The 72,089-nt window shown below is 44.6% G+C and overlaps 1 long non-coding RNA gene and 10 other non-coding genes across 11 annotated transcripts; all 11 read left to right on the top strand.

Annotated features, from left to right (window-relative positions):
• The first annotated feature begins 38,607 nt into the window (after window positions 1-38,607).
• On the top strand, window positions 38,608-51,815 carry LOC130274368 (uncharacterized). The gene is made up of 11 exons (XR_008844341.1): window positions 38,608-39,083; window positions 41,171-41,208; window positions 42,008-42,043; window positions 44,676-44,819; window positions 46,149-46,183; window positions 46,516-46,551; window positions 47,622-47,699; window positions 49,116-49,153; window positions 49,874-49,911; window positions 50,769-50,804; window positions 51,697-51,815. It is a non-coding gene; the product is annotated as an uncharacterized LOC130274368 (long non-coding RNA).
• LOC130274753 (small nucleolar RNA SNORD103/SNORD85) lies at window positions 40,852-40,932 on the top strand. The gene has a single exon (XR_008844467.1). It is a non-coding gene; the product is annotated as a small nucleolar RNA SNORD103/SNORD85 (small nucleolar RNA).
• LOC130274752 (small nucleolar RNA SNORD103/SNORD85) lies at window positions 41,803-41,883 on the top strand. The gene has a single exon (XR_008844466.1). It is a non-coding gene; the product is annotated as a small nucleolar RNA SNORD103/SNORD85 (small nucleolar RNA).
• On the top strand, window positions 42,090-42,173 carry LOC130274743 (small nucleolar RNA SNORD103/SNORD85). The gene has a single exon (XR_008844458.1). It is a non-coding gene; the product is annotated as a small nucleolar RNA SNORD103/SNORD85 (small nucleolar RNA).
• LOC130274751 (small nucleolar RNA SNORD103/SNORD85) lies at window positions 45,922-46,002 on the top strand. The gene has a single exon (XR_008844465.1). It is a non-coding gene; the product is annotated as a small nucleolar RNA SNORD103/SNORD85 (small nucleolar RNA).
• LOC130274750 (small nucleolar RNA SNORD103/SNORD85) lies at window positions 46,327-46,407 on the top strand. Its single transcript, XR_008844464.1, has one exon. It is a non-coding gene; the product is annotated as a small nucleolar RNA SNORD103/SNORD85 (small nucleolar RNA).
• Window positions 46,598-46,681, top strand: LOC130274745 (small nucleolar RNA SNORD103/SNORD85). The gene has a single exon (XR_008844460.1). It is a non-coding gene; the product is annotated as a small nucleolar RNA SNORD103/SNORD85 (small nucleolar RNA).
• LOC130274749 (small nucleolar RNA SNORD103/SNORD85) lies at window positions 48,882-48,962 on the top strand. The gene has a single exon (XR_008844463.1). It is a non-coding gene; the product is annotated as a small nucleolar RNA SNORD103/SNORD85 (small nucleolar RNA).
• LOC130274747 (small nucleolar RNA SNORD103/SNORD85) lies at window positions 49,564-49,644 on the top strand. The gene has a single exon (XR_008844462.1). It is a non-coding gene; the product is annotated as a small nucleolar RNA SNORD103/SNORD85 (small nucleolar RNA).
• On the top strand, window positions 50,578-50,658 carry LOC130274746 (small nucleolar RNA SNORD103/SNORD85). The gene has a single exon (XR_008844461.1). It is a non-coding gene; the product is annotated as a small nucleolar RNA SNORD103/SNORD85 (small nucleolar RNA).
• Window positions 50,850-50,933, top strand: LOC130274742 (small nucleolar RNA SNORD103/SNORD85). The gene has a single exon (XR_008844457.1). It is a non-coding gene; the product is annotated as a small nucleolar RNA SNORD103/SNORD85 (small nucleolar RNA).
• Window positions 51,816-72,089: the final 20,274 nt, after the last annotated feature.

The following is a 72,089-nucleotide window of genomic DNA, read 5'->3' as shown; positions in this document are numbered from 1 at the left end:
ACTCCACTGTGGTGTGATGTCACCAGGGCGGGGCTGTGATGTCACGATTACGGCCTCCGCCCCCTTTAACATTTTATTTTAATAGTTCGATAATTTCTGCAAGTGGCGATACCAAATAATTGTTTATTTATTTTTACATTTTTTTAAATAATTTTTTTTATTACTCACTTCACATTTGTAAGTCCTCATTGGGGACTATTTATAGCAATCTTTTGATTGCTATTTCCGATATAATCAGTGGTATTGGCGATCTACAGAGCAGGTGAGGGGACCTCCGGCTTCCATCATCGCTGCATGTGGTCTGATGAGTGGCACCAAAGCCTTGCAACTTCTTTAGATTGCACGATCAGTATTGATCACGGCATCTAAAGGGTTAATGGAGGATATTCAGCGTGATCGCCGATGTCCACCATTAGCGATGATGACGGACGATATCTGCTGTCTATGAAACAAGCCCAGCTTCTGCACTAGCTTTATAGATTGTGAACGCTCCTGGCAATAAATAGTGCGTTAAGTCCCGGGCAGTCTGGGTATACGTTTACTGCACCCTTTAGGGGGGTCCCACTGCTGGTGCCTGCGTGATCTCCCGCAGCACCCGACATTCTAAACAATTGCCGGGTTCCTGCAGCAGTGGTGGTGACGTCACGGCCATGCTCCTCGGGGTGTCTCACCATGCCCCCTCCATTCATGTCTATAGGAGGGTTCGTGTTGACACGCCGACTCCCATATACAGTGGGGATCAAAAGTTTGGGCACCCCAGGTAAAAATTTGTATTAATGTGCATAAAGAAGCCAAGGAAAGATGGAAAAATCTCCAAAAGGCATCAGATTAGACATTCTTATAATATGTCAACAAAAGTTAGATTTTATTTCCATCATTTACACTTTCAAAATAACAGAAAACAAAAAAATGGCGTCTGCAAAAGTTTGGGCAGCCTGAAGAGTTAATATCTTGTACTGCCCCCTCAGGCAAGTATCACAGCTTGTAAAAACTTTTTGTAGCCAGCCAAGAGTCTTTCAATTCTTGTTTGAGGTATCTTTGCCCATTCTTCCTTACAAAAGTCTTCCAGTTCTTTGAGATTTCTGGGCTGTCTGTCACACACTGCTCTTTTAAGGTCTATCCATAGATTTACAATTATGTTGAGGTCAGGAAATTGTGAAGGCCATGGCAAAACCTTCAGTTTACGCCTCTCAATGTAATCCCCCGTGGATTTCGAGGTGTGTTTAGGATCATTATCCATTTGTAGAAGCCATCCTCTCTTTAACAACTTCAGCTTTTTCACAGATGGCATCAAGTTTGCATCCAAAATTTGCTGAAATTGTATTGAATCCATTTTTCCTTCTACTCGTGAGATGTTCCCTGTGCCACTGGCTACAATACAACCCCAAATGATCCACCCCATGCTTAACAGTTGGACAGAGGTTCTTTTCATTAAATTCTGTTCCCCTTCTTCTCCAAACGTACCTTTGCTCATTCCGGTCAAAAAGTTAAATTTTAACCTCATCGGTCCACAGAACTTGTTTCCAAAATGCATCAGGCTTGTCTATATGTTCATTTGCAAAGTTCAAACGCTGATTTTTGTGGTGAGGACGTAGAAGAGGTTTTCTTCTAATGACTCTTCCATGAAGACCATATTTGTACAAGTATCTCTTTATAGTGGAATAGTGTACCACAACTCCAGTGTCTGCCAGATCTTTCTGGAGGGATTGTGCAGTCAAATGTGGGTTTTCAATAGTTTTTCTCACAATCCTGCGATCTGTTCTGTTTGATATTTTCCTTGGTCTTCCAGATCTTGCTTTAACTTCCACTGTTACTGATGACTGCCATTTCTTAATTACATTCCGAACAGAGGATATTGACATCTGAAAACATTTTGCTATCTTCTTATGGCCTTCTCCAGCTTTGTGAGCGTCAACTATTTTCAGTTTCAGATTTCTAGACAACTGCTTAGAAGAACCCATGGTGCTGATTGTTGGGGCAAGATCAGATGAGTCTGGGCATTTAAAACCTTTGAGACTGACATCTTCTGGTCTTCCCAGATGATGATTGAGAACAATCCATGACACTGGCAGGTCTCAGCTTTACAAAGGATGCAGTGCATGCTATAAATTCTACAGGGTGCCCAAACTTGCAGACGCCATTTTTTTGTTTTCTGTTATTTTAAAAGTGCAAATGATGTAAATAAAATCTAACTTTTTTTGACATATTATGAGAACATCTAATCTGTAATTTGATGCCTTTTGGAGATTTTTTCATCATTCCTTGGACTCTTTATGCACATTAATACAAATTTTTACCTGAGGTGCCCAAACTTTTGATCCCCACTGTACATGAATAGAGGGGTGTGGCCGTGGCGTCACGAACATGGCCTCCAGCTCCAAGCGTTCTGAACAAAATATTCACAACGCTGGAGCACGGGAGTACCCCTTTAACCCGTTCGTAAGGACCCAGGGTACGCTCTGACGTCCTGGGCGGGGACCGGACCAGGATGCCTGCTGAATTCAAATAGGCAATTTGTTGCTATTCCAGGTCAATCGGGTCCCCGGTGACCTGGAAAAAAGGGTGATAGGTGCCGTCCGACACTGCACCTATCACCCTTTAGCAGCAGGAGTGAGGTGGCACTGCAGGATGCCTGCTGTGGGGGTGTCCCTAATGGCACCTGCTCTGCCCCTACTGCCGAGGGCGAGAGCAGTTCCCTGTTTGGGAAACACTGCCATAGGGTAATTATGAAATCTGAGGCAAGTGTAATTCTTGCATCCAGGTCCGTTCCTATGCAAATCCCTTATTTAGTCCTCAAATGCGCATGGGGTTCTCCCACTTCGGAGCCCTGTCATATTTCAAGTCTACAGTTTAGGGCCACATATGGGGTATTTCCGTACTCGGGAGAAATTGCCTAACAAATTTTAGGGGGATTTTTCTCCTTTTACCCCTTATGGAAAGGAAAAGTTGGGGTCAACTCCAGCATGTTATTGTAAAAGAAAATTTTTTTTATTACACTAACATGCTGGTGTTTCCCCATACTTTTCATTTTCACAAGAGATAAAAGAAGAAAAAAAAACACCCAAATTTCTAACGCGATTTCTCCTTAGTACGGTAATACCCCTTATGTGGACATAAAATGCTCAACAAGGCGCACAACAAGGCTCAGGCGTGAGAGCACCATATACATTTGAGGTGATTTGCATAGGGGTGACTGATCATTACAGCGGTTCTGACATAAACTAAAAAAAAAACACCCACAAATGACCCCCATTTTGGAAACTACACCCCTCACGGAACATAACAAGGGGTATAGTGCGCCCTAATTCCCACAGGTGTTTGAAGAATTTTCAGTAAAGTTGAAAATGAAAAAATGAAAAAAAAAAATTTCAAAAAAATTTTGGAGTTATCCCAAATTTTTCATTTTCACAAGGGGTAGTAGGAAAAAACAAAACAAAATTTGTAACACCATTACGTCTGAGTATATAAATACCCCATGTGTGGATCTAAAGTGCTCTGCAGGTGCACTACAATGCTCAGAAGTGAAGGAGCGCCATTGGGCTTTTGGAGAGAAAATGTGTCTGTAATTGAAGGCCATGTGTGTTTACAAAGCCTCCATGGTGCCAGAACAGTGGACCCCCCCCACATGTGACCCCATTTGGGAAACTACACCCCTCACATAATTTAATAAGGGGTGCAGTGAGCATTTACGCCCCACAGGTGTCTGACAGATTTTTTGAACAGTGGTCCATGAAAATGAAAAATTAAATTTTTAATTTGCACAGCCCACTGTTCCAAAGATCTGTCCAATGCCAGTGGGGTATAAATGCTCAATGCCCCCTTATTAAATTCTGTGAGGGGTGAAGTTTCGAAAATGGTGTCACATGTGGGGGTGTCCACTGTTCTGTCACCACGGGGGCTTTCTCTCTCCAAAAGCCCAATGGCTCTCCTTCTCTTCTGAGCATTGTAGTTCGCCCGCAGAGCACTTTACATCTACATATGGGGTATTTCCATACTCAGAAGAAATGGGGTTAAAAATTTTGGGAGGCTTTTTCTTCTATTACCCCTTGTGAAAATTAAAAATTTGGGGTAACACCAGCATTTTAGTGAAAAAAATCTAATTTTTCATTTTCACGTCCAACTGTAGCAGAAATTTGTCAAACACCTGTGGGGTGTTAAGGCTTACTGTACCCCTTCTTACGTTCCTTGAGGTGTGTTGTTTCCCAAATAGTGTGCCACATGGGGCTTTTTTTGCTGTTCTGGCACCATAGGGGCTTCCTAAATGCGACATGCCCCAAAAACCATTTCAGCAAAATCAAACTTTGCTTTCCAAAAGCCAAATATTACTCCATCTCTTCTGAGTATTGTAGTGTGCCTGCAGTGTACTTAATGTCCACACATGGGGTATTTCCATACTCAGAAGAGATGGGGGTTACAAATTGGGGGGGGGGGAGGATTTCCTCTATGACCCCTTGTAAAAATGTTAAATTTGGGGAAAAAACTGTATTTTAGTGAAAAAAAAATATTCATTTACACATCCGACTTTAACGAAAAGTCGTCAAACACTTGTGGGGTGTTAAGGCTCACTGTACCCCTTGTTAGGTTCCTTGAGGAGTGTAGCTTCCAAAATCATATGCCATGTTTTTTTTTTGTTTTTTTGTTTTTTTGCTGTTCTGGCACCATAGGGGCTTCCTAAATATGACATGCCCCCCAAAAACCATTTCAGAAAAACTCACTCTCCAAAATCCCATTGTCGCTCCTTCCCATCTGAGCCTTGTAGTGCACAAGCAGAGCACTTGACATCCACATATGAGGTATTTCCTTATTCGAGAGAAATTGGGTTACAAATTTTAGGGGGATTTCTCTCCTTTTACCCTTTGTAAAAATAAAAATAAAACTGGGTCTACTAGAACATGCAAACCTTCACTTTGCTGCTATTCCTGTGAAACACCTAAAGGGTTAACACACTTACTGAATTTCATTTTGAAAACTGTATTTCTAATATAAATGCCCCTCATTTCCACTTCAAAACTGAACTGGTCTCTGAAAAATTCCGATTTTAAAAATTTTGTGAAAAATTGGAAAATTGCTGCTGAGCTTTGAAGCCCTCTGATGTCCTCCAAAAGTAAAAACATCAACTTTATGGTGCCAACATAAAGTAGATCTATTGTATATGTGAATCAATATATAATTTATTTGGGATGTCCATTTTCCTTATAAGCAGAGAGTTTCAAAGTAAAAAAAAGTAAAAAATGCAACATTTTCAAATTTTTTATCAAATTTTGGGATCTTTCACCAAGAAATGATGCAAGTATCGACAAAAATTTACCACTAACATAAAGTAGAATATGTCACGAATAAACTATCTCAGAATCAGAATGAAAGGTAAAAGCATCTCAGAGTTGTTATTGCTTAAAGTGACAGTGGTCAGATGTGCAAAAAATGCCTGGGTCCTTAAGGTGAAAATGGGCTTAGTCTTTATGAGGTTAAGGACACGGCCCATTTTGGCCTTGAGGACACTGGAAATTTTCATTTTTGCGTTTTCGTTTTTTCCTCTTCGCCTTCTAAGAACCATAACTCTACAGACCCATATGAGGGCTTGTTTTTTGCAGGACCAATTGTTCTTGGTAATGACACCTTTTACTTTACCATAAACTCTGCGGTGCAACCAGAATTTTTTTATTTATGGTGGAAAATTTATCAGAAACCCACAATTTTTTGGGGTTTTGTTATTACGCAGTGCACTTTACAGTAAAACTTCCATGTTTTAGTTATTCTGTGGGTCAATACAATTAAAATGATACCCATGTTCACATGCTTTTTTATTACTTTACTACTTTTAAAAGAACTCAAGACTTTTTTTTTTTAACAAGATTAGTATGTTTTAATTCGTCCTATTCTGACCCCTATAACTTTATAATTTTTCTGTACTCGCGGCTGTATGAGGGCTAATTTTTTTGTGCTGTGATCTGTAGTTTTTATTTGTACCATTTTTGCATATATGTGACTTTTTGATCACTTTTTATAAAAAAAAATTCTGGGATGTGACCAATAAGCAGCAGTTTTGGACTTGTTTTCTTTTCTTTAATGTTTACGCTGTTCACCGTACGGGATCATTAACATTATATTTAATGATGCCAGATATTTAAGCAAGCATCGATACCAAATATATAATTTATTTTTTGTAAAATGGGAAATTAGGGTGATTTAAATTTTTATTAAGAGAGAGGCTAATACACATTTAATTATTATTATTATTATTTTATACAAACTTTACATTGGAGACTATTAATAGAAATCACTGGATTGCTAATACTGTTCAGAGCTATGCATTAGCACAGCACTGATCAGTACTCTCTGCAATCTACTTGTATGGTCTGCCAGAAAGCAGACCATACAGACGGATCACAGCAGAGTGGCAGGAGACCTCCAGCCGCCATCTTGACTCATCGGACATCCACGATCATGCAGCTGGTCAGATGAGTCTCTCATAGTGTCGATAATGCGTTAGATGCAGTGATCAGTATTGATGTTAGTGGACACACTCCTGCACTCTCTCCATGTACAGGATGTAAATGTACCGTATTTTTCGGCATATCAGACGCTTCGGCATATGAGACGCACCCAATTTTAAAGGATGAAAATCTAGAAAAAAAAGATTCTGAACCAAATACAATGTAAAGTATAGGACAGTGATCTTCAACCTGCGGACCTCCAGATGTTGCAAAACTACAACTCCCAGCATGCCCGGACAGCCGTTGGCTGTCCGGGCATGCCGGGAGTTGTAGTTTTGCAACATCTGGAGGTCCGCAGGTTGAAGACCACTGGTATAGGAGGTAGTACTCACATGTCCCCGCCGCTCCAGACCCGTCACCGCTGCCCTGGATGTTGCCCTCCATCGCTATCGCCACATCCCCGGGTGTCCCCGTCGCTCCGGAACATCTCTGCTGCCCGGTATCCTCGCTCTCTGTCGCCGCCATCACGTCGCTACACACGACGCTCCTATTGGATGAAGGGATGGCATGCGCGACGACATGATGATGACGAAGGAGAGCGCCGGCCATGCAGGGGATCCAGGCACGGAGCAGACACCGAGGAGGCAGGTAAGGTCCCTCCCGGTGTCCTGTAAGCTGTTCGGGACGCCGCGATTTCACCGCGGCGGTCTCGAACAGCCCGACTAAGCAGCCTGGGTTAGTGTCACTTTCACTTCAGACGCGGCAGTCAGCTTTGATTGCCGCGCCTGAAGGGTTAATACAGGGCATCACCCAGATCGGTGATGTCCTGTATTAGCCGCGGGTCCGAGGGACCGCCGCGATAGAACAGGGTTTTAATGTGTATTTGCCGTATAAGACGCACCAACTTTCCCCCCCCAGTTTTGGAGAAGAAAAAGGGCATCTTATACGGCGAAAAATATGGTACATGCGTAAAGTACCAGGGCACCAGGACTTACATTAACGTCCAATGTAGGGATTAAAATATATAACAGCCCCCAATAATAACTTGAATCAGTTAAATCAGAACAAAACAAACATATTTAGTATTGCCATGTTCAGAAATGTAGGAACTATTAAAATATAATGTTTATACTCACATACGGTGAGAGACGAAAACCCAGAATAAAGATAACATGTCAGCTTTACAGTTTTACCGGGAAGTGCACTACTTAAAAAAAAAATTGCAACAAAGTGTCTTCAATGTGCAAAAAACAAGCCCCATATGGGTCTGTGGATAGAAAAATAAGAGTTATCTTAAGGGATGAAATGGGAAAAATTTAAGTGCAAAAATTTAAATTGGCTGTGTTCTCAAGGGGTTAAAAAACATTGTTTTATTATTTACTTTACACTTTTTAAGTCACTATGGGGGATTACTATATTCAGTCTGTTCAATTACATGTACAGTTCGCTACTGTGTTATAACATAGTAGTGATCAGCACTATCGGCGATCTGATTGTACAGCCGTTTAAACCCATCGGACCCCTACTATCCCGCTGAGGGGGGCCGATGAGCTCCATGAACCTATAGGCAACCAGGTGCATCTGTGGTTCAAACTTGGAATTTTAATGCCCCATGAGTAAATTGCTACCTTTTACCATGTGACTCATTTCCTATGGCCTATCATTCATGAATTGGAACTTTATGTTTTATTAACTGTATTTTCCAGAAATAGGGGACTTTTAACTCGGAAAACAAAAGCAGCATATTTAGTATTTATATAATCTTTTAGGTTTTCCTTACCATACAAGGTCTAATGTCCAAAATTTGTGTATAAAAGTTTTAATGGAAAGATTTTATCTTTTGTAAAATTAATTGAAAATATAAATGTTTTATTGTTATGTACAAGTTGGCTTAAAGAGGACCTGTGGCCAACCCGAAAATAATGAGATTGCATTATCATCAGCTTCGGGTATTGATACGCCCTTCTATTCCCAAGATATGAGGGTTTATAATTCAGGAAATCAGTCAGATGGGCGTGAACTTAATTTTAATAATGTGAGTGACTATCTGGTGATGGGCGGGGTTATACAGTCAGCTCGCTCCCCCACAGCCACCAGGATCACGGAGCTCCCGACCTGTTGCGCATCACTTCTGGGGCTGGCACTTCGCTTGGCCAGTTAGTTGGTGAGGCGGGACACCATTGTGGCCACTGATTGGCTGAGCAAGTAGTTCCATGTGTCAACCTCGGATATGCTGCACAGCAGGCCCAGAGCTCTGTGATACCAGCAGCAATGGGGACTGAGGAAGGTAAGTATAGTTTTTTTCCTTTATAGCACTTTATAGCTAGTATAGATTTTTGCAACTTTTGGTATTGCAAATCGGCCCTAAAGTGCCCCCTGAATGCGAAGCCATGTCCCCTTCTAGCCACTCTCTGCCTCCTTCCCTTGCACTTTGCGCGAACAGCGTATATCCTCAAAAGTCACAAATTTTTGCACAGAATCTGAGACTTCGGAGGATATGCGCCGCTGGAATGTCTTATTAAAGGGGTACTCCACCCCTAGACATCTTAAGATGTCTGATCGCAGGGGTCCCGCCCCTGGGGCCCCCTGTGATCTCGGCTGCGGCACCCCAGACATCCGGTGCACGGAGCGAACTTCGCTCCATGCCGGATGACTGCCGATGTGAGGCTTGTGAGGTCACAGTCACGCCCCGCTCATGATGTCACAGCCATGCCCCCTCAATGCAAGTCTATGGGAGGGGGCGTGACGGACGTCACGCCCCCTCCCATAGACTTGCATTGAGGGGGCGTGATCGTGACATCACGAGCCTCCGGCGCTGCACCCGATGCTCTAAATGAACACTTGGTGCAGCAGGGAGATCGCAGTGGTCCCAAGCGTTGGGACCCCTGCGATCAGACATCTTATCCCCTATCCTTTGGTACCCCTTTAAGTGTTTCCCATTGTGTTTCAGCATTAGCCATATTCAGATTCTCAGGACTGAACACTCCACACTGTCTCAGTCCCTGAATTATATGCTCTCCATACAGTGAATTCTGAATCCACCCAACAGTAAGCCTTCACATCCCCCTGTGTGTTCTGAATACGTTGCTGAAAATGTTTTTGCTGTCCACCATCACAGCCACTTATATTCTACCTTCCATAGGAACAGCGGGAGGGACATTTAGGAAATGTGTTTTCATGGTGAGCAGAATACAGTCGTATAATTATCTCTACACCACGCTGGGCCGAGGCTTTCGTCCACCACAAGATGAATTCATATATGTCGGAGATTCTTTTTTTTTTCTAGAAATTTTATTGAATGTTGCAAATCCTAAGTCATTTTCGACTCTAGAGATGAGCAAACTCACAGTACAAATAGATGAATCTGAATCTCAAGGGGGGGGCGGTTGATTAGTTTTGTCTGGAAAAAATTGTTCCCATTTACAAGTGCTGCTATTTCCTGGAAGAGGCATACCTGGAAATCAGGACACACGGAAAGAAATACAACTTTTTATAGACAAAACTAATGAACTGTCGAATTGGATTCGTCAAGTTCGCTCTACTTAACTAAATTGCACCCCAAAATTGTTGTGCAACTGCAATGCAACAGCAAGACAACAGCAGACAAATTAAAAACATTGGGAAGACAAACTGTCTAATGCTACGCTCAACCGTAGATAGTCTACAAATGCAGAAGATTTATCAAAGTGGCTCAGGATATTTGATAAGTCTGGAATTTGGAGCCAAAATTGTAGTGGAACAGCCAATGTTTTTATTTGAGACTTTAGGGACAAACCTCATGTTGTACAATCAAAATCCCCCTGTCACCTCCTGTTCCGGAATATGCTGCCTGCAGTTTTGTATAAGTGTTACTGCAATAAACACAATGCTACTTATGATTTCGCTGTCCGTGACACTTCAGTGAGGAGGTGGAGCTGAGCCTGCTGAGTTGGAACGACTCAGTTGCTGAGTTCAGTCCTCCTCCTTTCTGAGCCTACCCCCCCCCCTCCCGTCCTCAGTGTTAATTCAGGCTTAAAGGGGTACTCCGCCCCTAGACATCTTATCCCCTATCCAAAGAATAGGGCATAAGATGTGTGATCGCGGGGGTCTCGCTGTTGGGGACCCCCGCGATCTTGGCTGCGGCACCACAGACATCCGATGCACATAACAAACTTTGCTCCATGCCGGATGACTGGCGATGAGGGGCGGAGGCTTGTAACGTCACAGTCACGGCTCGTGACATTACAGCCATGCCCGCTTATGATGTAACAGCTACACAACCTCAATGCAAGTCTATGGGAGGGGGCGTGACGTCCGTCACGCCCCCTCCCGTAGACTTGCATTGCGGGAGCGTGGCTGTGATGTCACGAGCGGGCATGGCCATAACGTCACGAGCCTCCGGCACTGCAACTGACGCTCTAAACGAATGCCGGGTGCAGTAGGGAGATCATGAGGGTCCCCAGCGGCTAGATCCCTGTGATCAGACATCTTATCCCCTATCCTTTGGATAGGGAATAAGATGTCTAGGGGCGGAGTACCTTTTTAAGGCCCATTTAAACAGGTTAACAGGTAGCACAGCCTTCAGGCACCTATTTGGGTGCTCTTCCCTCGAGCGCTAGTGGCAGCAGCTAGCACATGTGGTTGTGGACTGTGTGTGGGACCTGGACTTGCTGAATTGAACAATGGCAAGTCCAGTTCTCTCCAGCAACTTGCAACTGTATGCACTAGCTGCAGCTTCTAAAACTAACCCCTGCATTAATACCCCAGAATCCACCACCACAGCGGTACTGGAAAGTTGGAAACCACAAGGCCCAGAGAGTCAGGTGTGGGCCAAAATATATGGCTGTCCCACCCTGGTAGTACCAGGCTGCTGCTGTTTTTTTTTTTTTTACCTGGCTCGTTATGGTATGTCATGCTACCTTATCACCTTTTTTTTTTATTTTATTTTTGGTGTCGAGACCTGCTGCGATCATGAGTTATAGTTAACTGTACCAAATGCACTTACCAAAGAATACTGCATTTTTGTTTTTTTTTACCTTACTGCAAGAGGCACCAATTTGGTAGATATATAGTCAGTCCATACACTTCGCTATGTCCAGTTGGGAAATGCTGTAAAATGGAGTCAAAGGAATTGAGAAACACATCTGGGGGTAGGATCATATGTATTGGAATCTGGGTGGCCAAGTGTGGCCATGATACTGTTGATACAACTCAATGGCCACTCAGTTTTAAAAGTAAAGCTTCTGTTTCCCAGAAAAAATTGTGCGGCCATTAATAAATAGATCTTGTAGGCTCAAGATTTTGCAGCTACACAGCTTGTCAAAATGTGTACAGTACGGCCATTAAAAATCTATAGAAACTGCACCAAACAAATATAGTTTTTAATAAAATCCCAGATGCATCTTGGCCCCTTGGATTCTGCTACCCGAGTCATTCTGGGGGTTGCAGCTTCTGATCATATACGGAGCTACAGGTTGCACACTATATCATATTAAAGGGGTTCTCCGCTGCCCTGCCTTCCGGAGCTCCGCTCGCAGCATCCGGAAGTTTATTACTCCGAACGCTGTGTGCGGGCTTCCGTGATCAAGGCCGGCCCTTCGTGAAGTCACACCCGCCCCCTCGTGACGTCATGCCCGCCCCTTAACGAAAGTCTATGGGAAGGGGGCGCGAAAAATCGGAATTTTTCAGGGACCAGTTCAGTTTTGAAGTGAATTTGAGGGGCCTTCATATTAGAAATACCCCATAAATTACCCATTATAAAAACTGCACCCATCAAAGTATACAAAATGACATTCAGAAAGTTTATTAACCCTTTAGGTGTTTCACAGGAATAGCAGCAAAGTGAAGGAGAAAAATCAAAATCTTCCAGTTTTTAAATTTTTACAAGTGGGTAAAAGGAGAAAATGCGCCCCCAAAATTTGTAACACAATTTCTCTCGAGTAAGTAAATACATCATATGTAGATGTTAAGTGCTCTGTGGGTGCACTAGAGGGCTCAGAAGAGAAGGAGCAACTATGGGATTTTGGAGAGTGAATTCTTCTGAAATGTTTTTTATATTTTTTTTATATTTTTTTTATTAAATTTTTTTTTGGGGGGGGCATGTCACATTTAGGAAACCTCTATGGTGCCATAACAGCAGAAAACCCGACATGGCATACCAATCAAGGCACGTAACCATCAAGGCACGTAACCAGGAGTACAGTGAGCCTTAACACCTCGCAGGTGTTTGACGACTTTTCTCTCTAAAATGCATTTTTTTTCCCCCAAATTTACAATTTTTACAAGAGGTAATAGGAGAAAATGCCCACCAAAATGTGTAACCCTATTTCTTTTGAGTATGGAAATACCCCATGTGTTGGCGTAAATCGCTCTCCCGGCGCCCTACAATGCTCAGAAGAGAAGGAGCCACATTTGGCTTTTTGAAAGCAAAGTTTGCTGACATGGTTTTTGGGGGGCATGTCACATTTAGGAAGCCGCTATGGTGCCAAAACAGCAGAAAAAAAACACATGGCATACTATTTTGAAAGCTATACCCCTCAAGGCACGTAACAAGGGGTACAGTGAGCCTTAACACCCCACAGGTGTATGATTACTTTTCGTTAAAGTTAGATGTGTAAATGAAAAATTAGATTTTTTTCCCTAAAATGCTGGTATTACCCCAAATTTTAAATTTTTCACAAGGAGTAATAGGAGAAAAAGCTCACCACCATACCAGATATTCACAATACAACATACCTAATAACCAGGGAGCACCTGCAAAAAACCAAAAACAAACCAACGGCACAAAAAACAAACAGTGGTTCTGCCACAGAAGAGAAGGCAGAAAACACAAGAGCAAAATACACCAGAAATCGCACCAAACGGACCTAGAGACATCTGAACAAGAGCTACAATATCTGTAATTAATTTATCTGCTACTATACTCTCGACAGAACAGAAGGAGGTGCTTGCCAAAGGCTTTAATTTTGTCCCTACACAAAAACTGGACCTTTACCAAACCATAAAAGCCATCAATAAATTTGTCCGAGCCATTACCGTTAAAAAAAACATTTTCATTGCATGGATACAGCACCCACACCACAGCAAATAGGTACTATTTCTATGCAATTACCATATCTTAATGATTTAGCCTTGAATATGCTACCCTCCCATGCTTCTTTTCAGGAACAAAGCACTTTGCTTAACCTTATTGACTTACAGAATAACAATTTCTCTGAAAATACAGTACCTGAACGCGATCATGCAATAGACTTTTCATTTTATCCCATAAACTCCAGATGCGATGCCATGGACACTTTTAATTGAGAGTCGAACAAGATCTGAAAAATCTGATAAATTCTCAGTACCACTTAAAATACCATTTAAACCATATACAGAGACAATCTCTTGAAAATTTTACTAAAAATACACACATCGAAATTCGCCAGGCAGACAAGGGAGGGGCAGTTGTGGTGTTAGACAAAAAAACTATACAAAAAACTTATCCTAGACCAGCTGCACGATACCAGCACATACCAACCCTTAACACACATTCCTATGAAACAAGTTACCCAAAAACTTACCCGTCTACTGGAAGAAGGATTTGCCCTAGGTGTCATCAATCAAAGACAATAAGTGCCCCATATTTCATGGTTTCCCCAAAATACATAAAAATCGTTTTCCACCACCACTTCGTCCAATTGTCGCTGGAATTGACTCACCTCTGGAAAAAATAGGCTCATGGCTGGATCATTTCTTACAACCACTGGTAAGATACTAAAACACTTCTTGAAACAATCAAGTCTATACCCTGGGAAGAAGATGCAAAATGGATGACATGTAGTGTAACAGCGTTGTACACATGTATACCACACTCCAAAGCTTTAGAATCAGTACAATATCAATTACCAAAATACAGCAACTATTTACATTCCGTACAACAATATATTCTCCAAATTTAGCATTTTGTTTTGACTAATAATTTTTTTACATTTAATGGACAGTTTTTTGTCCAGTTACATGGTTGCCCTATGGGAGCAAAATTCTCCCCTTCCATGGCTAACCTGTTCATGTCACACTGGGAGGAGGTCCACCTATATACAGCCGTCAATCCATACCACCACCTACTCCGATGGTATGGCCGATATATAGACGACCTCCTCCTGGTGTGGACAGGGACCGATACAGAGGCTATCCAGTTTCATCAGTATATCAATCTAAATGACTTTAACTTACAATTTTCCTACAATTTACAAAACAATACTATTGACTTTCTTGATGTAACTCTCACTGGAAACCCGTTCACTCATACCATCCATACAAGTCTATACTGTAAACCCACTTCGGGCAACACCATACTTCATGCCCCAAGTTGCCATCCGAATGACACCGTGAGAAATCTGCCCATTGGCAAATATATTAGAGCCCATAGGGCTTCATCATCCACTGAAACATATAACAATACAAAAGATTGAAAAACAGGAGATATAAATCATCTGTGCTCATCAGAGCCAAAGCTATTGCCGATAAGAAAAATGTAGAATACCATCCACAGGGAAATATGGACAAAAAATCAAGTAATTCATCACACAAGAAACAACAACAAAAAAAATCACTTTTTCTACACCATACTCTCCTCAATTTAAAGATATTTGTAACATTATACAAAATCATTTATCGGTACTCTACCAGGATGCCACAGTAGCAAACATTCTTCGACCAGGGGTCAGATTTGTCTCAAGAAGAGCCAGGTCCCTAGGTATCCAATCATCCCCCAGTGATTACCGGGACACTACAAATACTACAACCTGGCTATCCACTACAGGTTTCTTCAAATATAATCAGCCTCGCTACCGATGTGCAGATATGTAATCACAACCCAAACCTTCACTTTATCTGTCAATCAAAGAACTTTCTATATAAAATCACTCATCAATTGCAATTCTACCCACGTAGTTTATTTGGCCACATGTCTATCATGCCACTTACAATATGTAGGGTGTACCATCAGAAAGCTAAAGACCCGCATAGCAGAGCATGTGAGAGGAGGCTCGTCCACATCGGGACTTAACCTTATTCGTAATGTGTCGTGTCTCAGCAAACATATTCGTGACATTCACGGAGGTGACAACTCCAGTATTAGTATTTGCGGCATAGAGAAAGTGCAACAACCTCGTCGCGGAGGAGATTGGTCACACCTGGTACACTCTCGGGAGGCATACTGGATTTTGTCCTTAGACTCCCGGGTGACAGATGGACTAAACTACCGCAACAATCTTATGTATATTTATTAACCATACACATTACCGTATATATATATATATATATATATATATATATATATATATATATATATTGTGACGATCTGGGATCGTCCTGGACCACGCCACAGGATGTGTTTCTTCTCAATAAACCAGCAAACAAATGCTTATAATGCAAATCTGGCACCTTGCCAATTTTATTAGACAGGTTGCAGGGAAAGAAATAAACAAAAAGCAGGAACAAAACAAAATCCTAGACCGTCTGGTCACTGACTAAACAGATCAGCTTGTCCTGACTAACAACCACTGAGCTTCCCTCAGCTGGTTAAACATATGTCCCCTGCAACCTACTACTCACAATTCATGTCACTCTCTTTGAGCCACTCATAGCTTGGGCTGTGTACTCCTCAGCAGCCTCTGTCTCTTCCCTACAGCCCACATGCTGTCTCCTTGGAAGAGCCCACATTAGACTGAGTCTCCATCTCATATACACCTCCCTTCCCTCCTGTCTCATTACTTAAGAAGCAGGTGAGAGCTTCTGCAGGGTGAGCCAAGGAAATCCACCCTTTCCTTGCCACACTGCCACAATATATATATATATATATATATATATATATATGTATATATTTTTTTTTTTTTTTTTTTCCGGGAATGCTTATATTTTTATTTTATTTCACTTTATTATCTTGTAGATTTTTTTCATGTGCATTAATACTACTCTGTTACACTACTTTCTGAGCTAGACTCTCGGTCTCTCGATATACTGTGAGGTCTTTGTATATGTTCATTTAATTAATGTTTGCTTATGACATACTTTCATAATTTTACTATTTACTTACTTTTGTTTATTTATTCCGTGGCATTTGCTTCTACAGATATACACTATTGCCATTGGGATATTCCTATAGATATTTAATCCAATTGTCTAGTCTGCCATTATGTATTGATCTACTTATTTATATTTATTTTTGTTACATTTCATTATTATCTTACATTACTATGGAATGAACGTACTGAACTTATCCCTATTTTTTGGCAGCTTCTAAAATACAGTGGTCCCCATAGGGTCTGTATACAAACTTACTTATTTCCTTGTTCATTTTATCTTAATTTGTACAATCTTATGTATTATATCTCTCGCTTACTAGATGCATCCTTATTTACCCCCAGCGAAATTACAGCAGGTATCATCCATTACGGGTTTTCTTGGACATCTCTCGTCCAACCCAGGTTTTTAAGAACACTTACCTGTTCCTTTCACCGGATCTGACCTCACATGCCAACTCCGGGTGAAGCTGCACCACTCTTGTAATTGTTTCACATATTGCAGATATAAAAGGAAGTATTTTCCCATTATTTTTTGCCATGACTAAGGGCTGGTATTAAGTCCGAAACGCGTTGGGGTGTCTTTTATTCCATTATTTTTCTCCATGTTTTAAACGATTCTATAAAAAAATTGGATTTTAACAATATTTTTGCTGTGAAGCCGGATCCCCCGTTGTTTGTACCCAATAGGAGAAAAAGCCTCCCAAAATGTGTAACACCATTACTTATGTGGATGTAAAGTGCTCTGCGGGTCCACTACAATGCTTAGAAGAGAAGGAGTGCCATTGAGCTCTTGGAGAGAGAATTTGTTTGGAATGGAAGTCGGGTGCCATGTGCGTTTACAAAGTCCCCCGTGGTGCCAGAACAGTGGACCCCCCCCCCCACATGTGACCCCATTTTGGAAACTACATCCCCCACTGGCGTTTGACAAATCTTTGGAACGGTGGGCTGTGCAAATGAAAAATTACATTTTTCATTTTCACGGACCACTGTTCCAAAAATCTGTCAGACACCTGTGGGTTGTCAATGCTCACTGCACCCCTTATTACACCCCTGAGGGGTATAGTTTCCAAAATGGGGTCACATGTGGGGCTTTGTAAACATACATGGGCTTCAATTCCGGACACATTTTCTCTCCAAAAGCCCACGGCGCTCCTTCTCTTCTGAGCATTGTAGTGCATTTTACTTCCATATATGGGGTATTTCCATACTCAGAAGAAATGGGGTTGCAAATTTTGAGGGGCTTTTTTCCTATTTTCCCTTGTGAAAATGGAAAATTTAGGGTAACACTAGCATTTTAGTGCTAATTTTTTTTCGTCATTTTCACATCCAACTTTAATGAAAATTGAGATGTTAAGGCTCACTATACCCCTTGTTACATTCCGTGAGGGGTGTTGTTTCCAAAATGGGGTCATACCTGGGTATTTAATTTTTTTGCGTAACTTTTTTTCCTTTTACCTCTTGTGAAAATAAAAAGTATGGGGCAACACCAGCATGTTAGTTTAAAAATTATTTTTTTTTTGCAATAACATGCTAGTGTGACCCCGACTTTACCTTTTCATAATGGGCAAAAGGAGAAAAAGCCCCCCAAAATTTGTTAGGCAATTTCTCCCGAGTACAGAAATACCCCATATGTGGCACTAAACTGTTTCCTTGAAATATGGCAGGGCTCTGAAGTGAGAGAGCGCCATACGCATTTGAGGCCTGAATTAGGGATTTGCATAGGGATGGGCCCAGATGCAAGCATTACCCTATGACAGTGTTTCCCAAACAGGGTGCCTCAAGCTGTTGCTAAACTCCCTGCATGCCTAGACAGCCAATGGCTGTCCGGCAATACTGGGAGTTGTTGTTTTGCAACAGCTGGAGGCTCCATATTGGAAACAGTACCATAGGAGACGTTTTTCATTTTTTATCGGGGGTTGGGGCTGTGTAACTGTATAGGGGTATGTGTATATGTAGTGTTTTACTTTTTATTTTGTATAGTGTAGTGTAGTGTTTTTAAAGTACATTCACACAGGCAGGGGTTCACAGCGAGTTTCCTGCTAGGAGTTTGAGCTGCAGTGGAAAACTTTCAGCATCTCAAACTTGCAACAGGAAAATCACTGTAAACCCGCCCGTGTGAATTTACCCTGTACATTCACATGGAAGGGGGAGGGGAAAACCTCCAGCTGTTGCAAAACTACAACTCCCAGCATGCCCTTTGGCTGTCCGTGCATGCTGAGAGTGATAGTTATGCAACAGCTGGAGGCACACTGGTTGCAAAACACTGAGAGTTTGTTACTTAACTCAGTGTTTTGCAACCAGTGTGCCTCCAGCTGTTACAAAACTTCAACTCCCAGCATGTACGGTCTGTCAGTGCATGCTGGGAGTTGTAGTTTAGCAACAGCTGGAGGCACACTGGTTGGAAAACACTGAGTTAAGTAACAAACTCTCAATGTTTCGCAACCAGTGTGCCTTCAGCTGTTGCAAAACTACAACTCTCAGCATGGATTGACAGCCGAAGGGCATGCTGGCAGTCATAGTTATGCAACAGCTGGAGGAACACTACTACAACTCCCAGCATGCCCTTTGGCTGTCTGTGCATACTGAGGGTTGTAATTATGCAACAACACTGAGTTAAGTAACAAACTCTCAGTGTTTTGCAACCAGCGTGCTTCCAGCTGTTGCATAACTATAACTCCCAGCATGCCCAGACAGCCAAAGGGCATGCTGGGAGTTGTAGTTGTGCCTTCAGCTGTTGCAAAACTACAACTCCGAGCATGCCCTTTGGCTGTGCATGCTGGGAGTTGTTGCTAAGCAACAGCAGGAGGCGAACAGGCTTCACCTCCTGCTGTATCCTGCCACCTACACCACCGCTGCTCCTGCCGCTGCCGCCGCCTGAAGGGACCCCCACCGACCTCCGGACAGGTAAGTAGAGTGCCAAGCAGGAAAGCGATTGGTCGGTCATTCCGACTGATCACGTGATCATGAGGTGGCACCCATGCCACCAGGTCACCGGAGACCCGATTGACCCTGAATCATCGCTAATGGCCTGTCTGAATTGAGACCCCAGGCATTGTCACGGAATGCCTGCTGAAGCGTCACGGGCCGGAATTCCCACGGGCGTACATGGACGCCCTGGGTCCTTAAGTCCCAGGAAGCCAGGCCGTACTGTACACCCTGTGTCCTGAACGGGTTAACCTTTCTAATATACTTCATAATTTTTTTAATCTCCTTTTTAGAGAAATCATGGGCTATAAAAAAGACCACTAGGGGTCCCCATACTATCCAGAACATAATCCTGTCCAGCTTCAGCATCATCTTTTTCCCAGCTGAAGCGCAGGATGGGACAAAGTCCAGGAAGTGAGGGTGGGACTAGCACTGTGCTCTCTCCTGTCCTATCAGACTACAGCATGAAAACAGAGAGGAGGGCGTTACAGAGAAGCCTGCAGTGATTGGATGAAAAGGCCAAGCATAGCACAGCACACTCAGAAAGGAAGTGAATGCATGGTGAGTGAGGGTGAGCACAGATTGAAAGTAAGCACTAGAAAGAAGGTATTTGTAAGTTGCTAGACACATGAAAATTATATGTACATGATCAGGATTCGGTACTGAGTAACATATAACATTTGTGGGATATAACAGCCACTCTTTAAATGGGCACTGTTATGAATTTTTTTTTTATATATGTTGTAGTACTGATGTACTACAACATATTTCTAACATACTTTATATTTTTATTGTAATTAAAATACTTTATTTTGATTTTGAAATCCGGCCACTAGAGGTCTCCCTCCTAGTGGCTGGCTGCAGGCTGCTGTGACGTCACAGATGAATTTGTACCGATCCCGGCCGGGCATCGGTCCGAATTCAGTTAGGCTGCGCTCGCTCCCTGCCTGTCAATCAGACAGGCGGGAGCGAGTGCTTTTGAACAAAGAGGATGCGCGCAGGCTCCCTGGCCTTGCACGCCGGCCCCGGCTCCCAGTGTGAGGTGGAATTTCATGCGCCGCTGCTGCTAAGCAGTGCTGCGCTAGGACTGCCCTGCACTTTAGTCTTTTGCGGGCGGAGAGGGGTGCAGAGTGGGTTGCGCAGCAGGGTTCGGGGGAGCGGGATGTGCTGCAGCTGCGGCCATTGCCGTAATACAGATACTGTTTTCACCATCACAGTGAGCCTCCAGTTGTTTCCCCACTACAACTCCCAGCATGCCCTGACAGCCAATAGATGTCAGGGCAAGCTGGGAGTTGTAATAGTGAAACAGCTGGAGGTACACTGTAGAGGTGAACTAAGGGCGGAAGTCGGCCCCCTGCAGGAATAAGTGACGTTGTGTCTGCTGGAGAAGTCTGCCTGGTAAGTGAGCACACTACCAGGCAGACAAAAAGGCATTTTTAATATAGTACAAAAAAAGATTTAAGGCAGTGAGGGGGTTAGGGATAGATGGGCAATAGGCAGGGACAGAAAAACATTAAAAAAATAAAATAAAAAGGATGGTGGGAGCTACTCTTTAACCTCTTAAGGACCCAGGACGTACGCGGACGTCCCCGCACCCTGGGCTTTAAGGACCCAGGACGTCCCTGTACGTCCTGGCGTTTTCCGGTCTCTGCCGCTCGCTGGGCAGAGATCGGAACCGGATGCCTGCTGAAATCCATCAGCAGGCATCCAGGCCAAACGCCGAGGGGGGCCATGTAGGGAAATCGCCCTTGCGATCTGCGGCGATACCGGGCTGATCGGGTCTCTGGGACCCGACCACCCGGTAATTTCGCATGATCCCGGCTGTCACAGACAGCCAGGACCATGCTAAAGTATAGGAGCAAGGTGGCAAGCCTGCCACCTCCTCCTATTCCCTGCGATCCGTCGGTTAGTTAACCGACCAATCGCAGGAGGGGGGGCAGTTACTTCCTCCCGCCCTGCCCGGCCCCTTGAAGTCCGGAGAGGACGGGAGGAAGACCGGAGGACGCGGCGGGGGACGGGGGAGTGCTGGGGCCCGGCCCCGGTACTTACCTCGTCCCTGAAGACCCGGATCCCGGCGAGGAAGATGGCGGCGGCGGCGACAGGTGAGTATATCTTCAGCCGCGGTCGGGCCCTTTACAACAATGCACGTCGCCGTAAAGCGACATGCATTGCTGTAATAGGACCCTGTAAACTACAACTCCCAGCATGCCCAGACAGCCCTTGGCTTCTGGGCATGCTGGGAGTTGCAGTTTTGCAACTTCTGGAGGTCCACAGTTTTTGGACCACTGTGCCCTTCCAGATGTTGCAAAACTACACATCCTCAACATGACCTTACTGTCCAGGCATGCTGGGAGTTGTAGTTCTGTAACATCTGGCCCTTCAGATGTTTCAGAACTACAACTCCCAGCATGCCTGTACAGTTTTGGCATACTGGGAGTTGTAGTTTTGCAACATCTGGAAGGGCACAGATTGGGAACCACTGTATTAGTGGTCTGCAAACTGTAGTCCTCCAGATGTTGCAAAACTACAACTCCAAGCATGCTGGGAGTTGTAGTTCGGCAACATCTGGCTCTAAAGATGTTGCCGAACTACTACTCCCAGCATGCCTGAGAATGTTTGGGAGTTGTGGTTTTGCAACAGCTGGAGGCACACTGGTTGGGAAACATTGTTTCCTAACTCAGTGTTTCCCAACCCGTGTGCCTCCAGCTGTTGCAAAACCACAACTCCCAAACATTCTCAGGCATGCTGGGAGTAGTAGTTTTGCAACAGCTGGAGGTCCCCGTCCCCCCCCCCCCCCCTGTGAATGTACAGGGTACATTCACATGGGCAGGGGCTTACAGTGAGTATCGGGCTGCAAGTTTGCAATGCAGCAAATTTTGCGCGGCAGCTCAAACTCGCAGCGGGAAACTCGCTGTAATCCCCGGCCCATGTGACTGTGCCCTAAAAACACTACACTACACTAACACAAAATAAAATAAAAAGTAAAAAACACTACATATACACATACCCCTACACAGCCCCCCTCCCTCCCCAATAAAAATGAAAAACGCCTGGTACGCCACTTTTTCCAAAATGGAGCCTCCAGCTGTTGCAAAACAACAACTCCCAGTATTGCCGGACAGTCGTTGACTGTTCAGGCATGCTGGGAGTTTTGCAACAGCTGGAGGCACCCTGTTTGGGAATCACTGGCGTAGAATACCCCTATATCCACCCCTATGCAAATCCCTAATTCAGGCCTCAAATGCACATGGCGCTCTCACTTCGGAGCCCTGTCGTATTTCAAGGCAACAGTTTAGGGTCACATATGGGGTATCGCCGTACTCGGGAGAAATTGACTAACAAATCTTGGGGGTCTTTTTCTCCTTTCACCCCTTATGAAAAGGTGAAGTTGGGGTCTACACCAGCATGTTAGTGTAAAAAAATAAACTTTTTACACTAACATGCTGGTGTTGCCCTATACTTTTCATTTTGACAAGAGGTAAAGGGGAAAAAAGCCCCCCAAAATTTGTAATGCAATTTCTCCCGACTACGGAGATACCCCATGTGTGGGCGCAAAGTGCTCTGGGGGCGCACAACAAGGCCCAGAAGGGAGAGTGCGCCATGTACATTTGAGGTGATTTGCACAGGGGTGGCTGATTGTTACAGCGGTTTTGACAAACGCAAAAAAAAACAACCCACATGTGACCCCATTTCGGAAACTACACCCCTCACGGAATGTAATGAGGGGTGCAGTGAGAATTTACACCCCACAGGTGTCTGACAGATCTTTGGAAGAGTGGGCTGTGCAAATTAAAAATGTTGTACAGCCCACTGTTCCAAAGATATGACAGACACCAGTGGGGGGGTAAATGCTCACTTTACGCCTTGTTATGTTCCTCAAGGGGTCTAGTTTCCAAAATGGTATGCCATGTGGGGGTTATTTTGCTGTCCTGGCACCATATGGGCTTCCTAAATGCGACATGCCCCCCGAGCAAAATTTGCTCACAAAAAGCCAAATATGACTCCTTCTCTTCTGAGCATTGTAGTTCGCACGTAGTGCACTTCAGGTCAACTTATGGGGTACCTCCATACTCAGAAGAGATGTGGTTACAAATTTTGGGGGGTATTTTCTGCTATTAACCCTTGCAAAAATGTGAAATTTGGGGGGGAAACACACCTTTTAGTAATTTTTTTTTTTTTTTACGTATGCAAAAGTCGTGAAACCCCTGTGGGGTATTAAGGCTCACTTTATTTCTTGTTACGTTCCACAAGGGGTCTAGTTTCCAAAATGGTATGCCATGTGTTTTTTTTTTTGCTGTCCTGGCACCATAGGGGCTTCCTAAATGCGACATGCCCCCGAGCAAAATTTGCTCTCAAAAAGCCAAATATGACTCCTTCTCTTCTGAGCATTGTAGTTCACCCATAGTACACCTCAAGTCAACTTATGGGGTACCTTCATACTCAGAAGAGATGGGGTTACAATGTTTGGGGGGTATTTTCTGCTATTAACCCTTGCAAAAATGTGAAATTTGGCGGGAAACACACATTTTAGTGAAATTTTATTTTTATTTTTTTACATATGCAAAAGTCGTGAAACCCCTGTGGGGTATTAAGGCTCACTTTATTCCTTGTTACGTACCTCAAGGGGTCTAGTTTCCAAAATGGTATGCCATGTGGGAGATTTTTGCTGTTCTGGCACCATAGGGGCTTCCTAAATGCAACATGCCCCCCAAAAACCATTTCAAAAAAACGTACTCTCCAAAATCCCCTTGTCGCTCCTTCCCTTCTGAGCCCTCTACTGCGCCCGCCGAACACTTAACATAGACATATGAGGTATGTGCTTACTCGAGAGAAATTGGGCTACAAATATAAGTATACATTTTCTCCTTTTTCCCCTTGTAAAAATTCAAAAATTGGGTCTACAAGAACATGCGAGTGTAAAAAATGGAGATTGTGAATTTTCTCCTTCACTTTGCTGTTATTCCTGTGAAACACCTAAAGGGTTAAAACGCGGACTGAATGTCATTTTGAATACTTTGGGGGGTGCAGTTTTTATAATGGGGTCTTTTATGGGGTATTTCTAATATGAAGACCCTTCAAATCCACTTCAAACCTGAACTGGTCCATGAAAAATTGTGAGTTTGGAAATTTTGTGAAAAATTGGAAAATTGCTGCTTAACTTTGAAGCCCTCTGGTGTCTTCCAAAAGTAAAAACACGTAAATTTTATGATGCAATCATAAAGTAGACATATTGTATATGTGAATAAAAAAAAATTATTTGGAATATCCATTTTCCTTACAAGCAGAGAGCTTCAAAGTTAGAAAAATTCAAAATTTTCAAATTTTTCATAAAATTATGGGATTTTTCACCAAGAAAGGATGCAAGTTACCACAAAATTTTATCACTATGTTAAAGTAGAATATGTCAAGAAAAAACAATCTCGGAATCAGAATGATAACTAAAAGCATTCCAGAGTTATTAATGTTTAAAGTGACAGTGGTCAGATGTGCAAAAAATGGCCGGGTCCTGAGGTGTAAAATGGCTGGGTCGTTAACCCCTTAAGGACGCAGGACGTAAATGTACGTCCTGGTGAGGTGGTACTTAACGCACCAGGACGTACATTTACGTCCTAAGCATAACCGCGGGCATCGGAGCGATGCCCGTGTCATGCGCGGCTGATCCCGGCTGCTGATCGCAGCCAGGGACCCGCCGGCAATGGCCGACGCCCGCGATCTCGCGGGCGTCCGCCATTAACCCCTCAGGTGCCGGGATCAATACAGATCCCGGCATCTGCGGGAGTTCGCGATTTAAATGAACGATCGGATCGCCCGCAGCGCTGCTGCGGGGATCCGATCATTCATAACGCTGCGCGGAGGTCCCCTCTCCTTCCTCCGTGCGGCTCCCGGCGTCTCCTGCTCTGGTCTGTGATCGAGCAGACCAGAACAGAAGATCACCGATAATACTGATCTGTTCTATGTCCTATACATTGTTACGCCTAGCGCTCCGGGTCCCCGTTCCTCCCCGGAGCGCTTACGGCGTCTCTCTCTCCGCAGCGCCCCGGTCGGTCCCGCTGACCGGGAGCGCTGCACTGTCTTGGCCGTCGGGGATGCGATTCGCACAGCGGGACGCGCCCGCTCGCGAATCGCATCCCAGGTCACTTACCCGTCCCGGTCCCCCGCTGTTATGTGCTGGCGCGCGCGGCTCCGCTCTCTAGGGCGCGCGCGCGCCAGCTTCCTGAGACTTAAAGGGCCAGTGCACCAATGATTGGTGCCTGGCCCAATTAGCTTAATTGGCTTCCACCTGCTCCCAGACTATATCTGATCTCTGCCCCTGCACTCCCCTGCCGGATCTTGTTGCCTTAGAGCCTAGTGAAAGCGTTACTGTGTTTGTCCATACTGTGTACTTGACCTCCTGCTATTACCTTATTGACTACGATCCTTGCTGCCTGCCCCGACCTTCTGCTACGTCCGACCTTGCTTCTGTCTACTCCCTTGTACCGTGCCTATCTTCAGCAGTCAGAGAGGTTGAGCCGTTGCTAGTGGATACGACCTGGTCACTACCGCCGCAGCAAGACCATCCCGCTTTGCGGCGGGCTCTGGTGAACACCAGTAGTGACTTAGAACCGGTCCACTAGCACGGTCCACGCCAATCCCTCTCTGGCACAGAGGATCCACCTCCTGCCAGCCGGCATCGTGACTGTAGATCCGGCCATGGATCCCGCTGAGGTTCCCCTGCCAGCTATCGCTGACCTCACCACGGTGGTCACCCAGCAATCCCGACAGATCGCCCATCTAACTCACCAGCTGTCGGAAGTGTCCACCATGGTGCAGCAACTTCAGTCGCAACTTCTGCCTCTGCTACAGCAGCAACCTTCTCCTCCGCCAGCTCCTGCACCTCTTCCGCAGCGAGTGGCCACTCCTCGCCTCCGCTTGTCCCTGCCGGACAAATTTGATGGGAACTCTAAGTTTTGCCGTGGCTTTCTTTCACAATGTTCTCTGCACTTGGAGATGATGTCGGACCAGTTTCCTACTGAAAGGTCTAAGGTGGCTTTCGTAGTCAGTCTTCTGTCTGGGAAAGCTCTGTCATGGGCCACACCGCTCTGGGACCGCGATGACCCCGTCACTGCCTCTGTACACTCCTTCTTCTCGGAAATTCGAAGTGTCTTTGAGGAACCTGCCCGAGCCTCTTCTGCTGAGACTGCCCTGCTGAACCTGGTCCAGGGTAATTCTTCCGTTGGCGAGTACGCCATACAATTCCGTACTCTTGCTTCTGAACTATCCTGGAATAATGAGGCCCTCTGCGCGACCTTTAAAAAAGGCCTATCCAGCAACATTAAAGATGTTCTGGCCGCACGAGAAATTCCTGCTAACCTACATGAACTCATTCATCTAGCCACTCGCATTGACATGCGTTTTTCTGAGAGACATCAAGAGCTCCGCCAGGGAAAAGACTTAGATCTCTGGGCACCTCTCCCACAGTCTCCGTTGCAATCTACGCCTAGGCCTCCCGCCGAGGAGGCCATGCAAGTGGATCGGTCTCGCCTGACCCAGGAGGAGAGGAATCACCGTAAAGAAGAAAATCTTTGTCTGTACTGTGCCAGTACCGAACATTTCTTGGTGGATTGCCCTATCCGTCCTCCACGTCTGGGAAACGCACGCTCGCACCCAGCTCTCGTGGGTGTGGCGTCTCTTGATTCTAAGTCGGCTTCTCCACGTCTCACGGTGCCCGTGCGGATTTCTCCTTCAGCCAACTCCTCCCTCTCAGCCGTGGCCTGCTTGGACTCTGGTGCCTCTGGGAATTTTATTCGGGATTCCTTGGTGAATAAATTCCGCATCCCGGTGACCCGTCTCGTCAAGCCACTCTACATTTCCGCGGTCAACGGAGTCAGGTTGGATTGCACCGTGCGTTACCGCACGGAGCCCCTCCTAATGTGCATCGGACCTCATCACGAAAAAATTTAGTTTTTGGTCCTCTCCAATTGCACTTCCGAAATTCTCCTTGGACTACCCTGGCTTCAACACCATTCTCCTACCCTGGATTGGTCCACAGGGGAGATCAAGAGCTGGGGTGCCTCTTGTTTCAAGGACTGCCTTAAACCGGTTCCCAGTACTCCCTGCCGTGACCCTGTGGTTCCCCCTGTAACCGGTCTCCCTAAGGTCTTTATGGACTCTGCCTGCCATAAGAAGTGCCCTTCCCTCCCTCCCAGTCCAGTCAGGCAAGCCTCGGTGCCTCCTCATGGCCCCCGTCCTGGTGTCACACTGCCCCATGCCAGGCCTCGCCCTCTTCCCTCCCTCCCCATTCCCACTCCTGCTGTACTGCCTGCCGTTGAGGAAACCCTCCATTCTTTCCTGGTGTCCTCATCCCAGGGGAGGCAGTTACCGGACAAAGAGAAGGGGAGACCTAAGGGGGGGGGTACTGTTACGCCTAGCGCTCCGGGTCCCCGTTCCTCCCCGGAGCGCTTACGGCGTCTCTCTCTCCGCAGCACCCCGGTCGGTCCCGCTGACCGGGAGCGCTGCACTGTCTTGGCCGTCGGGGATGCGATTCGCACAGCGGGACGCGCCCGCTCGCGAATCGCATCCCAGGTCACTTACCCGTCCCGGTCCCCCGCTGTCATGTGCTGGCGCGCGCGGCTCCGCTCTCTAGGGCGCGCGCGCGCCAGCTTCCTGAGACTTAAAGGGCCAGTGCACCAATGATTGGTGCCTGGCCCAATTAGCTTAATTGGCTTCCACCTGCTCCCAGACTATATCTGATCTCTGCCCCTGCACTCCCCTGCCGGATCTTGTTGCCTTAGAGCCTAGTGAAAGCGTTACTGTGTTTGTCCATACTGTGTACTTGACCTCCTGCTATTACCTTATTGACTACGATCCTTGCTGCCTGCCCCGACCTTCTGCTACGTCCGACCTTGCTTCTGTCTACTCCCTTGTACCGTGCCTATCTTCAGCAGTCAGAGAGGTTGAGCCGTTGCTAGTGGATACGACCTGGTCACTACCGCCGCAGCAAGACCATCCCGCTTTGCGGCGGGCTCTGGTGAACACCAGTAGTGACTTAGAACCGGTCCACTAGCACGGTCCACGCCAATCCCTCTCTGGCACAGAGGATCCACCTCCTGCCAGCCGGCATCGTGACATACATAGAACAGATCAGTATTAGCAATCATGGTATTGCTATGAATAGTCCCCTATGGGGACTATTCAAGTGTAAAAAAAAATTTAAAAAAATGTAAAAGTAAAAGTTTAAAAAAAAGTGAAAAATCCCCTCCCCCAATAAAAAAGTAAAACGTCCGTTTTTTCCTATTTTACCCCCAAAAAGCGTAAAAAACATTTTTTATAGACATATTTGGTATCGCCGCGTGCGTAAATGTCCGAAATATTAAAATAAAATGTTAATGATCCCGTACGGTGAACGGCGTGAACGAAAAAAAATAAAAAAAGGCAAAAATTCCTACTTTTTTTAATACATTTTATTTAAAAAAAAATTATAAAAAGTGTATTAAAAGTTTTTTATATGCAAATGTGGTATCAAAAAAAAGTACAGATCATGGCGCAAAAAATGAGCCCCCATACCGCCACTTATACGGAAAAATAAAAAAGTTAGAGGTCATCAAAATAAAGGGATTATAAACGTACTAATTTGGTTAAAAAGTTTGTGATTTTTTTTAAGCGCAACAATAATATAAAAGTATATAATAATGGGTATCATTTTAATCGTATTGACCCTAAGAATAAAGAACACACATCATTTTTACCATAAATTGTACGGCGTGAAAACAAAACCTTCCAAAATTAGCAAAATTGCGTTTTTCGTTTTAATTTCCCCACAAAAATAGTGTTTTTTGGTTGCGCCATACATTTTATGATATAATGAGTGATGTCATTACAAAGGACAACTGGTCACGCAAAAAATAAGCCCTCATACTAGTCTGTGGATGAAAATATAAAAGAGTTATGATTTTTAGAAGGCGAGGAGGAAAAAATGAAAACATAAAAATTTAATTGTCTGAGTCCTTAAGGCCAAAATGGGCTGAGTCCTTAAGGGGTTAAAGGGGTTATCCAGGAAAAAACATTTATATATATATATATATATATATATATTTATATATCAACTGGCTCCAGAAAGTTAAACAGATTTGTAAATTACTTCTATTAAAAAATCTTAATCCTTTCAGTACTTATGAGCATCTGAAGTTAAGGTTTTCTGTCTAAGTGCTCTCTGATGACACGTGTCTCGGGAACCGCCCAGTTTAGAAGAGGTTTGCTGTGGGGATTTGCTTCAAAACTGGGCGGTTCCCCAGACACGTGTCATCAGCGAGAACTTAGACAGAAAAGAACAACCTTAACTTCAGAAGCTCATGAGTACTGAAAGGATTAAGATTTTTTAATAGAAGTAATTTACAAATCTGTTTAACTTTCTGGAGCCAGTTGGTATATATATATATATATCTATCTATCTATCTATCTATCTATCTATATATATATATATATATAGTTTTTTCCTGGAATACCCCTTTAAGGTAAAGGGATATGAATTGAATTTGGTGAAAAGATCTAAAGATCTATAGCGGGTCATTTGCAGTTTAAAATAAATATGGGAAAAATGGAGGTAGGGATTTTCCTTTTTTCTTTTCTTCCTCTGCCACCCCCACAGGGGAGCTTTGTAGTAAGGTGCGGTGGGGGTTTCTGTGATGGATATTTGTAGTGGATTACTGCGGTTGTGGTATTGTACAGTACGGTATTTATTTTGATGTATAAAAACAAAGATTATATAATAAAAAAAATATTAACAATCTTATCACAGTCACGCAGTTCCTAACTCCTGCACATTTTTTTCCGCTTCTAACACATCAACTTCAAGAACCGACTGTTCACTTGCTGCGTAATACATCCCATCCCCTGACAGGCGCCATTGTTATGAGAAAATCAATGTCATTCACTTCACCTGTCAAGTGGTTTTAATGTTATGGAACGCTGAAACTCACCATTGTGTAGACCTCTATGTATTATCATGAGCAGATAAATAAGCCTTCTATGTGACTTCTGTACATTTCACAGAATAAACTGAGAGTGAAGGAAGCCGGAGAAAGGATAGCGACGTCTATTTTGCGTTGGAGACCGGGAGGGGAGAATGCAATTTATTTTGCTGGGTGTCAATGGGCCATGACATTCTGGGAGTCTGTCTGTGCAGCTATGATTGGTACGGTGGTGCGGTGTAGTTTATCATTATGGATTGGTTATATAGTCGAGCTGGCGCAGAGAGAAATATAATTTGTCTGTTTTGAAATAATAAAATATGGACGCTACGGCGCTGTCTGAGGAAATGTATCGGGGGCTCTAAAGATTATATTCAGGATATAATGTGCACACAAGTAATAATACTAATAACAGGACCGTCTATATATCGATATATGTGGTAACAAAATACTGGAGACGCACCCAGACCCTGTTATTGACAGGCCAGGGGCGAATGGGTTAACTCTATATGGTTAATGCTGCACATAAGCTTCATGGATCAGCCTGGTCCCCACTTCATGTATCTGTCTCAATCCATGTGATGCCTGAAGCTTATGGAGGCCCCCGCCTGGCGGTGACATAGTGACTGTATATCTGTGCTGGGATTTCATCTCTTGTAAATCCCCGGGGTATTATAAGGAGCGCTATAATCTATAGAGCCGTATATCTCATGGAAAACAAGACGTCTCCACAGTTTACAATGGGAGCCGTGATATATATTGTATCAGGATTGTAGCTGCTGTTTTTTTTTTAGATTTATTCTGTTTTGTTTTGTTCAAGACGTATTAATGTTTACAGGAAAGAATTCAATGTGCATTGGCGGAAAACGGATTCCATCTGTATCAGACGGGTGTTTACCTGTAAAGACTAGAACATCTACATAAGGGGTTGTACAAGAATAAGGGGTAACTCCAGCTCTCCCATAGAGATGAATGGAGGGCGCATGCCGACCCCGGCTCCATTCGCAAGGAGAGCCAGCGCGCCAGGCAGGAGATTGTGGGGGATCCTCACGATCAAACACTTATGCCCTTTGCATAGGGAATAAATTGTCACCTCCTCCCATGGACTTGCATTGAGGGGGCATGACGTCACGTCAAGACCCCCACACCCAGCGTTCTACACTGCGGCAGTGGAGTACCCATTTAAAGAATACGATAATAATGGGGGTCCTTTGCTAATGTGATCCTGACTCTCTTTTTTCTCCGTTTTTTGCGTCCAAATTGTTTTGCACGTTTCGTGTTCCAGATATTGCCAATAAAAAATACAAAAAAACCCAACCAACTTTTTCTTCAGAAAACCTGTCATCAACATTTTCAAAAAATCCCAACAGATTTTCTAATGTTTCCACATAAAATGTGGTGGATTTGAGCTGAAGAAAACCAGACAGATCAGAGCAGGTGTAAAAAAAAAGCAAAATGTAGGGAAAGCACCAGATTAGTAAATATTATGGAAAAATACCTGTCAAAAAAGAAAACTACAAAGAAAACAACACTCCTCTCTTAGTAAATCAGCCCCAATATCTCACATATCTTGTTATGTGTGACTTACATTTGACCACCTGATTTTTTGGGGATTTAAAATAGCCGCAAATTTTTTTCAAAATTGGATGATAAAAAAGTGACATGAATCCGAAACCCCACATAGCAACACAAGTTGAAAATGTGTGGAGAAAAAAAAGAACAAAAATGTGTGGAGAAACAAAATGTTATTTGTATTACTGTAACATAAATGACACAGTTTTTTTTTTTTTTCAAAATAGTTTTTATTGAACATTTTACAATCAATATAACAAAACAGTGAGGGGGAGGGAAAGGGGGACAGGGGAGGGACCCACAGATGTTAGAAGGCACACAGCGGGGGATATCCAGCCTCCAAGTCCGCCATGGCTTGCAATCTAGGTGAGGAAATAAAAGAAAAACATACAACACATCCAGGTTTTACAGTGGGGCAAAAAAGTATTTAGTCAGCCACCAATTGTGCAAGTTCTCCCACTTAAAAAGATGAGAGGCCTATAGTTGTCATCATAGGTATACCTCAACTATGAGAGACATAAGGAGAAAAAAAATCCATAAAATCACATTGTCTGATTTTTTAAGAATTTATTAGCAAATTATGGTGGAAAATAAGTATTTGGTCACCTACAAACAAGTAAGATTTCTGGCTCTCACAGACTTGTAACTTCTTCTTTAGGCTAAGTTTCCTCTTGTTTCCAAAAAAAAAAAAAAAAATACCAACACGGCCCCCATGGCGTTTTTTCATTGACAAAAATGCTGTGGCCAGATGTTAGCTGTAAACCAATGAGGAATCGCAAAATTCTTTTTCCACTTTGTGTTTTTCAGTTTGGCGTTTTTTTTTTTAATTTTTTTTATTTTTTTTTAATCCTTTTGGCATATTTTCACTCTTTTTTTTAGCTCCTTGGCGGTTTTGCAAAGTCGCAGTGTGTTGAGCCTATGGCGTTTTTTTCCTTGAAATTGTGGCGTTTTTTCTCCTATAGAAGTCTATGGCAGTAAAAAAACGCCAAGAAAAATGACATGTGGGTTTTAACTTTGGGGTTTTTGCAGGTGTTTTTTTTTTTGCGATCCAAAAAAGTGATGAAGATACCTTTTTAAATAAAATTTTGTAGGGTACCATTAAAAAAAATATTAAAACAAGATACAGTAGTGATGAACAAAATTGTATTTAATTAAATTCATCTTTTTTATAACAAAATTTTTATTAATTTTTAAACAGGAATCAATTTATGTGTGCGGGCAGGGACCTAAAAATGTAGCCGACAATAATAAAAATGTAGTGTGTGTGTGTGTGTTTCACTTTTTTTCTTTTTTTTAAAAACATTTTTACATTTTTTTTTTACATTTCTCGCAAAGAGCTGTGATTGGCCAGATGGTTCCAGCCAATCACAACTCTCTGTGGGAAATGTGAGTAAGTGTATATATACATCAGTGCAGGGAACCATAGAAGAGCGTCTGGCCGCATCTATACATTATACAGGAGGATCACAGCAGGTGTCAGGAGTGACTCCTGGTGCGTTCTGTCTATTAGTACAGGAACTACTACTCCCATCATGGAACAGTGTGTTCCATGCTGGGAGTAGTAGTACTACCTAAAAAATTTAAAAAAAGTGAGAAACACACACACACTACATTTTTATTATTGTCGGCTACATTTTTAGTGCCCTGCCTGTCCACATAAATTGATCTCTGTTTAACCCCTTAAGGACCGGGTTTTTTTTCCGTTTTTGCATTTTCGTTTTTTGCTCCTTGCCTTTAAAAAATCATAACTCTTTCAATTTTGCACCTAAAAATCCATATGATGGCTTATTTTTTGCACCACCAATTCTACTTTGTAATGACGTCAGTCATTGTGCCCAAAAATCTACGGTGAAACGGGAAAAAAAATCATTGTGAGACAAAATTGAAAAAAAAAACACCATTTTGTAACTTTTGGGGGCTTCCGTTTCTACGTAGTACATTTTTCGGTAAAAATGACACCTTACCTTTATTCTGTAGGTCCATATGATTAAAATGATACCCTACTTATACAGGTTTGAATTTGTCGCACTTCTGGAAAAAATCATAACTTCATGCAGAAAAATTTATACGTTTAAAATTGTCATCTTCTGACCCCTATAACTTTTTTATTTTTCCGTGTATGGGGCGGTATGAGGGCTCATTTTTTGCGCCGTGATCTGAAGTTTTTAACGGTACCATTTTTGCATTGATAGGACTTATTGATCGCTTTTTATTCATTTTTTCATGATATAAAAAGTGACCAAAAATGCACTATTTTGGACTTTGGAATTTTTTTGCGCGCACGCCATTGACCGTGCGGTTTAATTAACGATATATTTTTATAATTCGGACATTTCCGCACGCGGCGATACCACATATGTTTATTTTTATTTTTATTTACACTGTGTTTTTTCTTTTATGGGAAAAGGGGGGTGATTCAAACTTTTAATAGGGAAGGGGTTAAATGATGTTTATTCACTTTTTTTTTGCACTTTTTTTTTGCAGTGTTATAGGTCCCATAGGGACCTATAACACTGCACACACTGATCTTTTACATTGATCACTGGTTTCTCATAAGAAACCAGTGATCGATGATTCTGCCGCATGACTGCTCATGCCTGGATCTCAGGCACTGAGCTGTCATTCGGCGATCGGACAGCGAGGAGGCAGGTAGGGGCCCTCCCGCTGTCCTGTCAGCTGTTCGGGATGCCGCGATTTCACCGCGGCTATCCCGAACAGCCCACTGAGCTAGCCGGCATGCTTTCGGTTTCACTTTAGACGCGGCGTTCAACTTTGAACGCCGCGTCTAAAGGGTTAATAGCGCGCGGCACAGCGATCAATGCCGCGCGCTATGCCGTTGTTAGCCGGGCCCGAACCGCTATGACGCGGGGCCACGCCGTGGCCCCGCGTCATAGATCGGGAGTGGACACATGACGTTCCAGTACGTCATGTGTCCTTAAGGGGTTAAAAATGTATAAAAATTTTGGTATAAAAAATATACATTTCGTTAAGTAATTTTTTTTGCCATCACTACTGCATCCTTTTTTTTTTTGGTACCCAACAAATTGTGAAAAAATTGGGCCAAAAATGCTATTTTGACTCAAAGACTAAAAAAAAGCCAGAAAAAACGCAAGAAAAAACTGCTAAACACAGGAAAGTGCTGTGGCGTTTTTTCTGGCCTTTTTTTTTCTTGTGTTTTTTTGGCCAAAAAAAAACCAAACAAGTGAAAACTTAGCCTTAAGAGTCTCCTCTGTCCTCTACTTGTTACCTGTATTAATGGCACCTGTTTGAACTTGTTATTAGTATAAAAGACACCTGTCCACAACCTCAAATAGTCACACTCCAAACTCCACTATGGCCAAGACCAAAGAGCTGTCGAAGGACACCAGAAACAAAATTGTAGACCTGTACCAGGCTAGGAAGACAAAATCTGCAATAGGCAAGCAGCTTGGTGTTATTATTAGAAATTATTAGAAAATGGAAGACATACAAGACCACTGATAATCTCCCTCGATCTGGGGCTCCGTGCAAGATCTCACCCCGTGGTGTCAAAATGATCACAAGAACTGTGAGTAAAAATCTCAGAACCACACGGGGGGACCTAGTGAATGACCTGCAGGGAGCTGGGACAAAAATAACAAAGGCTACCATTAGTAACACACTATGCCGCCAGGGACTCAAATCATGCAGTGCCAGACGTGTCATCCTGCTTAAGCCAGTACATGTCCGCTAGAGAGCATTTGGATCATCCAGAAGAGGATTGGGAGAATGTCATATGGTCAGATGAAACCAAAGTAGAACTTTTTGGTAAAAATCTCAACTCGTCGACGACTGATCCGTGTAAAGGAAAGAATGAAGCATGCATCGTGAGATTTTGAGTGAAAACCTACTTTCATCAGCAAGGGTATTGAAGATAAAACGTGGCTGGGTCTTTCAGCATGACAATGATCCCAAACACACCGCCTGGGCAACGAAGGAATGGCTTCGTAAGAAGCATTTCAAGGTCCTGGCGTGGCCTAGCCAGTCTCCAGATCTCAACCCCATAGAAAACCTTTGGAGGGAGTTGAAAGTCTGTGTTGCCCAGCGACAGCCCCAAAACATCACTGCTCTAGAGGATATCTGCATGGAGGAATGGGCCAAAATTCCAGCAACAGTGTGTGAACACCTTGTGAAGACTTTTAGAAGACGTTTGACCTCTGTCATTGCCAACAAAGGGTATATAACAAAATATTGAGATTAACTTTTGTTATTGACCAAATACATATTTTACACCATACTTTGAAAATAAATTCTTTAAAAATCAGACAATGTGATTGTGGTGTGCCACAGGGTGTGAGGTGAGGTGTAAGGGGCAGATGGTGTTGCCCAGGGGTATATGGTATTAACCCCTTTGTGTTGCCAGGGCGTGGTTTTCCTATATAACCACCCGAAGGTAGTACCGCTAGTCCTAGGTCAGGCAGGGGCAATAAAGAGTCCAAGGCCAGGTTAAGAATAAAGGTAGCTTTTACTGAGGTTAGACAGGTGTCTCCCAGTGTTTTTGGTAAAATGGCATCGTAGTTCCAGCCAGAATTAGATCCAGCAGTGATTTTTGTCTGGTCAGATTCTGCTAAATAAACAGACCTGGGACTTGTCAATGTACGTTGTGTAATGGACCGTCCAACTCTGCTGTCTCTGGTACGGAGTTTGCGACAGAGCTCTGAATGTAGATGTGAGGGTAGAAACACACTATGGGGGAGATTTATCAAAACCTGTCCAGAGGAAAAGTTGCTGAGTTGCCCATAGCAACCAATCAGATCGCTTCTTTCATTTTTCACAAGGCCTGTGCTAAATGAAAGAAGCGATCTGATTGGTTGCTGTGGGCAACTCAGCAACTTTTCCTCTGGATGGGTTTTGATGAATACCCAGCTATGTTCTGGCCCCCCGTTATTGTATCTGTCGGTATCCCGCCAACAGCAGCAGCGGACCCCATTCACTTCTGCTGCTAGGGGTGACTCCATTTGGGACATATGTGCTATAGTAAGGGCACTCATGACGGGCTGTTGTGCTTTTGAAATAGCGCACCTGTCCCGAAAGGAGTCACTGGGGAGGAGATTTATCAAAACCTGTCCAGAGGAAAAGTGGCCCAGTTACCCATAGCAACCAATCAGATCGCTTCTTTCATTTTTAGCAAGGCCTCTGCAAAATCAAATGGGCAACTGGACACATTTTCCTATGCACAGGTTTTGATAAATCTCCTCCTAGGTGACTCCTTCCGGTGCCATAAAATTGGATGGTGTCCGCAGCGCCCCTTAACTTCTTAAGGACGCAGGACATACCTGTATGCCCTGCACCTGCTCCCGCGATATGGGGATCCGATCAGCTAGGACGCGCGAGGAGGATCCCTTGCCTGCCTCCTGCGCATCCGATTGGCGATTGATTGCTCCAAGCCTGAGATCCAGGCTTGAGCAATCGACCGCTGATAAAACTGATCAATGCATTGATCAGCGCTGGCAATCAATATTCTGCATGTTATAGTCCCCTATGGAGGCTATAACATTGCAAAAAAAAAAAAGTAAAAAAAAAAAATATTCCCTAATAAATGTTTGAATCACCCCCTTTTCCCATTTAAAAAAAAAAAACAACTATGTAAATAAAAATAAATATAAACATATGTGATATCGCCGCATGCGTAAATGTCCGAACTATGAAAATATATAATTAATTAAATCACATGGTCAATGGCGTACGCGCAAAAAAATTCCAACGTCCAAAATAGCGTATTTTTGGTCACTTTTTATACCATAAGAAAAAATGTATAAAAAGCGATCAAAAAGTCCAACCAAAACAAATATGGTAACAATAAAAACTTCAGATCATGGAGCAAAAATCGAGCCCTCATCCATCCTCGTATGCGAAAAAATGTAAAAGTTATAGTGGTCAGAAGATGACATTTTTAAACATATTCATTTTCCTGCATGTAGTTATGATTTTTTCCAGAAGTACGACAATATCCAACCTATATAAGTAGGGTATCATTTTAATTGTATGGACCTACAGAATAAAGGTAAGGTGTCATTTTTACCGAAATATGCACTGCGTAGAAACGGAAGCCCCCAAAAGTTACAAAATGGCGTTTTTTTTTTTCAATTTTGTCGCACAATGATTTTTTTTGTTTCGCCGTAGATCTCTGGGTAAAATTACTGATGTCATTACAAAGTAGAATTGGTGGCGCAAAAAAAAAAATTATAAAAAAAACCCTCATATGGGTCTGTAGGTGCAAACTTGAAAGGGTTATGATTTTTAAAAGGTGAGGAGGAAAAAAACGAAAGTGCAAAACGGAAAAACCCTGAGGGCTTAAGGGGTTAACAATATACGTCAGCATCCTGTTTTTGGTAGGATGCTGACAGATACAATTACCGGGGCCAAAACCTAATGGGGGAGATTTATCAAAATATCATAGCAACCAATCAGATCACTTCTATCATTTTTAACAAGACCTCTGCAAAATAAAAGAAGTGATCTGATTGGTTGCTATGGGCAACCTTACCTCTAGATGGGTTGTGATTAATCTCCCCCAGTGTGTTCCTACCCAGAACCTTTTTTTTTTTTTTTACTATTCTTTTTTTTTAATCAGTTTGTCAGTTATATTTTTCGTTTTTCTTTTTGCCTATTTCCCTTCTTCCCCTCTCCCAGGTCTGAGCATAGACAAACGGACGAACGGAAAAAAACGGACGCATGGAACGCTCTTCCGTTCGCATCCGTTACCATAGACTACAACATATACTTTGGACGTTTGAGTTCCGTTTTGGTCCGGGAAAGACGCAATTCGCCCCGCCCCCTATCTATTTCCATGTGATCCCCAGTGTGGGCGGAGCATCTGAAGCAGTGACGTAACACGGCGCGACCAAGGCAGAGAGCGAGGTCCACGTGCACCAGGAGGGAAGAAGACGCATGCGGCCGCCCGGTCACCCGCATACCGGAGGCGTCCTGTGGACGGGCGGGCACGGTGCTGGGGGGGATGTGTGCACCGGGGGAGCACGAGAGGCATCGCTACAGCCGCTTCCACCCTGTTCAGATGCGCGGCAGGGAGGCGGCTTTTGCATCTGTTGATGGCGGATAACTCCCGGAGACTAGGGCACAGCGATCTGCAAGACAAGGTGCGGTACCGCAGTGCACGGCCCGGAGATGGAGCTGATCGTCAAGTAAGTGAGTTCAGTGTGAATACTGTCCTACTGGGGCTCCACGTGTCTGTCCCTGAGCACACTATGGAGCGTTGGGCATGGCAGCCACGTGGTCCATAGGATCCTGTAGTCCGGAGATCACATGGGAAAGTGTTATGGGCATGCTGTGTGACCCCTGCAGAGGTCATTGTTAGGAGGGGGCCTAATGTACCTAATAAAGGGGATATTTGATGCCTTATGAACAAAAATAAATAAATACTGCTCAAAAAAAATATAAAATAAATTAAAGGGAATACTAAGGCTCCTTTCACACTATAAAATGCATCTGTTTTTTAAAGATCCGTTTGTTCCATTATGAAAACCCTGAAAATCGTCTGTTACGAAATCCTATAGTCTATGGGATTTTTACATTATCAGTTTTAACCTGTTATAACTTGTTAATAATAGACGTTATTTTGTGACTGGAGAATGAATGGAAGAAATGGCACCAGCATATGGTCTCACAAGGGGTCTGAGGATCTCATCTTGGTACCTAATGGCAGTCAGGCTACCTCTGGCAAGCACATGGAGCGCTGTGCGTCCCCAAAAGAAATGCCACCCCACACCATTACTGACCCACCACCAAACCGGTCATGCTTGAGGATGTTACAGACAGCAGAACATTCTCCACAGCGTCTCCAGACTCTGTCACGTGTGCTCAGTGTGAACCTGCTTTCATCTGTGAAGAGCTGTTTGCCAATCTTGGTGTTCTCTGGCAAATGCCAAACGTTCTGCACGGTGTTGGGCTGTAAGCACAACCCCCACCTGTGGACATCGGGCCCTCATACCACCCTCATGGAGTCTGTTTCTGACCGTTTGAGTGGACACATGCACATTTGTGGCCTGCTGGAGGTCATTTTGCAGGTCTCTGGCAGTGTTCCTCCTGCTCCTCCTTGCTCAAAGGCCGAGGTAGGGGTCCCGCTGCTGGGTTGTTGCCCTCCTACGGCCTCTTCCACATCTCCTGATGTACTGGCCTGTCTCCTGGTAGCACCTCCATGCTCTGGACACTACACTGACAGGCACAGCAAACCTTCTTCCCACAGCTCGCATTAATGTGCCATCCTGGATGAGCTGCACTACCTGAGCCACTTGTGTGGGTTGTAGACTCCGTCTCATGCTATCACTAGAGTGAAAGCACCGCCAGTATTCAAAAGTGACCAAAACATCAGCCAGGAAGCATAGGATCTGAGAAGTGGTCTGTGGTCACCACCTGCAGAACCACTCCTTTATTAAGGGTGTCTTGCTAATTGCCTATAATTTTATTTTCTCCTACACTTTTGATGTCACACTTTTTGTGTGAAATTGCACTTGATTTTTTATTACTTTTTACCGGGGATTGCACAATATTTCTATAAAAATGCATAATTTTTAGGAATTTGGAGGAATCGGCAAACATGCCAGCCAAGTGTTTATAGTATCACTTAATATGGTGCTTTTGGTGGCATCAGTGACATAAGTCAAGGCCGTTTCAGAGGGACTGCTTAGTATTCATGAGGCGGCATTGTTAGAGGAGCGGGATGTTGTATCTGTGCACTGAGGGGGAAAGGAATGCCTCCAATGCACCAAATAAACTTATTTGCATACTGATAAAATTAATAATCTGTGTGAAGCTGATAAGTGCCTGTTGTAGTCCCTGGTGGAGTAACTTCTGTGACTTGTAGTGTGTATGTGATGTATTGGTTTGGTCCATAGATCTTTGATATTTTCTAGTATTATGCTGTCCCTCTATATGTGATCACTATAGACGAGGCCTGGCGGGGATGACACACTTGCCCTCACTGAGCGCAGTACTGACGATACAATATCCGTACTCATCTGATGCTGAGCCGGGCCTCGGAACCACATAGGACTATACTGTGTAGCTTAGTGTGTCCCAACCAGGGTGCCTCCAGCTGTTGCAAAACTACAACTTCCAGCATGCCCGGACAGCCAAAGGCTGTCCGGGCATGCTGGGAGTTGTAGCTTTGCAACACTGTAGCTCTTTTTGTATGATTTATTGGTCTGTAAAATGTCATCAGATCAGGTCTAACCCTTTTTTTATTTCATTTTTTATTTTTATACCCCTTTAGTAACAGAAGTGCGAGGAGACGTCTCTTCTGATGAACTGGTAAGTATCTGACTTTGTAGAAGTTAATTGCAACGTCTCGATTAAGCATGATTCTGTGATACATTGTTTCAACAAAGAAGCAGCGAACGGCACTGCCACTACCCTTTAGTTTCTTAAGGATTGACCGGTGTTCAGATTCAGGATCACAACACTTTTCGGTGATGCTCTGCTGTGGCATAAACAGTTCACATCCAAGGTAGTATGTGAAAGAAATAGAAATGGCACTCACCGAATTTTGTCATTGTTTTTATTTTTATTTATTTTTTTATTCCAAAACTGTGCGGTTAAAACACGGCATCCTGCCGCAGCTAAGACACCGATGTGAACAATAGGCGACAGCTGTTTCCTGCCGCTAGGCACTTCAGCAGACATAGATGGGTCTGTTGAAGTGCCTAGCGGCAGGAAACGGCTGTCACCCATTATTCACATTGGCGTCTTAGCCGTGGCAGGATGCTGTGTTTTTACCGCACAGTTTTGGAATTAAAAAGAAAAAAACGAAGACTTAAAACTCTGATACATTGGTTTGGTGCATACATCACTGATATTTTCCAGTATTATGACCTTTCTCTGTATATGTGATCACTATAGACGAGGCCTGGCGGGGATGACACACTTGCCCTCACTGAGCGCAGTACTGACGATACAATATCCGTACTCATCTGATGCTGAGCCGGGCCTCGGAACCACATAGGACTATACTCTGTAGCTTCTATGTGATTGTGGGAAATCTACATTCATTGATCTGTAAAATGAGTTGATCAGGTGTTTATTTTTTATGTTATTTTTTTTACTCTTTTAGCAGCAAAAGTGAGGACTGGAATCTTCCAATAAACAGGTAAGAGTAGCACTTTTTGGTATAGAAGTACAATGGGGCGTCCTGATCAAGCTGTGATGTCCAACTTGCCCTATCTGAGAACTGTGTTCGATTGTGAGACCTTCACTGTACTCATATTATCTGAGCTTGATCTGGACCTAGAATGATGTGATGTATAGAGAGCAGCGTGTTTAGTTAATCATTCATAAATGAAATCTGTCAGTAGTATCACCCGCTCTAAACCTGTCACACAGACTTGTAGTTCGGGTGATGCTGATTAAAATGGTTCTCACGTTGTCCAGATTTGCCCAGCCGTTCCGCCGCAAATTGCGTCTTTCTGTTTATGCTAATGAGAGCCTTGGGGCATGGGCGGAGCTCCGATCTGAGCTTGGCGCACACTGATGTCATCTTAGCGGGCGGCCGTTTTCCAGACTCCTCAATATTCATAAACCCCCCCGCTTCTTTGAGCGTGTTATAGTACTGCGCATGCGCCGCTTACTGTGTCCTCCCAGAAGCGGCGCTCCCCTCGGCTTCACAGTTGCAGACGTCGTTACACAGTAAGCGGCGCATGCGCAGAGAAGGTTTGTGGATATCGATGAGCCAGGCGCAGCGGCCGCCCGGCAAAGATGTCGGGGTGCCCGAAGCTTGGATCGGAGCTCCGCCCATGCCCCAAGGCTCTCTATAGCATATCTAGAAAAATGCAATTGTGGCAGAACGGCTGGCGGAATCTGGACAATGTGAGAACTGTTTTAATCAGCATCAACCATACTACAGTGACCCCTCGACTTATGATGGCCTCGACATATGATCATTTCAACATATGATGGCCTCTCAGAGCCCATCGTATGTTGAAGGCAGCATCGACATATGATGCTGCTGTGTGTTGGGGCCATCGTACAAACAGCTATCTGACAGCGCTGACAACTTCAGCAAATGACAGATAGTTGTATAATGTGCCCCGTTCTGCCTCCTGTTACTCACATGCTGTCCTGCTAACTCACGCAGGCTTCCAGTGTGAGCTCCGTGTAAGCCCCGCCCCCCCCCAGTGCAGCCATAGCCAATAGCCTGCAGCATCTTGCTGCAGGCATCCAATGAGCTGCTGGCTGCCCTCCCCTTCCTTTCCTATAGAGCTGTAGTCGGCAGGATCGTAATGGAGGACATTCTGTCTCCCCTGAAGGTATTTAAAGAACTGTACAGTACTATATGCGATGTCACATATCACATACAATACATATACACACTATACACCCCATACATCGTTTCCCTATCAGTGTGCCTCCAGCTGTTGCAAAATTATAACTCTCAGCATGCCCAGACAGTCAATGGCTGTACATGCATGCTGGGAGTTGTAGTTGTGCAACAGCTGGAGGCACCCTGGTTTGTTAAACACTCCCCATACACTCCACATACAATGGTCATCCCAGAACCAATTACCATTTTTACATAGACATATGTACTCGACATATGATGGTTTCAACATATGATGGTTCTCCTGGAACCAATTAATATCATATGTTGAGGGACCACTGTACAAGTCTGTGTGACAGGTTTAGTGCGGGTGATACTACTGACAAATTTCCTTTAATAAAAAAATAATATATAGATATAATTTTATTTGTTTCTTTTTTACTACAAAAGACCTGCAGCATATCCACGCAATAGTCCTTAGCACTGCAAATTTTAGGCAAGGTTCGCAGTTCTTTAGCGTAAAGGAAAAGTGATACTACATATAGCCATAGTTATTCTGTATGCTTACATTCTGTTGGTGCACTGTGGGCAGTCGCCTGGACAACTCCCATCTCCTCCTGTAGCCCCACTGGACCACCACAATGCCAGTGCTGCCTCTCAACAGTGACAGTCCCACCGAGACACAGCGCATGCGCCAGATCTGGCATTGGCCGTGGCTCTGTTACTGCTGAGAATAGGCTCGGTAATCATTCAGAGCTAAAGGAAGAAACAGGAGTGTAGCAGGCCCCAGGGCACCAACCGGCTGTAAGCGTACAGAATGAATATGGCTATATCACTATATATTTAGGAGTGGCAGGAAAGGATATGTGGGGGGATGATTCCGCATAATTTCTGCTCAGTTTACCATGGAGCATTAAAGGGGTACTCTGCTGCTCAGCATTTGGAATGCAGGAGGAGGGAGCTCGTGGCATCATATCCCCACCCCCTCATGATGTCACTCCCCACTCCTCAATGCAAGTCTATGGGAGGGGTGTGAAGACTCACCCCCCCCCCCTCCCATAGACTTTAATTGAGGGGGTGGGGTGTGATGTCACGAGGGCGGCGGGGCTATGACCTCACGAGCTCCCGCGTTTGGAACAGTTTGTTCCAAAAGCTAAGCAGCGGAGTACCCCTTTAAGCTGCCAGTCTCAAGAGGAAATAAGCAAGGACATTTTTTATTTTTCCTGATAATTCCGTACTGTAAACATACCCGAAATGGGAAATGAATCCACGACACATTCACAATAATTTCTTCAGCCTCAATCTTTCCTGCATGGGTTTTGTCCAGATTTCTTTTCTGCAGTGTAAAATCTTATTCACTGTAAATGCTGCAGATGTTAATTTATTGGAAGATCCACGTGTAGCGGTACCTTTTTTATATGTTTATTTTTGTCTCCTAATCATTTAAAATTCTACTTCTATGCAGGGGCAAAGGACACGAACAGTGAGAGAATGCTACGATCTGCTGTGATTATTGGAAATCCGACCTCTGGCCCCTCAACCAAACTGAAGACTGAAGGAGGCGCAGGGTTGATCTTTACAACATCTGAATTTTTGCAGCACCTCAGAGGTAACTTTTTTTTGTTTTTGCCTAAAGCCAGCCTCCCTCGCCCATAGGACTTGTATGGTATGTGGGTGATAAGACTGGTGTCATACGGCTGTGCTCCTTTTATATGGGAGATTTCCAGGCTTAGATTAAGGTTCAGGAACAAAGTCATCCAGCTGCACGTCCGGCAGCAGTCCTGTGTGCAGTCTGCGGGGAAGATTTATCAAAACCCATCCAGGGGGGTAGTTGCTGAGTTGCCCATAGCAACCAATCGGATCACTTCTTTCATTTTGCAGAGGCCTTTTAAAAAGTGAAAACAGCGATCTGATTGGTTGCTATGGGCAACTCAGCAACTTTTCCTCTGGACGGGTTTTGATAAATCTCCCCCTTCGTGTGTGCCAGTACTGTGGTTTCTAGCGCATGCGCTGTGAAGCTCTGACCCCTGTTGGCCAGGTTTGGAGGCTCTTCCCAGCACGCTGAAGCGAGCTCCCTACCTCTAGTGACTGATGATCAGGACGACTGACAAAGTTCAAAGCTTTACTGTGCGTGTGCCCGAAACCACAGTACATGCACAGACTGCACTCACAGGGCTTCTGCCGTCTAACAGCACTCGTCAATCGCTGAAGGGTGCAAGAGATGCTGGTAAGGATTCCTGTGTGTTGCGGCACTGGCGTGGTCGTGCCGCATTACACAGGAATCCTTACCAGTATCTCTTGCACCCTTCAGCGATTGACGAATGCTGTTAGACGTTTGGACCTGAGGAAGGCACTTTGTATGTGCCGAAACGCGTTGTCCTTTTTGCAAATAAAAAACACTTGTCCTGTGCTGGCTTGAGTCTCTATGATTTGTGATCTCCTAAGCAGTGCCTCATAAGACCGGTTTTGCCTCTCTGAGATTTTCGTGTCTTAAATACTGGCCCTTCCTGAGAAGAGTCCAGTTCTGATCTGAGTGCAGCAGCTTACTTATACCTCAACCCACCGATCCTCCACAGAGACTTGCACCAATGGCTGAGTAATTTCACCTAGGTGCGGTGGAGGGCTCTATAGATCTTTTACCTGTTACGAAGGGAGCGCCCCCTGTCTCTCGTTTTTATTCTTTTATTTCTGAGCTTGTCATATAGACGAGGCCTGGCGGGGATGACACACTTGCCCTCACTGAGCGCAGTACTGACGATACAATATCCGTACTCATCTGATGCTGAGCCGGGCCTCGGAACCACATAGGACTATACTGTGTAGCGTCTTCTTTATGATCGCTGATGCAGTTGCTAAAATCTACATTTATCAGTCTGTAAAATGTCATTAGAACATAAGGTCTGATTTAATATATTTTTTTCTCTTTTAAACCCCTTAGCAACAGAAATACAAGGAGACGTCTCTGATCAGCTGGTAAGAATAGGACTTTATAGAAGTGTAAATTGTAACGTCTCTACCAAGCATGATTGTGCATGTGATGTATTGGTTTGGTCCATAGATCATTGATATTTTCTAGTATTATGCTGTTCCTTTATATGTGATCACTATAGACGAGGCCTGGCGGGGATGACACACTTGCCCTCACTGAGCGCAGTACTGACGATACAATATCCGTACTCATCTGATGCTGAGCCGGGCCTCGGAACTGTGTATCTCCTATGTGATTGTGGGAAATTAATTACCTTCACTGGTTTGTTAAATGAGTTGATCAGTTGTATCTTTTTAATTTTTTTACTCATTTTTAGTAACTAAAGTGAGGACTGGAATCTTCCAATAAACAGGTAAGCTTAGAACTGTTTGGTATATAAGTACATTGGGGCGTCCTGATTAAGCTGTGATGTCCAACTTGCCCTATCTGAGAACTGTGTTCGATTGTGAGACCTTCACTGTACTCATATTATCTGAGCTTGATCTGGACGAATTAAAGGGGTATTCCAGTAAAAAAAATGTTTTTATATTAACTGGCTCCAGAAAGTTAAACAGATTTGTAAATTACTTCTATTAAAAAATCTTAATCCTTCCAATAATTATCAGCTGCTGAAGTGGAGTTGTTCTTTTCTGTCTGGCAAAAGTGCTCTCTGCTGACATCTCTGCTTGTCTCAGGAACTGCACAGAGTAGAAGAGGTTTGCTATGGGGATTTGCTTCTACAGCATTTGCTTCTACAGTTCCCGAGACAGGTGTCAACAGAGAGCACTTAGACAGAATAGAACTCCACTTCAGCAGCTCATAAGTACTGAAAGGCTTAAGATTTTTTATTTTTATATAAGTAATTTACAAATCTGTATAACTTTCTGGAGCCAGTTGATACATAAAAAAAATAACAATAATAATTTCCTGGATAACCCCCTTTAAGATGTAATTTATAGACATGTGCTAGGTTAGTGTACATCCAGAGATGGCTCGGGCTCAGGGACATTGTTAAAATTTTTGTGCCGCCAATAGAGCCCCAGACTTGTTCTGTACTATGGGTGTTCAATATGAGGATTTGACAGATGTTCCATACACTTGCATGGGACTTCCACACAATCAGATTAAATGCCTCTAGCAGTGTTTCCCAACCAGGGTGCCTCTTGCTGTTGCAAAACTACAAATTCCAGCATGCCCGGACAGCCTTTGGCTGTCCGGGCATGCTGGAAGTTGTAGTTTTGCAACAGCCGGAGGCACACTGCTTGGGAAACACTGGCCTATAGTCTTGGCTGGTGGCGCCAAAAATGTAAGCGCATATCCTGCCCCTCAGCAATCACTGGGTGCACACTGTAGTGTGAACAAACCCTAATGTGGCACCCAAGGAGTCATTTTACAGACATATATATTGGTGGCTTTCCTCACAATGGTTTTTGTCATTGGTAGGGGACTTGTGAGCCAGTTTAGAATTTCTGCCAAGTGCTGCGAAAAAGGTTCTGTCTGGATCTTTTTGCTACATCAAAGGTAAGTTTATTTTTTATTTTTTGCACTTTATTGCAGTGACTCCACCTGCCTCTTTCTTAGTTTTGCTAACATGCTTATTCTTACAGCAGGGCTCCTTTAAGGTAAGTCCATTGCCGCTTCCCCGCCTGTTCTGCCCAGATGAGTTCTTACACGAGCCCTTTTTAAGATAAATTTGACTTGTGTGTGGAACTTGCTGGTCGTCGTATGGTTGCCTTGGCAACTGTACTGCCTAGTGTGGGCTGCTGTTCTCCGAATGAGTGGGAGAGCAGCGCTGGATTTAAAGGGGTACTCCGCCCCTAGTTATCTCACCCTCTATCCAAAGGATAGAGGATAAGATGTCTGATCCTGGGGGTCCTTCAGCTGGGACCCCTGCAATCTCTGTGCAGCACCCAGCGTTTGTTTAGAACGCTTGGAGCGGGTGGCGGTAGCGATGTCATGACCACGTCCCCTTGTGATGTAACACCACACCCCCTCAATGTAAGTCTGAGAGGGTGTGGCTGTTGCCACGCCCCCTCCCATAGACCTGCATTGAGGGGGTGTGGTCGTGACATCACTACCGCCGCCCGTTCCAAGCGTTCGGAACAAAATATTCAGAACATGGGGCAGCGGGAGAACCCAGGGTACTCCGGGGAACTCTATTTATTCCCTATCAACAGGATTTCCTGTAGGGGGCCCGGTAACTCGCCCATGTTCAGCGCTTCGGCTTCCACCTACGGGTCTGAGGAGGAGTGATTGCCCGCTCCTCCTATCACCCCCTGACACTGGGTTCGGTCTCATCTGGTGATTGTCTGAGCAGATTGTCACTCCTGCTAGTCTCAGGTCGGGTGAGTTGCCGCGCCCTGTGCCGAAGATTTCACACTTTCTGTTTAAGGTGGCAATCGCTTCCCACCATGTGGTCATTGTGGGTAGCAGAGAACAATGGGGGAGATTTATCATAACCTGTGCAGAGGAAGAGTGGTGCAGTTGCCCATAGCAACCAATCATATCGTTCATTTTTCACAGGCCTTGTTAGGAATGTAAGAAGCGATCTGATTGGTTGCTATGGGCAACTTAGCCTCTGCACAGGTTTTGATAAATCTCCCCCAATGTGTATAAAAGTCTCAAATCGAGTGTTAATAATAATATGCAATCGGCAATGAACTAGAAGGTTATGATTTATATGATCACATGACATAGACGAGGCCTGGCGGGGATGACACACTTGCCCTCACTGAGCGCAGTACTGACGATACAATATCCGTACTCATCTGATGCTGAGCCGGGCCTCGGAACCACATAGGACTACACTGTGTAGCTCCTTCTATGTTATCGCTATGAGGCAGTCAATGAATGGGCATTTATTAGACAAAATGTCAAAGGAAGCCGATCAAGTCTAATTTTATTTATTTTTTATTTTTATTTTTTTAAACCCCTTAGCAACAGAAATACAAGGAGACGTCTCTTCTGATCAATTGGTAAGAATAGGACTTTATAGAAGTGTTAAATTGTAACGTCTCTACCAAGCATGATTGGGCATGTGATTTATTGGTTTGGTCCATAGATCATTAATAGAGATGAGCGAACTTACAGAAATTCGATTAGTCATGAACTTCTCGGTTCGCCAGTTGCTGACTTTATCCTGCATTAATTAGTTCCGCTTTCCGGTGCTCCCGATGGCTGGAAAAGGTGGATACAGTCCTAGGAGAGAGTCTCCAGCCCACCGGAGCACCTGAAAGCTGAACTCATTTATGCAGGATAAAGTCATCAACTGCCGAGCCGAGAAGTTCGTTACGAATCGAATTACTGGAATTTCGCTCATCTCTAATCATTAATATTTTCTAGTATTATGCTGTCCCTCTATATGTGATCAGTTATATAGACGAGGCCTGGCGGGGATGACACACTTGCCCTCACTGAGCGCAGTACTGACGATACAATATCCGTACTCATCTGATGCTGAGCCGGGCCTCGGAACCACATAGGATTATACTCTGTAGCTTAGTATGTCCCAACCAGGGTGCCTCCAGCTGTTGCAAAACTACAACTTCCAGCATGCCCGGACAGCCTTCGGCTGTCCGGGCATGCTGGGAGTTGTAGCTTTGCAACACTAGCTCCTTTTTGTGTGATTTATTGGTCTGTAAAATTTCATAAGATCAGGTTTAACCTTCTATTTTTTTTATTTTATACCCCTTTAGTAACAGAAGTGCGAGGAGACGTCTCTTCTGATGAACTGGTAAGAATCTGACTCTATAGAGGTGTAAATTGGAACATCTCGATTAAGTATGATTCTGTGATACATTGGGGAAGATTTATCAAAACCCGTCCAGAGGAAAAGTTGCTGTTGCCCATAGCAACCAATCAGATCGCTGCTTTCATTTTTCAGAAATGAAAGAAGCGATCTGATTGGCTGCTATGGGCAACTTTTCCTCTAGACAGGTTTTGATAAATCTCCCCCATTTGTTTCAACAAAGAAGCAGCGACCGGCACTGCCACTACCCTTTAGTTTCTTAATGATTGACCGGTGTTCAGATTCAGGATCACAACACTTTTCGGTGATGCTCTGCTGTGGCATAAACAGTTCACATACAAGGTAGTATGTGAAAGAAATACAATGGCACTCACCGAACTTTAAGTCTTTGTTCATTTTTTTTTTTTTTTTTTTTATTCCAAAACGGTGCGGTAAAAACACGGCATCCTGCCGCGGCTAAGATGCCAATGCGAACAATAGGCGACAGCTGTTTCCTGCCGCTAGGCGCTTCAGCAGACATAGATGGGTCCGTTTTGGAATTAAAAAGAAAAACAAAGGCTTAAAACTCTGATCTATTGGTTTGGTGCATACATCACTGATATTTTCCAGTATTAGGACCTTTCTCTGTATATGTGATCACTATAGACGAGGCCTGGCGGGGATGACACACTTGCCCTCACTGAGCGCAGTACTGACGATACAATATCCGTACTCATCTGATGCTGAGCCGGGCCTCGGAACCACATAGGACAATATACTGTGTAGCTTCTATGTGATTCTGGGAAATCTACATTTATTGATCTGTAAAATGAGTTGATCAGGTGTTTTTGTTCCATTTTTAGCAGCAAAAGTGAGGACCGGAATCTTCCAATAAACAGGTAAGAGATGACTGTTTGGTATAGAAGTACAATGGGGCGTCCTGATCAAGCTATGATGTCCAACTTGCCCTATCTGAGAACTGTGTTCGATTGTGAGACCTTCACTGTACTCATATTATCTGAGCTTGATCTGGATGTATTTAAAATATAACCTATAGATATTGGAGCCAGGAGTAGTCTAGTGGTGAACAACTTATCCCCTATCCTAAGGATAGGGGATAAGTTTGAGATCGCGGGGGGTCCGACCACTGGGGCCCGCTGCGATCTCCTGTACGGAGCCCCGACAGCTCGCGGGAAGGGGGCGTGTCGACCTCCGCACGAAGCGGCGGTCGACACGTCCCCTCAATACAACTCTATGGCAGAGCCGAAGCGCTGCCTTCAGCAATCTCCGGCTCTGCCATAGAGATGTATTGAGGGGGCGTGTCAGCCGCCGCTTCGTGCGGCGGTCGACACCCGCTATCTGGCCGGAGAGCCTGGTCCCTGTACAGCGAGAGATCGCAGGGGGCCCCAGCGGTCAGACCCCCCGCAATCTCAAACTTATCCCCTATCCTTAGGATAGGGGATACGTTTTTCACCACTGGACAACCCATTTAAGGCTGCTTTCACACTGCTGCTGTGACACAGCGGTGCGACAGACGTCGGGGAACACGGGTAGAATAGTGTGAGAAATATCATGCAACGTCTTTCTCCTGCTACTTCTGTCAAACGGCACCCGACAGACCCCATAATAGTAAATGTGATCTGTCGGGACCCGTTGTGCCCCGTCCGGATAACCGACGTTAAAGGCACAAAGAAAAAGTGCCTAACAGACCTTTTCTGACATGGCACAACGGCCGTGTGAAAAGGGCCTAAGAGAGGTTCTTAACTTTGAATTTTATTTATTTCAATATAGGGAGAAGGACATTGTATCGGTGAGAAGATCATTACAGGATCCTGACAAGCTTGAAGAGTAAACTGAACACTTAATAAAATCCTCAAGTAGCGATCTGAATTTTGTCTGTCATTTCTAAAAAGAATTCAACGCTGTACAAAATCTTTTTTATGAAATATATCTAAAATGGTGTAAAAAAAAAAAATTATATATATATTTTTTTTGTGGGTAAAAAATGGAACCAAACACTTTGTAAGCATCGCCTGATGGATTTATGCACACTGGCTTAACCCTTTAGCCTGTTATGACCTTGAAAGGGTACTCTGGTGAGAAATTATATTTATTTTAAATCAACTGGTGCCAAAAAGTTAGATTTTGTAAATTACTTCTATTAAAAAATCTTAATCCTTCCAGTACTTATTAGCTGAGGAACAAAGGAAATTCTTTTCTGTCCACAGTGCTCTCTGCTGACGCCTCTGTCCATTTTAGGAACTGTCCAGAGCAGCATATGTTTGCTATGGGGATTTTCACCTGCTCTGGACAGTTCCTGACACGGACAGAGGTGTCAGCAGAGAGCACTGTGGTCAGATAGAAATGTGATAATGATAAATGCATTTTTCCTCTGTAGTATACAGCAGCTAATAAGTACTGGAAGGAATTAGATTTTATTTTTTTATAGAAGGAATTTACAAATCTCTAACTTTCTGGCACCAGTTGATTTAAAAAAAAAAAAAAAAAAAAAAAAAAAAAAGTGGTCCACTGGAGTACCCCTTTAACCTCTTTAGGACATAGGACGTTCTCTAACGTCCCCACTACCTGGGCTTTAATGCCCAAGGACGTTAGAGAACGTCCTGTTGTATTTCCGGTCTCTGCCGCGCCGGGCAGGGATTGGAACGGCATGTCTGCTGAAATCTTTCAGCAGGCATTCTGTGCAAATGCCGAGGGGGGGTCCTGGGACCCCCGCATGTCGGCGATCGCCGGAGATCGCTTGCGAAATCACGCAAGCCATCTTCAGCGATTCGGGTCACTTGTGACCCGATGACCTGGAAATAAATGGTGATCGGCGGTGTACAATTCACCGCCAATCACCTACCGTTGCTGGGGAGCAGTGACAATACTATCACCACCCCAGCAACGCTGCTATTGGCTGGCGATCGTCCAGCCAATAGCAGAGCGGCAGAGGAGGGGTTAACGGCTCCTTCCCGCTGCTGGACCCGCTGTTTTCGTTCAGTCAGCGGGTGCAGCAGGGAGAAGAAGCCGTGGATCCCCCCCCTCGGAGCTCTGGAGCCCCCTCAGGAGCCTTAGAATAGGGTGAGATCATTTTAGGGACAGGTAGGAGTTTAAATGGTTAAAAAGTGAAATAAAAGTTTTTAAAAAAAAGTGTACTTTGAAGCCGTCTGGTGTCTTCCAAAAGTAAAAACTCATAAATTTTATGATGCAAACATAAAGTAGACATATTGTATATGTGAACCCCAAAAAAATTTATTTTGAATATCCATTTTCCTTACAAGCAGAAAGCTTCAAAGTTAGAAAAATGGTAAATTTTCATTTTTTTCATAAAACTTTGGGATTTTTCACCATGAAAGGATGCAAGTTACCATAAAATTTTACCTCTGTTAAAGTAGAATATGTCACAAAAAACCAATCTCGGAATCAGAATGATAAGTAAAAGCATTCCAGAGTTATTAATGTTTAAAGTGACAGTGGTCAGAATTGCAAAAAAAACGCTCTGGTCCTAAGGTGTAAAATGGCCCGGTCCTTAAGGGGTTAATGACCAGAGGATTTTATTTGAAAATCTGACCACTGTCACTGTAAGCATTAATAACTCTGGGATGCTTTTATTTGAATTTGATTGTGTTTTTTCATGACATTCTACTTTAACAGTGATAAATTTTCCTTGATACTTGCATCATTTCTTGGTGAAAAATTCCAAAATTTCATGAGAAAATTGAAAATGTTGCACTTTTCTAACTTTGAAGCTCTCTGCTTATAAGAAAAATTGACATTCCAAATATATTGATTCACATATACAATATGTCTACTTTATATTTGCATCATAAAATTGACGAGTTTTTACTTTTTGAAGACATCAGAGGACTTCAAAGTTCAGAAGCAATTTTCCAAGTTTTTCAGGGACCAGTTCAGTTTTCAGTTTCAGTGGGGGGGGGGGGGGGGGGGGAAATCCCAGTAATCAAACCTATTTCCCCTGGGGGAACGTGTCTAGGGGCTGAGGACAATTTTAAGTGTATGTATATGAGGGGGAGAATAAGTTTCCCAAACGAGCCAGATAAGGCTAAAGCAGTGTTTTCCAAACAGTGTGTCTCCAGCTGTTGCAAAACTACAGCTCCAAGCATGTCTGTACAGCCTTTGGCAGCCCTGGGCATGCTGGGGTTTTAGTTTTGCAAAAGCTGGAGGCACCCTGGTTTGGTAACACTGCGATAAAGTCTTTAGTTGGTTGTAGATATAAAACAATAATACAGATTTTTATGCATGAGCCATATATTTAGTCCAAAGCAAGGATCAGAGCATATTTATGGCAGAATCAGTATAAAACTACAGGTTGCTCTCCAGTGCATTAGTATCTTGGAATCATATTAAGGCTACACATCAATACGACTCTATGCTGTAGATCTCTAATAGCTTCAGCCTGAAGGAACCGCTCCAAAAAGTCAATATCCAGCAGTATTCCTATTAATGGCCGTCTAGTTATTACAGAAAAGCTTGTATCCTACAGTAATAATCATTGCTCAATATTTCTGTATAACAGCAAAATAGGTCAATCTGATTGACATGGCCAGTAGAGATGAGCGAACTTACAGTAAATTCAATTCGTCACGAACTTCTCGGCTCGGCATTTGTTGACTTTTTCTGCATAAATTAGTTCAGCTTTCAGGTGCTCCCATGGGCTGGAAAAGGTGGATACAGTCCTTGGAGACTCTTTCCTAGGACTGTATCCACCTTTTCTAGCCCACCGGAGCACCTGAAGGCTGAACTCATTTACGCAGGATAAGTCATCAACTGCCGAGCCGAGAAGTTCGTGACAAATCGAATTTACTGTAAATTCGATTCGTCACGAACTTCTCAGCTCGGCGGTTGCTGACTTTTCCTGCATAAATGACCGTATTTTTCGCCGTATAAGACGCACTATTTCTTCCCCAAAACTGGGGGGGAAAGCTGGTGCGTCTTATATGGCGAATACACACCTATTGGTTCGGTCCCTGCGGCCATCAACGGCCGGGACCCGCGGCTAATACAGGACATCACCGATTGCGGTGATGCCCTGTATTAACCCTTTAGACGTGGCGATCAAAGCTGACCGCCGCGTCTGAAGGGAAAGTGACACTAACCCGGCTGTTAGTGCTTACAGGACACCGGGAGGGACCTTACCTGCCTCCTCGGTGTCTTCTCCGTTCAGGGATCCCCTGTATGGCCGGCGCTCTCCTTCCTCGTCATCACGTTGTTGCGTCGGCGTGCGTAACGACGTGATGACAGCGACGGAGAGCGAGGATACCCGGCCGGCAGCAGAGACATTCCGGAGCGACGGTGACAGCGATGGAGCGACATCCAGGGCAGCGGTGACGGGTCCGGAGCGGCGGGGACACGTGAGTACTACCTCCTATACAGTGGTCTTCAATCTGCGGACCTCCAGATGTTGCAAAACTACAACTCCCAGCATGCCCGGACAGCCAACGGCTGTCCGGGCATGCTGGGAGTTGTAGTTTTGCAACATCTGGAGGTCCGCAGGTTGAAGACCACTATTGGGTTCAAAATCTTTATTTTTTTTTAGATTTTGCACCCATAAATTGGGTGCTTCTTATACGCCGGTGCGTCCTATAGGGCGAAAAATACGGTAGTTCAGCTTTCCGGTGCTCCGGTGGGCTGGAAAAGGTGGATACAGTCCTAGGAAAGAGTCTCCTAGGACTGTATCCACCTTTTCTAGCCCACGGGAGCACCTGAATGCTGAACTAATTTATGCAGGAAAAGTCAGCAACCGCCGAGCCGAGAAGTTCATGACGAATCGAATTTACGGTAAGTTCGCTCATCTCTAATGGCCAGGACTCCACAGATAATGCTATGCTTTATTATAATCCCAACAAATGCAGCGTTCCCATCGCAATGCATTGGGAAACTCTTCAGACCCTCTTATGTTTGTTTACATTTTGTTATATAGCGCTAAAACAATGTTCTTTCTTATGATTCTGCACTCCCAAAAAGAGGATGTGAAATCAGAATTTTTGAATTTATTATCAAGGGAAATCTAAAAATTTTCATAGGCATAAAAATATTCAGACCCTCTGCTATGACACAAGGGGGGAGGGGGAGATTTATCAAAACCTGTCCAGAGGAAAAGTTGCTGAGTTGCCCATAGCAACCAATCAGATCGCTTCTTTCATTTTTGAAAAGGCCTCTGAAAAATGAAAGAAGCGATCTGATTGGTTGCAATGTGCAACTTTTCCTCGACAGGTTTTGATAAATCTCGCTCTAAATTTAGCTCTTTGGCTCCTTCCATTTCTCCTGATCATCTCTGAGATTTTTCTGCACCTTGGTTGGAGTCACCTGTGGTAAATTCAGATGATTGGTCATAATATGGGAAGACACAGCCCTGTCTATTTAAAGGGGTACTCCACTGGCCCAGCATCCGGAACATTTTGTTCCAAACGCTGGGTGCGGGCTGTGGGGGTTGTGACGGCACGGTCACACCCAGGACTCAAGTCTTGGGAAAGAGAAGTATGGGAACTCACCCAAGATTTTCACTCAAGGACTGGTCCTGTTAATGGGAACAGTATTCATGCTGTAGAAAAAGTGCAGGAACTCAGTTCCCACGCGTTCCTGCAGAACTTGAGCCCTGGTCACACCCCTTGTGATGTCACGTCACCCCCCCCCCCTCAATGCAAGTCTATGGGAGGGGGCGTGGCGGCTGCCACGCTCCCTCCCATAGACTTGCATTGAGGGGGTGTGACCGTGACGTCACGATGCCTGCACCCAGCATTTGGAACAAAATGTTCCGGATGCTGTGCCAGTGGAATACCCTTTTTAAGGTCTCACAGCTGACTACGTATATCACCGTAAACACCAAGCCATGCGGAGGAAAGAACTGCCTGTAGAGCTCAGTCATTGTGTAGAGGCACAGATTTGGAGAAGGGGACAAAATCTCTGCGGCACTTAAAATTCCCAAGAGCACAGAGTCCTCCATTAATTCATAAATGGATAACATTTAGAACAACAAACTAATCAGGTAAAAGGGCATTGGTTAGAGAGGGGAACCCAATGGTCACTGAGCTCTAAAGACCCTGTTTGCAAATGGGAGAAAATTCCAGAAGGTCAACAATAATTGCAGCCTCCACAATCTGTACTTTATGGCAGAAAGAAGCCTGTCCTTGTTAAATGACCCGCAAACCGCTGGAGTTTACACAAAAAAAAGAGAAACAAAATTTGCTCTGTTGAAACAATGATTTAAGTTTTTGTTCAATTTTAAGCGTTGTTTCCAGAGGAAACCAGTCACTGCCCATTAACGAGGGGCAAAAGGGGCAGCTGCCCTGTCATTCCTGGGGGCACAAAGCAGCTAGCCCTGCGCTAAGGCAGCTAGCCGCAGCTGCCGATCCAGGCAGGGCCGGCCCTGCTGCTGTGCTGTGGTTTACTGTTCTAAAGTTGCGCAGTGGCCGGGACTGACGGGGAATGTCGCGCAAGTGACGTTCTTCCGCAGACCTGCGCAGGAGGATGTCAGCGATGTCACAAGTCAGTCCCGTCCGCCGCAGGAAAGAAGAAACCACGGACGGCCAGGTGAGTGTGTCTGTAAGTGCAGGGGTGAGGAAATTTTTTTTTTTAAATCTACTTGTCCAAGGGACTAAAGCGGAACACAATCTACTTGTCCCTCATGACGATCCACTTGTCCTGGCAGAAAATATATTCAACTAAAATTGTACGAAAATAGGGTCTTTGTTTCTGCACTTTCATTTTTTTCTTCCTTGTTCTAGAATAGCCATAACTCTTATTTTTCCATCTACAGACCCATATGAGGCTTGTTTTTTTACGGGGAAGTATACTTTGTAATGACACCTTTCATTTTTCCATAACTTATGCTCTGAAACAAAAAAAAAATTTATTTGTGAGGTGAAATTGAAAAAAAAATGCACATTTAGGAGTTTTCCTTATATTTTCACCATTCACCTTGTGGTCAAACTTACATATTATTTTTGATTCTTTAGGTCGGCCTGATTACACAAATACCAAATTTGTTTAGTTTCCGTCATGTTTTAATAATAATAAAAAAAAAAAACTTTAATAAAAAAAAAAAAAATCCCTGACCCCTATAATATTTTTACTTTTCCATAAACTGGGCTGTATAAGGGCTAATTTTTGGGGCCGTAATATGCTGTTTGTATCGGTACCATTTTGGCATTGATCAGACTTTTTGAACACTTTTTTTACTTCATTTTTTCTGGGATGTGATGGTATTTTTTTTTTTATTTTAACGCCATTTACCGTACGAGATCTAAAATGTTGTTTTTTAATAGTTCAGTCAATTATACACGTGCCAATACCAAATGTTTATTTTTATTATGTTTACATATTTTTATATGGAAAAGGAGGGTGATATGAACTTTTAGGGTACGTTCACACGGGCGGATTTATTTGCGGGTTTCCCGCTGCGTATTTGAAAGGGGCGGGCTCTTCTCGGCTGTCCGCAGCAGATTTTCTGAGGCAGAATTTACGCTGCGGAAAATTCGCCACAAGCCCCATTGAAGTCAGAAGGTTCTGCGGCAGATTTTCTGCCATGGACAGCTGAGAAGAGCCCGCCCCCTTTCAAATACGCAGTGGGAAACCCGCAAATAAATCCACCCTAGTGAAAGGGGTTAATGGGTGTGTTTAAACTTTTATTAAACTTTTTTATATTTTTTTTTATACACTTTCTTTTTAGGAGGAATCATTTAGATTCCTCATATAGATCAATGCAGTTCTATTGAACTCCATTTGATCTGTGTTCATTTGATTTAACCAACAACAACAGGAAATCAAGTTCAGTCGGAGCATGGATTAAATACTACCCCCTTTTCATCAGTATCATCTTCTACATTGGGCAGTATAATAACTTCTGCAGCAATACCGAGCAGTCAGGGAGTGGGAGCACCAATTTCTTCACCACAAAACAGTCACGGAATGGGAGTAGCAAGTTTTTCACAATAGGGCATGTCGGTGGGCATTCCACAGATGATTACCCCCAGGTTTCCTACCAGCCCCTCCTTTAGGTGGGATGCCGACAACGACCTCTTTTTTTTTAGGTCTGAGGAGGCAGACATAGAGCTGCCCCAATATGGTGAACAGGCAGATATAGAGCGGCCCCAATATGGTGAACAGCAGATAGATAACTCTTATTTTTCCATCTACAGACCCATATGAGGCTTGTTTTTTTTACGGGGAAGTATACTTTGTAATGACACCTTTCATTTTTCCATAACTTATGCTCTGAAACAAAAAAAAAAATTATTTGTGAGGTGAAATTGAAAAAAAAATGCACATTTAGGAGTTTTCCTTATATTTTCGCCATTCACCTTGTGGTCAAACTTACATATTGTCACGATGCCGGCTGGCAGGACGTGGATCCTCTGTGCCAGAGAGGGATTGGCGTGGACCGTGCTAGTGGACCGGTTCTAAGTCACTACTGGTTTTCACCAGAGCCCGCCGCAAAGCGGGATGGTCTTGCTGCGGCGGTAGTGACCAGGTCGTATCCACTAGCAACGGCTCAACCTCTCTGACTGCTGAACAAGGGAGTAGACAGAAGCAAGGTCGGACGTAGCAGAAGGTCGGGGCAGGCAGCAAGGATCGTAGTCAGGGGCAACGGCAGGAGGTCTGGAACACAGGCTAGGAACACACAAGGGAACGCTTTCACTAGGCACAAGGGCAACAAGATCCGGCAGGGGAGTGCAGGGGCAGTGATCTGATATAGTCTGGGAGCAGGTGGAAGCCAATTAAGCTAATTGGGCCAGGCACCAATCATTGGTGCACTGGCCCTTTAAGTCTCAGGGAGCTGGCGCGCGCGCGCCCTAGAGAGCGGAGCCGCGCGCGCCAGCACATGACAGCAGGGGACGGGAACGGGTAAGTGACCTGGGATGCGATTCGCGAGCGGGCGCGTCCCGCTGTGCGAATCGCATCCCCGACGGCCATGACAGTGCAGCGCTCCCGGTCAGCGGGACCGACCGGGGCGCTGCGGAGAGAGAGACGCCGTACGCGCTCCGGGGAGGAGCGGGGACCCGGAGCGCTAGGCGTAACAGTACCCCCCCCCCCCCCTTGGGTCTCCCCCTCTTCTTGGGGCCAAAGAACCTGAGGACCAAAAACTCAATTTTTCCGTGATGAGGTCCGATGCACATTAGGAGGGGTTCCGTGCGGTAACGCGCGGCACAGTCCAATCTTTCATTGTTAACACAATTGATGTAGAGGGGTCTGGCGAGACTGGTCACAGGGACGTTGAACCTGTTGATAAGAGAGGCCAAAAAAAATTTTCCTGCAGATCCGGAATCCAAGAAGGCCATAGTAGAGAAGGAGAAGGTAGAGGCAGATATCCGCACAGGCACAGTAAGGCGTGGAGAAGCAGAGTTGACATCAAGAACTGTGTCACCTTTGTGCGGAGTCAGCGTACGTCTTTCCAGGCGGGGAGGACGGATAGGACAATCCTTCAGGAAATGTTCGGTACCGGCATAGTACAGGCAAAGATTCTCCATGCGGCGTCGTGTCCTCTCTTGAGGTGTCAAGCGAGACCGGTCAACTTGCATAGCCTCCACGGCGGGAGGCACAGGAACGGATTGCAGAGGACCAGAGGAGAGAGGAGCCGGGGGGAAAAAACGCCTCGTGCGAACAAAGTCCATATCCAGGCGGAGCTCCAGACGCCATCCGGAAGAACGCATGTCAATGCGAGTGGCAAGATGAATGAGTTCATGTAGGTTAGCAGGAGTTTCTCGTGCGGCCAGAACATCTTTAATGTTGCTGGATAGGCCTTTTTTAAAGGTCGCGCAGAGGACCTCACTATTCCAGGACAACTCGGAAGCAAGAGCACGGAACTGAATGGCGTACTCGCCAACGGAAGAAACACCCTGGGCCAGGTTCAGCAGGGCAGTCTCGGCAGAAGAAGCTCGGGCAGGCTCCTCGAAGACACCACGGACCTCAGCGAAGAAGGACTGGACTGTGGCAGGATCATTGCGGTCCCAGAGCGGTGTGGCCCAAGACAAGGCCTTTCCAGAAAGGAGACCACGGCAGAGTCTAGAGTCCCCATCAAATTTGTCCGGCAGGGACAAGCAGGGGTTAGGAGCGGACGGACGCTGGGGAGGAGTTGCAGGAGCCGGCGGAGGAGATGGTTGTTCCAGTTGCAGCTGCTGTGTCAGTGACAGCAGCTGCTGTAACTGTGACTTCAGTTGCTGTGTCACGGTGGTCAAGCATGCCAGCTGGTGATTTCGTTGGGTGATCATCGTGGAAATGTCGGCAAGACTTGACAGCGGCACCTCAGCGGAATCCATGGCCGGATCTACTGTCACGATGCCGGCTGGCAGGAGGTGGATCCTCTGTGCCAGAGAGGGATTGGCGTGGACCGTGCTAGTGGACCGGTTCTAAGTCACTACTGGTTTTCACCAGAGCCCGCCGCAAAGCGGGATGGTCTTGCTGCGGCGGTAGTGACCAGGTCGTATCCACTAGCAACGGCTCAACCTCTCTGACTGCTGAAGATAGGCGCGGTACAAGGGAGTAGACAGAAGCAAGGTCGGACGTAGCAGAAGGTCGGGGCAGGCAGCAAGGATCGTAGTCAGGGGCAACGGCAGGAGGTCTGGAACACAGGCTAGGAACACACAAGGGAACGCTTTCACTAGGCACAAGGGCAACAAGATCCGGCAGGGGAGTGCAGGGGCAGTGATCTGATATAGTCTGGGAGCAGGTGGAAGCCAATTAAGCTAATTGGGCCAGGCACCAATCATTGGTGCACTGGCCCTTTAAGTCTCAGGGAGCTGGCGCGCGCGCCAGCACATGACAGCAGGGGACGGGAACGGGTAAGTGACCTGGGATGCGATTCGCGAGCGGGCGCGTCCCGCTGTGCGAATCGCATCCCCGACGGCCATGACAGTGCAGCGCTCCCGGTCAGCGGGACCGACCGGGGCGCTGCGGAGAGAGAGACGCCGTACGCGCTCCGGGGAGGAGCGGGGACCCGGAGCGCTAGGCGTAACACATATTATTTTTGATTCTTTAGGTCGGCCTGATTACACAAATACCAAATTTGTTTAGTTTCCGTCATGTTTTAATAATAATAAAAAAAAAAAACTTTAATAAAAAAAAAAAAAAAAAAATCCCTGACCCCTATAATATTTTTACTTTTCCATAAACTGGGCTGTATAAGGGCTAATTTTTGGGGCCGTAATATGCTGTTTGTATCGGTACCATTTTGGCATTGATCAGACTTTTTGAACACTTTTTTTTACTTCATTTTTTCTGGGATGTGATGGTATTTTTTTTTTTATTTTAACGCCATTTACCGTACGAGATCTAAAATGTTGTTTTTTAATAGTTCAGTCAATTATACACGTGCCAATACCAAATGTTTATTTTTATTATGTTTACATATTTTTATATGGAAAAGGAGGGTGATATGAACTTTTAGGGTATGTTCACACGGGCGGATTTATTTGCGGGTTTCCCGCTGCGTATTTGAAAGGGGCGGGCTCTTCTCGGCTGTCCGCAGCAGATTTTCTGAGGCAGAATTTACGCTGCGGAAAATTCGCCACAAGCCCCATTGAAGTCAGAAGGTTCTGCAGCAGATTTTCTGCCATGGACAGCTGAGAAGAGCCCGCCCCCTTTCAAATACGCAGTGGGAAACCCGCAAATAAATCCACCCTAGTGAAAGGGGTTAATGGGTGTGTTTAAACTTTTATTAAACTTTTTTATATTTTTTTTTATACACTTTCTTTTTAGGAGGAATCATTTAGATTCCTCATACAGATCAATGCAGTTCTATTGAACTCCATTTGATCTGTGTTCATTTGATTTAACCAACAACAACAGGAAATCAAGTTCAGTCGGAGCATGGATTAAATACTACCCCCTTTTCATCAGTATCATCTTCTACATTGGGCAGTATAATAACTTCTGCAGCAAAACCAAGCAGTCAGGGAGTGGGAGCACCAATTTCTTCACCACAAAACAGTCACGGAATGGGAGTAGCGAGTTTTTCACAATAGGGCATGTCGGTGGGCATTCCACAGATGATTACCCCCAGGTTTCCTACCAGCCCCTCCTTTAGGTGGGATGCCGACAACGACCTCTTTTTTTTAGGTCTGAGGAGGCAGACATAGAGCTGCCCCAATATGGTGAACAGGCAGATATAGAGCGGCCCCAATATGGTGAACAGCAGATAGATAATACATCTGCTTCTATGTCGGGGACCACCATACAGGAAGAGGGTCTGCAAGTGATTAATCTATCTGATTTCCCCCTAAAAGAATTTCAAGTGAATGTCCTATCAAAGGGTTTCTCCTTCCCCCCCCCCCCCCCACCACTCCTGACTTCGACCTATTTACATGGGTTAAAGATATAAATCTTTTCGCAAGAAAGTTGGCTTTACACAAATATCATACCAACCTTAACGAAGTAGGAAGTGGTTATCGGTATTCAGTAGCTTTGGAAACCCTGTTCGTTCTCCTAGAAGAAAACAAAACCGGACCGAGAGCCCTATAGCCCCTTTATCTTCCTTAAAATTGAGAAGTAAAAAGACCCCACCTTTTTCCCAGTATCACTGTATAGACAGCTTTGTAAAACTAGGAAAACTAGGATAACATCAAAAAAGGGGTTTAAACCCCAAAATCTATCGAGAATGGAGTGGGATGCCTTAAAATCTCTACAAGTAAATAGACATTAAACTGAAACCTGATAAAGGAGGGAACATTAGTCGTCCTTAATAAGGATGACTATGTTGCAATGGTAAACCGAATATTACTTGATGACAAGACTTACGAACTCCAGGAACCCCACTAATGAATATCTGGGTGAATTGAGAGATCTACTCCAGGATGCATCTAATGGCCATATTACTGAGGAGGAATACATGGTGCTATACAATCCTAGTCCAGTGGTGGCAACCTTTTATGCATTACCTAAGGTGCATAAGCAAGTGACCCCCATTCCAGGAAGACCCATTGTGTCAGGTAATGATAACCTGACACAGGAGTGTAGTAAATATGTAAATGAAATCCTGATTCCCTTTGCGAGCACCCTTCCCTCGTTCCTGAAAGACACAAAAGACACAGTTTGCAAAATAAGTGAAATCACTGTCTCCGAGCACACAATTTTGGCTAGCCTAGACGTAGAGGCCCTATATAGTAATATCCGACACGATCTAGGTCTGAAAGCGGTGGCACATTTTCTGAAGACAAAAGGCACACAATTTCACGCGCACAATCAATTTGTTTTGTCATTACTTAATTTTGTCCTCACTCACAATTTTTTCACTTTCAATGGTAAATTTTATCACCAGATAAAAGGATCAGCAATGGGCACGGTGTGTGCACCTACATATGCTAACCTCTTTTTAGGATGGTGGGAAGATACTATAGTTTTCACGGAGGACAACGAAAAGTACACTAAGCACATTTCCTTTTGGGGCCATTTTATTGATGATGTTTTGATTTTGTGGGATGGTGATGGGTTACTTTTTCAGGAGTTGGTATTTATTTTGAACAGGAACGAGGTAGGGATGCACTTTACATCTGAATTTCAGAAGGAACAGATCAATTTTCTTGATCTGACAATTTCCCAAAAAAATAAGCACCTTTAGAAAAACGACTGCGACAAACAACTTGCTACACTGGACAAGCTGGCACCCTGTATCTCTGAAGAAGGGAATCCTCACTGGCCAGTTTCTTCGTATGAAACGGAACTGCTCGGACAAGCAGACCTTTGAAAAAGCAAGCATGAAACTGGCAAAACGTTTTGAGGAGAGAGCTTACCCACCAAAATGGATTAAAAAAGCTTACAAGAGAGCTAAGGAAAGTCCTAGATGTGATTTACTGAGGAACCAAAAAACGGAATTGGGTCAGATTAGAACAATCAGATGTATAGGTACTTTTTTTAATAGATCCAGAGAAGTAAATGACATTCTCAAAAGATATTGGCCTATACTTTTATCTGATGAAGATTTAAAAGGGGTTCTTAGGAATTATCCTGGAATAACATATAGAAGAGGCCCAAACTTGCATGACAAGTTAGTTCATAGTCATTATTCGGTGGAAGCTAAACAAACATGGCTCCAAAATCCAAATACAGGCACGTTGCAGCCTATGTCCATATTTAAAGAGAAGAAGAGAATTTATCAACCCAGCAGATGGGAAGACATACAAATTGATGGATTTTGTAAATTGTCGGAGCCAAGTGGTGGTATATGGTGTTTTATGCTCATGCCCTATGTTATATGTCGGCAAGACAATACAAGAACTGAGACGACGGATATCAAAACATGTAAGTAGCATAAACACCCGAGCAGATACACCCTTGTCAAGACATTTGGACCAAACATAAAGGAGACCCAAAGGAACTAAGATGGGTCCAAGAGGAGGAAGTCTAGACAAGATCCTACTAAAGGAGGAAGCAAAGTGGATTTTTGGAGCCCTTCAGGCCTTAAAGAATGGTTCACGTTTACACCGTTTATTTTATATAAAGTTGTGACACAAAGAAGTAAAAGGAACCAAACCAATTACAGGGAGATTTAAGTGAGTGCATCATAATATATGAGAGTATGAGTGATCAACATAGGATGAGGATTGGTTATCCTAGTCACTTTGGAAACTGTCAGAAATCAATAGAGATCATGTAAGAGTGTGTACAAATGAGATCTGACCATTTCGGAGATATAATAACACCATAAACAGAGATATTGAAAATGTTAATAATTAATAAAATTAGAAAAAATCAACATCAGAGAAAAAAAGGGAATAACATTTATTGGATTATAAAAACTTTAATAAAGGAACCATGAATCAATGCATAAATAAATATAGGATTAATAAAATAATTTATATATAGGAGCAACATTATGAACATGTAAAAAGTATTGACATCATAAACAGGAAATTGTATAATGATTAACCATCTAAGTGAATCCTAAATCTAGAATGTCATCCAAAACCTAAATGCTATGAGTAAACAGTGGCTATATAAAAGATGTACACTGTGCTAAAATTTCTAACAGTCCTGTCATGCGCATGGTATTCGTAACGAATGCAAAAGCTCAAAGTCGGATGACATGCGCAGAACATCGGGAGCAGGAGGATGAAGGGACTTGCGCACCGCCCGCCTTTGGATTGGCTGTTGATGCGCGTGCGTGCTAAGCCTCGGGCGCACAGTCACAGATGCGATCCGGGGTTGGAGCCTAGCCCGTTCCCAGGTATGTATTCTGTAACCCGATTGGACCAGGTCACCGTGACACACATAGAGGTGTGTAAGTATACAGGTGAATGGTCTGACAGTTATATTGTGCGACGAGGGCGGAACAACTGATTGTGACATCAGACTCAGAGGGCATAAAAGCCCCGATCGGACATGTGCACTCACTCTGCTACCTGCCATCCTTGATGAAGCCACATATGGTGGCGAAACATGTAGGATGGTAGCAGTGTACAGATTTTAATTGCACTAGTATCCACCATAAAAATAAGGAAGAAGAGGTATTGCACACTGCAGGTGCAATTGCCTCAGAGTGAGGAAAGTGAATGCACTATTGGTCAGCACTGGATAGTGCTGAATATCCCTCCCTAAGCTAATTCTGATCCAGAATAGCGATACAATATAGGGAAGGATAGTGGATTAAGTGGTGGAACTAGTTGTGGTTTTAATTTTTATTCCCTTGATTAATTAATTCTAAATAAACTGATTAAAAGTTAAGTTTTATAGGAGTAGGGAAAAAGAGGGATTTGGTGCCTCATGGGCACAATTGTTGTTTAGCATTTGATTTAACCTGCTCAAGGCAGGCTCAATCAAATGCAGATCTATGGGGGGCAGCCATGGATGCAGAGGTAAGCCCTCTGGCTACCTCCACAGGGGATGCCCCCCCCCACCGTGATTGCGTTGCGGGGGGACGATCCACCCCACTAGACCACCAGGGATGGTTAAAAGATCCCTTTAGACACCACTGTCAACTTTGACATCGGTAATGTAAAGGGTTAATAGCTGGCCACGGCGATCACCGCATGCAGGGCTATTAGCGGCGGCCCCCAGCTACAGAAATCAGCCGAGGGCCACCGAGTATGGAGCGGGCAGCACCTCACACTGGCACTATTTAGAAAAAAAGGGGGGGGGGGGGGGAAGTCGATCCAGCCATGCTTGCCCGATACAGGGCTAAATAAATCTATTAAAAAATCACCTGCCCAGCAAAGGCTGTCCGGGCATGCTGGGAGTTGTAGTTTTGCAACAGCTGAAGGCACCCTGGTTGGGAAACACTCATCTAGATAAACCTAATTAGGGTGCATTCACACCACTTTTACTTCATATGGTCACCGTATCCGTCTGGAAAATGACAAAACTGGGCGCTCCCTTAACCCCAGCCCGCATGTCATTCATTTAAAAGAGCCGATCGGAGTCAGATAGTGACTCCGGTCGGCTCATTTTTGCACTGTATGCTGTTTTGTGGCCGGACTGAAAAGCGTAGCATACCACGGTTTTCAGACCGCCCACAAAACCGGATACGGGGCAAAAATGAGCCGACTGGATTTGTGACGTTGGGGTGTGAGGTGCAGGGTAGATGTTATTAACCCCTTCTTGTCGGGATGCCAGGGAGTGGTTTAGCCTTAACCACACGAAGGTAATACCGCTGGTTCTGGGCTAGACATGGGGGCAATGAAGACACAGATGCCAAGTTACGGACAAACGGTGGCTTTACTGAGGGTAGACAGATGACAGTCTATGCAGTACAGCCAAGGAGGTGACCAGTGACACAGGAGGACCTTGCAGCCTTGCTGGGACTTGCAGTAGTTAGACAGACTTTGGTGCAGGCCACAGTGACTAAACAGTAGACTTGACTTGATGACAATTGACAATTAGCTTACTTGCAATTGACCGGTGACTGCAGACTTTAGGCTTGAGGCCTCCAATGCTCCGGAAACACTCACTGAGATGACTTGACTGCACTGGACCTCAGGAACTAAGATCAAGATTGCAGCCCCTCCCCTGGTTATATAGGGGGGCTGTGCAAGGAGCCCATAGGTCACTTGGGGGGTCACCTGGTCACTAGTGCCTCCTGGGTAACAATCACATAGAATAACAATTGAAGAAACAGTACATTATTAATGTCACAACTTATATACAAAGGGGATAATACATAAAGGGGGCCTTGGGGACATGGAGAGACTCTGCCTGACAAGGCAGAAGAAGTACAGGCAAACACCATCCCGTACTGGTCCACCACAAACTCCCCCACTTTAATTAAGTCGTCCTTGATGCCCAGTCCTGGAGGGCAGAGGACCGTAATGACCACAGGGGCCACAAACAGTTCCTGTGGCATTTCAAACAACGTCCATATCCAGGTCTGATGCAGATGAAGAGTCCATGTATTATAAAATGTTCATACACGCTCTGAAATATAAAAAGACTTATTAACTGTATGACTACTGAAGGATATGACTAAGACATTATGCATAACATTAGATACTATTCTGATGGATTGGGCTGCCAGAGGCTTTTTACCCAATGCCTTGGCTACTGGGGTCCCTCGGTGGACACACTTCTCCCCAGAACTCTATTTATATCACTAGACATATGTTACCTTATTTTTTTACTGTACGTATGCAGTGGGTTAACAGGTATACCTTCTGGACAGTAAAGTATCCTGAGCACGTGGACACAAGATAATATTAGACATGATACATCATAGACATGTGAGGACTGGTATTATGACGAGTGTTAAAGCCCTAGTGTGGGTAGAAACTTATGTACATGACTGAACATGAAGTCAGTGGACTATGTGTAGCACAGGACTTTATGTGTTACTTGAATCTTTCTCTGACAAGTCCATCTTTGTGGCTGGAACTTAGCCTTGAGTGGACCGTTGGGTCCTATGCAGCACCACCTCTTGGGATTCAGAAACGCCTACTTCTTCGGGAGCTCTTGTATAGACCGGAGTATAGACCGGCGCCAATGGCGACAGGATGGGGGCTGGTGTAGAGACTAAGGTTGGTTGCAACAGTCCCACTGTTGGTGCGATAAAGAATATTGCTGATTGGCTGGGAGAGAACATTGGAACATCCATCCATGTATGGGTGGATCCCTTATCCTGGCACGTACTCCCTCGTAGGCCTGACTGCTGGTGGTGAAGGTACGGGGAGCACAGGTAGGTCTTCTTCATGACATAGATTGGTTCTGTTACGATGGACAACTTGTACCTCGTACAAGTCAGAGTCTGGAAGAAATATAAAATCCCATCCCTTCCCCAATATCGCGCCACACCCCTACCCCTTAATTCCCTGGTTGAACTTGATGGACATATGTCTTTTTTCGACCGTACTAACTATGTAACTATGTAACTATGGATAGGGTATGGCTGTCACTGTATATGGTTCCGTCTCCCAGATAGAGTCCAGTTTATGAGTTCTTGGGAACTTCCGCAGCTAGACTGTCCCCTAGCTGGAGGGGTTTGGCAGAGACATGACGGTTATAATCTTGCTGTTGTCTTCATTGAGCCTCACCCATCTTTTTGCCAGCAATCTCTTTTGCTTCTTGGATCCTTCATTGATGGTCAGAGACCCACTCCATGGAGGCTTACGGGGAGTTATTGAATGGGACCTGAAGCCCAAACGTTCGGTCCTTTGGCAAATGCTCATGCCACCCCATCATCAAGTGGAAAGGGGTGTACCCTGTAGAACAATGAACCGTATTGTTGTAAATCTCCAACAATTCGGGCAACAATCGGGACCACTCTTCCTGCCTGGATACAGAAGCTACTCACAACATGTGGATAAAGACTTGATTAATGCACTCACAGAGCCCGTTCCCTTGAAGGTGGTAAACTGTAGTCCTGAGTTTCTTACAGGCATGGAACTGACACAGCTCCTGGAAGAGTTGGGCTTCGAAGGCCATACCTCGGTCAGCTAGGACAGACTCCGAACACACAAGGGTTTGTACCCAATTGGAGTAGAACATCTGGGCTGCTGATTTGGCTGTGAGGTGTTTAACAAGTACTACGACAACCCATTTGGAGTAGTGATCCACCACGGTGAGAGCATAAGTGTACCCGGACTGGGTAGGAGACAACTTTACAAGGTCTAGCACGACCAACTGATTAGGCCTTTCACTCTGGATGGAATGGAGGGGTGCTCTTGCGTCCTTGCACACGTTCTTGGTGAGGTTGCAGACTGCACACTCACTGCACCATTTCTCAATGTCGCTCCGCATCCCAATCCAGTAGAATCTTAGCCTGACAGTAGCCTCGGTCTTGTGGACTCCAAAGTGTCCTGACTGATCATGATATGCGTTGAGGACCATCGCCGTGTCTCTTCAGGGAACCAGAATCTGATGAAGTCGATCACCAGAGTCTGGATCCAAAGAATTCCAGTACAACAGTCCCTTGTGCAGGAACAGTCGCTTCCTCTATCACCACAGACGTTTCAACTCGTAGTCACACTGTGCCCAGAGTAGATGGGTTGGTACCTTTTTCATCAGAAGGTAGTCCAACAGATCCCCCATGACTTGACTTTCGTCTTCCAGGTGTATAGGTCTTCTTGGACCTTCTCGGACCTGGGTTCACCGTCCCCAAGAGTGATCACAACATTCTGATTCACAAACTTCTGGTAAAATGGGGGCATCTCCACGTCTTCCCACTCGTCTTCGACAGGTGGTTCTTCGCCGGGGGTCATCCGAGACAGTACATCAGCATTGACATTTGACTTGCTGCTCCTGATGTTGAAACTGTAGTTGGCCAAGCTTGAGGGACAATGCTGCTCGATGGCACCCAACTTGGCAGTATTGAGATGGGACAATGGGTTGTTATCTGTGTAGACAGTGAATGGCGTGGCAGCCAAGTAGTCCCTAAACTTTTCAGTCACGGCCCGTACAAGGTTCCAGCTTGTAGGAGCTGTTGTTTGCATTGTTTTTTTCTATTCCTCGAAGGTTATGACTGGCATAGGCTATCACTCGCTCTTGCCCCTCTTGAACTTGGGACAGGACATCCCCCAGACCTTCGAAGCTGGTATCAGTATACAGCCGGAACGGCTTACTGTAGTCTGGATACGCCAGTATGGGTGGTTCTGTCAGCAGATGTTTTAGAGCTCGGAATGCTTTCTCTTGCTCTTCGGCCCAATTAATAGGTAATCTTCCACTGTAGTTCTTCCGCAGGTGAGCTGTGAGGGGTTCTGCAATCTGGGCGAAGTGGGGAATGAAGCGGCGGTAGTGGCCGGTAAATCCCAGGAATCTCCTGACATCTTTCACCGTGCACGCGGTAGGCCAGTTCTTAACAACTTCCACTTTTTCAGGATTAGGCTGGACTCCCTCTGCGCTGACAACATGACCCAGGTAGCGTACCTGCTGCTTAAGCAGATGACAATTTGATGGCTGGATCTTCAGCCCATGCTTGATCAGGACTAGGAAGACGTCTGACAGATGACTGAGGTGCTCCTGGTAGGACTTGGAATACACGATGACATCGTCCAGGTACAATAGGACACTTTGAAAGTTCAGATGGCCCAGTCACCACTCCATCAGATGCTGGAATGTAGCAGGGGCATTACATAGCCCAAACGGCATACTCAAAAGTCCCATGGGTGTCACAAAGGCGGTCTTCTCTCGGTCCTCCACGGCCATAGGTACTTGCCTATACCTGCTGGTTAAGTCCAAGGTGGAGAAGTAAGCAGCTGACCCGAGGGCTGTGAGTGACTCTTTGATTCTTGGCAGAAGATAAGCATCCTTATGTGTGACATTGTTCAGCTTCCTGTAGTCAACACAAAAGCGGATAGTTCCATCCATTTTCTTGACCAGAACAACGGGCGCCGCCCAGGCTTTCTTGAATGACGTCTGCCACTAAAAGCCTTGTGGTAACTTTTGGCGATGTTGACTACTTCCTTGACTGGATCCCTTGGGGTAGTATCATCTCCTACTTGGAGTTGTACCCACCAGGGCTCAGGAGTACTTGCACCTGATCCTTCAGCCACTTGGGCCGCACGCTGTCAGGTCACCTTGCGTTCTGTTAGGATGTCTCTTGACTCTATAAGATACAGCTAGGCGACTGGGGTGTATTTAGGTAACACAGTAGCAGCATCAGACAGATTGACTAACTGGACTGGGACTCTACCATTGGTAACTGTGACAAGGATTCTTGCAGCACGGACAAGTGGATGATCTTCCAGTTGCATAGGCTCCAGCGGAGCTTGATAGTCCTTGTTCCTTACTCCAGGACGTGCACGGCATCA

Source organism: Hyla sarda, chromosome 5, assembly GCF_029499605.1.
Source record: "Hyla sarda isolate aHylSar1 chromosome 5, aHylSar1.hap1, whole genome shotgun sequence".
Classification (NCBI taxonomy): Eukaryota; Metazoa; Chordata; class Amphibia; order Anura; family Hylidae; genus Hyla; species Hyla sarda.
This window is presented reverse-complemented; position numbering and strand designations above follow the sequence as displayed.